This window comes from Schistocerca gregaria, chromosome 3 (assembly GCF_023897955.1).
Source record: "Schistocerca gregaria isolate iqSchGreg1 chromosome 3, iqSchGreg1.2, whole genome shotgun sequence".
NCBI lineage: Eukaryota > Metazoa > Arthropoda > Insecta > Orthoptera > Acrididae > Schistocerca > Schistocerca gregaria.
In genome coordinates, this window is record NC_064922.1 from 934,315,677 (window position 1) to 934,387,765 (window position 72,089).

At 40.7% G+C, this 72,089-nt stretch overlaps 1 protein-coding gene across 1 annotated transcript; it reads right to left on the reverse strand.

Moving 5' to 3' along the window:
* Window positions 1–20,641: 20,641 nt before the first annotated feature.
* On the reverse strand, window positions 20,642–56,171 carry LOC126355822 (cyclin-dependent-like kinase 5). The gene is made up of 8 exons (XM_050006267.1): window positions 56,064–56,171; window positions 55,829–55,917; window positions 55,530–55,723; window positions 55,256–55,343; window positions 46,565–46,736; window positions 31,957–32,168; window positions 27,287–27,453; window positions 20,642–23,181 (listed from the first exon to the last, which is right to left on the reverse strand). The coding sequence occupies exons 1-7, from the start codon at window positions 56,098–56,100 to the stop codon at window positions 27,346–27,348; spliced, it is 900 nt and encodes a 299-aa protein (XP_049862224.1). The 5' UTR covers window positions 56,101–56,171; the 3' UTR covers window positions 20,642–23,181; window positions 27,287–27,345.
* Between the last annotated feature and the right edge of the window lie 15,918 nt (window positions 56,172–72,089).

Sequence of the window (72,089 nt, forward strand, 5' to 3'; positions counted from 1 at the left end):
AAGTGATGTTATTTTCAGTTCACTTAGTACTTATTTGCAATTGTTAGAGAAATACTAAGTAAAATACATTCCTGTGAGTTCAATGTGTAAGTGTGATGTCAGTGACCTGTGTTGGTGGTGAAGGAGGACAACTGATTCCCTGCGAGAGGACCGCATGGAAGATTTCCACACTTTCATAGTCTCCTTAATGACACACAGTTTGTTGTGTGTACTATTATGCAATTCCTTCTCCCAAAGCCAGAAAACCCAGCGACGTAAGAGAGAATGCAAGTCAGTTTTGGAGATTCCCATCTCCAGAAGCAGTTTCCGCTTAGCCTGTTTGGCCAGCCTGTCGTGAAGTTCATTGCCTGGTATTCGAACGTGTCCTGGGGTCCACACAAACACCACTGAATGATGGGACCATTCCAGGGCATAGATGGACTCCTGAATGGACACTACCAAAGAATGGTGAGGGTAGCACTGGTTGATAGCTTGTAGGCTGCTCAAGGAGTCAGCACACAGGAGAAATGACTCGTCAGAGCATGAGCAGATGTACTCGAGAGAACGAGATATGGCTGCGAGCTCTGCAGTGGAAACACTGCAGCCATCTGGCAAGGAGTGCTGTTCAATATGTCCTCCATGAACATACACAAAGCCTATGTGACCATCAGACAACAAGCCGTCGGTGTAAACCACTTCGTGGCCTCGGTACATGTCGAGAATTGAGAGGAACTGATAGCAGAGAGCCCCAGGGTTAACAGAGTCCTAAGGTCTAGAAGAATCTGCGGCCTAGGTGTGCACCGTGGAGGTGTACATGAATGGACCTCGAGGACAGGTGGTAATGGAAAGGACTCCAGTTCAGACAGAAGGGACCGGTCGCAAACTGCAATCGTAAGCCCTGACCTGGACCACCGATGTGGGAGATGAACCATCGTGGTTCGGAAAAAAGAGAATGTAATTTGGATGTGCAGGAGAACTTGGAATGTGTGCAACGTAACCGGCGAGCAGTTGTGCATGCCTAACCTTCAATGGTGGGACTCCAGTGTCCACCAGGACACTGGCCATCGAACTCATTCTAAAAGCTCCCATCACTTGGCGAAGGCCACAGTGGTGTACTGTGTTGAGTAAATGCAATGCTGAGGGCGTTGCCAAACCATAAACCACACTCCCATAGTCAAGGCAGGATTGAACAAGGGCTCAGTAGAACTGCAGCAGCATAGAGTGATCTACACCCCAGTTGGCGTTGCTGAGCCAGCAGAGGGCTGGAACTGGCTTATAGCAACACAGTCAATGTTGCTAAATACTGGACACAACTAGTGTAAATGTGTTTATTATGTAAAAACTGATTTCTTACTCCTGTGCGTACTATGTAAAAATTGATTTCTTCCCCCTGTGTTTATTATGTAAGTATTGATTTTTTATTCTTTTTCCCTGTGTGTTCATTTTATTACGTTTATATGTCTCTGAATTACTCAAGTATACAAATATGTATATTTTTAAATCAGCACAGTCTGTGTCCTGGTACTTCTGAAACAAATAAATAAATAGCAGAGGGCATTGAGTTGCTGCTAGAACTTCTGCTTAAGCTGATGAAGGTGAGGTAGCCAAGTCAACCGGGCATTGAAAACCAGTCCTAAGAATCGATAAATCTCCACTACAGTGAGTGGATCGTCATTAAGGTAAAATTCTGGTTCTGGATGAATGGTGCGATACCGACAGAAATACACGACTTTGTGGCTGAAAACAGGAAACCGTGGGCTAGTGGAGCCAATGACTGCGCCCTGTGAATGGCTCCCTGCGGGCGCCACTCAGCAACACCACTATTGGAGGAGCAGTACAAAATGTAGAAGTCATCCACATACACAGAATGTGTAACCGACAGCCCTACGGCTGTTGCTAGACTGTTAATAGCCAATAGAGAGACACTTAATACAGAGCCCTGTGGAATGCCATTCTCCTGAATATGGGGGAACTATGGGAGGCACCCCCATAGCGGATAAAAGTCGAGAGCAGGCGACAGAGACCCCACTCATAGAATGCGGCAAGAATATGTCGTTGTCAGGTCGTGTTGTATGCTTCACATAAGTCAAACAAGATGGCGACCAGATGTTGGCATCAGGGAAAGGCTGTTTGGATGGCAGACTGGAGGGACACAAGATTATCAGTGGTAGAGCGACCCTGGTGGAAGGCGCCCTGACATGGAGCCAGTAGGCCAGGGGACTCAGGACCCAACCCAACTGCTGACACACCATACATTCCAGCAGCTTACAAAGAAAGTTAGTGAGGCTGATGGGCCAGTAGCCATCAACATCAAGCAGGGTTTGACCGGGTTTGAGCACTGGAATGATGGTGCTCTCCCACCATTGCGATGGAAAGATGCCATCGCACCAGATCCAGTTGAAGATGACAAGGAGATGTCACTTGTAGTCAGACAAGAGTCATTTAATCATCTGACCATGGATCCAATCCAGCCCAGGACCTGTGTCGGGGCAGTGTGCAAGGGCGCTAAGGAGCTCCCACTCTGTAAATGGGGTATTATAGGGTTCACTTTGGTGTGTAGTGAATGAGTCGACTTTCCTTTCCATCTTCCGTTTGAGGGTGCAAAAGGCTGGGGGGTAGTTCTCCAACACAGAGGCTCGAGCATAATGCTCAGCAAAGTGCCATACAATCAAGTTTCCGTTGGTAGATAACACGCCATTGATGTTAATGCCTGGGACTCCTGTTGGGTCCGGTATTCAAAAAGATGTCTGATCTTCGTCCAAACTTGGGAACGTGACCTATAGCACCCAATGGTCATTTTATAAGCTGGCAAACGTGGGCACGGAGCCACTTAAAGGCTATTAGGTGCTATAGGGACGGGTGCCACTTATGATGCCGTAGAGCTCACCGACACTCTTTAATTGCCTCAGCGACTTCCGGTGACCACCAAGGGACTTTCTTTCACCGTGGGCACCCTAAAGAATGCTCTCTCGCACTTTCCGCTGCAGAAACAATCGTTGTAGTGACCTGTTCAACGACATCATCCATGGCACCATGCGGGGGAGATACAGTGGCGACAGCAGAGGTGAGGGCTTCCCAGTGTGCCTTGTTTAAAGCCCACCTGGGTAGGCATCCGTGGGCATGATACCGGGGGAGTGACAGGAAGATGAGGAAGTGGTCACTAGCACACAGGTCGTCATCGCTCTCCAGTGAATAGATGGGAGAAGGCCAGGACTGCAAACTGACAGATCAATGGCCAAATATGTGCAATGTGCCACACTGAAATGTGTGGGGGCACCTGTATTTAAGAAGCAGAGGTCGAGTTGTGAAAGTAAATTTTTAACCTCCCTACCTCGGCCAGTAAGCATGGTGCACCCCACAAGGGGTTACACGCATTAAACTCTTCCAAAATTAGAAAAGGTTTAGGGAGTTGATCAATCAGTGCACTCAACATTTTCAAGGGTACTGCACCATCTGGAGGAAGATATGCAATGCAGACAGTTATTCCCTGCATCCTCCTTATCCTGATGGCCACAGCTTCAAGACAGGTTTGAAGGCCCACAGGTTCACTGCATACTGAGTCCAGGACATACACACAAACTCCACCTGATAATTATAGCTGCTACGGTTCCTATAATATCACTTATGGCAGCAAAGGGCAGGGGTCCGCATTGCCGGGAACAAGGTTTCCTGGAGGGCAATGCAAAAAGCAGGTGTAAAGCTTAATAGTTGCCATAGCTCAGCCAGGTGGTGGAAAAAACTGCGGCAATTCCACTGGAGGATTACGAGATTGTGAGACTGGGCAGTTTACGCCTCAGGATCATCTGCTGCCACCAGAAGAGTACCTGTGCGATTGACATCCACTGTGTCTGAGGGTCCAGTAAGATCTAGGTCCTCAGCGAACGCCAGAATCTCCACCTCATACTGAGACACAGAGCTTGTAGGCAGTGGTGGTGTGGGTGCCACCGCAGTGCCTTGGTTCTTGGAGGTCTTTTTCTTTTTGGGTTTCTCTCACTGCTCCTTAGGTTTGTCTGGCTGGGAGAGCTTCACTGATTCAGTCTCAGGGACTGAGGAGGACCGTGAAGCCCTACGACCAGCTACCTGTGGTTGCTTTAGCCACTGACGGGTGTCAGCTTTGCCACTGGTAGGAACCTGGGAAGGGAGTGACCCAAGGGATCCCTTCCTGGTGAGAGTATCTGAAGAAGACTTACACTTCTCCAGCTGAGAAGTGGGGACTGACATCCCCAATGGTTGGGGGTGTGTTGCTCCTGAAGTAGGCTGTGCAGGAGCAACAGGGAGGGAAGTGCCTCCCACCATCAAGGGGGCAGGTAGAGACTGACAGCTCTGAGAGCCAACTGTAAGTGGTGGTATGAAACAACTGTTGTCATAGTGGCAGTGTAGGTTGACGCCATATGCAGAGCATGTAGCCTCTCATATTTTCTCTTAGCCTCTGTGTAGGTCAGTCGGCCCAGGGTCTTGTATTCCATTATTTTTCTTTCTTTCCGGAGAATCCTGCAGTCTGGCGAGCAAGGTGAATGGTGCTCTCCGCAGTTGACACAGATACGAGACGGGGCACAGGGAGTATTATAATGTATGGGACATCCACAATCACGACAGGTGACGTTGAAAGTACAGTGGGAAGACATATGGCTGAACTTCCAGCACTTAAAGCACCACATTGGGGTAGGGATATAGGGCTTTATGTCACAGTGGTAGACCATCACCTTGACCTTCTCGGTTAATGTGTCACCCTTGAAGGCCAAGATGAAGGCATCGGTGACAACCTGATTATCCATCGGACCCAGTGTTCGTGCCAGACGAAATGGACACCTCGGCACTTCAAATTAGCGTGCGGCTCATCGTCAGACTGCAAAATAAGGGTCCTTGTGAAATATGATACCCTGGACCATATTTAAGAGCTTATGGGGCATTATGGAAACAGAAACATCCCCCAGCTTGTCACAGGCAAGTAGTGCCCATGACTGGGCAGAGGATGCTGTTTTGATCAAGACTGACCCTGACCACATTTTGGACAAGCACTCCATCTCCCCAAACTTGTCCTCTAAACGCTCCACAAGCTGGAATTCTGTACAAATGCATTACCTGTGTTAGTGTTATCAATAATTCATATCTGCGTTCCAGGTGGTATTAAAGCACTTTGTGCCAAATAAGCTCTCCCTGATCATGTATGTGCATTATGTCACCAGTGACTCATAAGTCACACCGTGGAGAGTAAGTACAACTCTGTGAAACATCTTGTAGTCTCTTCTTGTGACTTAGTGGGGAAGACTGGGGACCTGTCTTCACTCCTGCTTCTACACCACACATCCCCCTGTTACAACGTTGGAACACAATTTACCCCTTAATACCCTGCACTTAAATTTGGTACACACATTTAATATTTGTTTCTAATCCACTTCACTGGAAGATAAAAATCAGTTTTATAACGTTAGAGCAATATTTTTAATAATCTGTGAAGTTTCCATCCCTGAACATGAAAACTATTAGTCATAGAGAAAAAATGAATAGGACTATTTGTAGGACGTTTAATGTAGTTTAATATTGTACTGAGAAACATTTTCACTAGAAGCCACAGTTTTCAAGTTATTTGTTAAAAACACAAAACGTGACTTTTAAACCCAAGGCTCACGCCCCAACAGCCCGGAGGTTTGGTATGCAGTTCATGACGTCCCATCCTAGCACTGTGCAAAAATGTGAGACTACGTGACATTCCCCCATTTTTGTTCATTGACTAAACTAGAAGTGGAGACTGTACAAACAAGTCACAGGAGTGACAACATGCATAGGGCACTCTTCAAATTCCAGGTGAAGTATGAATATTCAGTGAGTCATCTCAAAAATATTAACAAAATAAAATACAGAAGAAACGAAAGGCAACTGAAGACAAAGGTCAATTTGACTACAAGGTAGGTAAAGCTAGCAGGAAAGTATTTCTGACTGTTCTGTTCATAATGGGAGGAGTAAAAAAATGATATCTTCACAGCCTTTGTAGATACAGGGAAAAGATTTGACAATGTAAAGTGGAACAAGATGTACAACATTCTGAGCCAAATGAGAATACTTTACAGTAATCTACAGTATACACATACAACAAGTAATGAAAATGTACGATCAAGACATAAAGGTTCATGTTTAAATGGTGTGAATGAGTTTTGTTTGAGATTTATGTAAAAGAAAAAAATAAACAAGGAAGAAAAAGGGGACCAGGTAAGTCTGTGATATTGACAGGCAATGTATGCATGTTGGATCAAAGAAAACTAAGGACGTTTGAATGGAATAGACAGGCAACAGAATTCAGTGACATAAGAGAAAGCGAGTGATTATTTCCTACTGTTCATTCTCTTCCTATTGTCCTTGGATATTATTTTTCTTGGTTGAGTGTTTCATTCAGTGAGGGTGTGAGCCACATGTACCAACATTTTGAACACCCCATTCCCCTGTGCTGTGTGGTGGCACCTGCCTGCACCTGTGCGTCATCTTCTGGAAGATCCTGCAGCCCCACGTGCTATGGCTCTTTTTTCCTCTAGGATGTCCAGAAAGGGCAGCACTCTATCCATTTCAACTTCCATGGTAAAACTGATATTCTGTTGTATGGAACTGAGATATATGAGGAAGTCATTTGCTTCTTTTGCAGGCGGCCATATGATGAAGGTGTTGTCTACATATCCAAAGAAACAGTTAGGTTTCCACTGGGTTGATTCCAGGGTTCCTACTCAAAATGCTCCATATACATGTTAGTGAAGAAGAAAATATATCAACATCACAACATGCCTGAAGAGGTTGGCCATCTCTATGTCAAATTTCTGGCCAGTAAGTTCTAAGGATTTACATGTAAGTATTCCAATAAAAAAGAGAGAACTTCAAAGTGGACAAGGATGTCAGTATCCTAAAGCTTAAAGTTGTTATGATATCCAACAAAATCCATGATGCTTTGAATGTGATGTGAACACCTTCTAATGTTAGGGGTTAGTAAATTCATTGGGTACTTAACGAGTGAGTACATAGGGTCACTTATGTTACAAACAATAGGACACAAATCCAAGCTATCTTTGTGAACAGTCCCTAAACCAGTGCTATATGTCTAGCTTTGTAACAACTTTGACTGGGAAATCAGATTCTCTGAGAAGCACCAGTCTTCCTTTCCAGCCTCTTGGTACGAGCAGTCTCAGTCTTCCAGTACACACTTTCTTCTAGTTGGCCCCACATTTTCAGTGTGTTCTTGGTGAGATAGGGCAACAGCTGCAATGTCAGCTGGTGAGATCACAATATCTGGCTCTTCTCTTAGTTCATGAATGGCTGCCCTCTCCTTGCTAGAGACGTTTGGTGTCAAAGGTCATGTTTGCACAAGGGCATGATGGGTTCACAACACACTTCTTCAGCTGCTTCAGGAGGAAGTCATACAGCTGTTCAAATAAAATGATGATATTCATGACAGGTGTGGATTTAGGAGTGGGCACAAAATTGAGTCCTTACTTAAGACATGAAACTGCATCCTCATCCAACTATGTCCTCATTTAGCTGTACACCGTAAGATTGATGATAGTCTTGCAGGGAGCATCAGACTGTTATCACTTGTGCCATCTCCTGGCATATTTCTCCCTATGAATATACCTGAAAACATTGACGAAAAACAATTACAGTTTTTCATGTGAAGTGCATCAAGTGAAGATGGATAAAGACAATAATGTGTGATTTATTATCTGTGTAGACAAATAATTGAAGAAGGCAATATATACTCTGTTAATTTTAATTTGTCTGATAAAAGAGAAGACATCTTACCTTTCCGAGTAGTACCACTGACCTAGCGCAACACACACTTCTTATGTTCCATGTTAATAGGTATGTAATAAGTGTAATAACAGTTAAGTTATCTAAATCGTTTTTAGAATACCAAATGTTATTTATTACCATTGAAACTGCCTTATTTATAGAAGAACTGTATCCTTTCCTACAGTTATTATAAGTTTTATTAGTTACAATCTAACCCTATTGTTGCCCACCATTACAGTCAGTACAACTATTTTGTCTCCTATAGCCCCGATATTATCGAGATGACTCATTGAGTTTATGCATTTATGGAGGTCTTAAAGTATCTCAGTCATCATTTTTATTTTCTGAAGGAAATTTTGCTGTACTGGGCCACTAATGTTGAGTACATTATTCTTCACGTAGGCACCATTACAGACAAAGCTACAGTTAAACATGCTTCTCGCAATTAAAATTAACAAAACCAGTAAAATTAATGAACCATTAACAAATAAATAAACATACATAAGCACCCTAAACTTTCAACCCACGAGACCAAAAGATGTCATGTTCATATATCGTTTTGCTTTGGTGTGCAATAATATATCTGCATGATAATCTAAGTTCAATAAAAGTAAATAATTATAATAGAAAGAAAGTTCCACATGGGAAAAATATATTAAAAACAAAGATTCCAAGACTTACCAAGCGGGAAAGCACCGGCAGACAGGCACAATGAACAAAACACACAAACACACACACACAGAATTACTAGCTTTCGCAACCGATGGTTGCTTCTTCAGGAAAGAGGGTAGGAGAGGGAAAGACGGAAGGATCTGGGTTTTAAGGGAGAGGGTAAGGATTCATTCCAATCCCGGGAGCGGAAAGACTTCCCTTAGGGGGAAAAAGGACAGGTGTACACTCGCGCACACATAACACACACATATCCATCCGCACAGACACAGACACAAGCAGACATATTTAAAGGCAAAGAGTAAGGGCAGAGATGTCAGTCGAGGCGGAAGTACAGAGGCAAAGAAGTTGTTGAAAGACAGGTGAGGTATGAGCGGCGGCAACTTGAAATTAGCGAAGGTTGAGGCCTGGCGGATATCGAGAAGAGAGGATATACTGAAGGACGAGTTCCCATCTCCGGAGTTCGGACAGGTTGGTGTTGGTGGGAAGTATTCAGATAACTCGGACGGTGTAACACTGTGCCAAGATGTGCTGGCCGTGCACCAAGGCATGTTTAGCCACAGAGTGATCCTCATTACCAACAAACACTGTCTGCCTGTGTCCATTCATGCGAATGGACAGTTTGTTGCTGGTCATTCCCACGTAGAAAGCTTCACAGTGTAGGCAGGTCAGTTGGTAAATCACGTGGGTGCTTTCACACGTGGCTCTGCCTTTGACCGTGTACACCTTCCGGGTTACAGGACTGGAGTAGGTGGTGGTGGGAGGGTGCATAGGACAAGTTTTACACAGGGGGCGGTTACAAGGGTAGGAGCCAGAGGGTAGGGAAGGTGGTTTGGGGATTTCATAGTGATGAGCAAAGAGGTTACAAAGGTTAGGTGGATGGCGCAAAGACACTCTTGGTGGAGCGGGGAGGATTTCATGAAGGATGGATCTCATCTCAGGGCAGGATTTGAGGAAGTTGTATCCCTGCTGGAGAGCCACATTCAGAGTCTGATCCAGTCCCGGAAAGTATCCTGTCACAAGTGGGGCACTTTTGTGGGAGGTTCCGGGCTTGAGGGGATGAGGAAGTGGGTCTGGTTGTTTGCTTCTGTACCAGGTCAGGACGGTAGTTGCCGGATGCGAAAGCTGTTTTCAGGTTGTTCGTGTAATGCTTCAGGGATTCCGGACTGGAACAAATTCATTTGCCACGAAGACTTAGGCTGTAGGGAATGGACCGTTTGATGTGGAATGGATGGCAGCTGTCATAATGGAGGTACTGTTGCTTGTTGTTGGGTTTGATGTGGACAGACGTGTGAAGTTGGCCATTGGACAGATGGAGGTCAACGTCAAGGATAGTGGCATGGGATTTGGAGTAGGACTAGGTGAATCTGATGGAACCAAAGGAGTTGAGGTTGGAGAGGAAATTCTGGAGTTCTTCTTCACTGTGAGTCCAGTTCATGAAGATGTCATCAATAAATCTGTACCAAATTTTGGGTTGGCAGACCTGGGTAACCATGAAGGCTTCCTCTAAGCGACCCATGAATAGGTTGGCATATGAGGGGGCCATCCTGGTACCCATGGCTGTTACCTTTAATTGTTGGTATGTCTGGCCTTCAAAAGTGAAGAAGTTGTGGGTCAGGATGAAGCTGGCTAAGGTGATGAGGAAAGAGGTTTTAGGTAGGGTGGCAGGTGATCGGCGTGAAAGGAAGTGCTCCATTGCAGCGAGGCCCTGGACATACAGAATATTTGTGTATAAGGAAGTGGCATCAATGGTTACAAGGATGGTTTCCAGGGGTAACAGATTGGGTAAGGATTCCAGGCATTCGAGAAAGTGGTTGGTGTTTTTGACGAAGGATGGGAGACTGCATGTAATGGGTTGAAGGTGTTGATCTAAGTAGGCAGAGATACGTTCTGTGGGGGCTTGGTAACCAGCTACAATGGGGCGGCCGGGATGATTGGGTTTGTGAATTTTAGGAAGAAGGTAGAAGGTAGGGGTGCGGGGTATCGGTGGGGTCAGAAGGTTGATGGAGTCAGGTGAAAGGTTTTGTAGGGGGCCTAAGGTTCTGAGGATTCCTTGAAGCTATGCCTGGACATCAGGAATGGGATTACCTTGGCAAACTTTGTATGTGGTGGAGTCTGAAAGCTGACACAGTCCCTCAGCCACATACTCCCGACGATCAAGTACCACGGTCGTGGAACCCTTGTCCGCTGGAAGAATAATGATGGATCGGCCAGCCTTCGGATCACGGATAGCTTGGGCTTCAGCAGTGGTGATGTTGGGAGTAGGATTAAGGTTTTTAAAGAAGGATTGAGAGGCAAGGCCGGAAGTCAGAAATTCCTGGAAGGTTTGGAGAGGGTGATTTTGAGGAAGAGGTGGGGGGTCCCGCTGTGACGGAGGACGGAACTGTTACAGGCAGGGTTCAATTTGGATAGTGTCTTGGGGAGTTGGATCATTATGAGTAGAATTAGGATCATTTTTCTTCATGGCAAAGTGATATTTCCAGCAGAGAGTACGAGTGTAGGACAGTAAATCTTTGACGAGGGCTGTATGGTTGAATCTGGGAGTGGGGCTGAAGGTGAGGCCTTTGGATAGGACAGAGGTTTCGGATCGGGAGAGAGGTTTGGAGGAAAGGTTAACTACTGAATTAGGATGTTGTGGTTCCAGATTGTGTTGATTGGAATTTTGAGGTTTTGGAGGGAGGTTTTGGAGTGGAAGTGGGAGATTGAGTAGATGGGAGAGACTGTGTTTGTGTGCAATGAGAGGAGGTTGAGGTTTGCTGGAAAGGTGAGTGAGTTGCCTTTCCAGATGTGGGAAACCAGGAGATTGGATAGTTTTTTGAGGTGGAGGGTGGCATGCTGTTCTAATTTGTGGTTGGCCTGTAGGAGGATGCTCTGAACAGCTGGTGTGGATGTGGGAGAGGAAAGATTGAGGACTTTTATTAAGGACAAGGAAGTTTGGTACAGATTTATTGATGATATCTTCATAATCTGGACTCACAGTGAAGAAGAACTCCAGAATTTCCTCTCCAACCTCAACTCCTTTGGTTCCATCAGATTCACCTGGTCCTACTCCAAATCCCATGCCACTTTCCTTGACATTGACCTCCATCTATCCAATGGCCAGCTTCACACGTCCGTCCACATCAAACCCACCAATAACAACAGTACCTCCATTATGACAGCTGACACCCATTCCACATCAAACAGTCCATTCCCTACAGCCTAGGTCTTCGTGGGAAAAAGAATCTGCTCCAGTCCGGAATCCCTGAAGCATTACACCAACAACCTGAAAACAGCTTTCGCATCCGGCAACTACCCTCCTGACCTGGTACAGAAGCAAATAACCAGAGCCACTTCCTCATCCCCGCAAACTCAGAACCTCCCACAGAAGAACCACAAAAGTGCCCCACTTGTCACAGGATACTTTCCGGGACTGGATCAGACTCTGAATGTGGCTCTCCAGCAGGGATACAACTTCCTCAAATCCTGCCCTGAGATGAGATCCATCCTTCATGAAATCCTTCTCACTCCACCAAGAGTGTCTTTCTGCTATCCACCTAACCTTCGTAACCTCTTAGCTCATCCCTATGAAATCCCCAAACCACCTTCCCTACCCTCTGGTTCCTACCCTTGTAACCGCCCCCTGTGTAAAACCTGTCCTATGCACCATCCCACCACAACCTACTCCAGTCCTGTAACCCGGAAGGTGTACATGATCAAAGGCAGAGCCAGGTGTGAAAGCACCCACGTGATTTACCAACTGACCTGCCTACACTGTCAAGCTTTCTATTTGGGAATGACCAGCAACAAACTGTCCATTCGCATGAATGGACACAGGCAGACAGTGTTTGTTGGTAATGAGGATCACCCTGTGGCTAAACATGCCTTGGTGCACGGCCAGCACATCTTGGCACAGTGTTACACCGTCCGAGTTATCTGGATACTTCCCACCAACACCAACCTGTCAGAACTCCGGAGATGGGAACTTGCCCTTCAGTATATCCTCTCTTCTCGTTATCCGCCAGGTCTCAACCTCCGCTAATTTCAAGTTGCCGCAGCTCATACCTCACCTGTCTTTCAACAACATCTTTGCCTCTGTACTTCCGCCTTGACTGACATCTCTGCCCAAACTCTTTGCCTTTACAAATGTCTGCTTGTGTCTGTGTATGTGTATGTGTGAATGGATACATGTGTGTGTGCGCGAGTGTATACCTGTCCTTCCCCCCCCCCCCCCCCCCCCCCCCTAAGGTAAGTCTTTCCGCTCCCGGGATTGGAATGACTCCTTACCCTCTCCTTAAAACCCACATCCTTTCGTCTTTCTCTCTCCTTCCCTCTTTCCTGAAGAAGCAACTGCTGGTTGCGAAAGCTTGAATTTTGTGTGTATGTTTGTGTTTGTTGTGTGTCTATCGACCCGCCAGTGCTTTTGTTTGGTAAGTCACATCATCTTTGTTTTTAGATATATTTTTCCCACATGGAATGTTTCGCTCTATTATATTCATATCATATATATTATTATAAAGACAAAATTTTTTTCAACATTGTTGTCAAAATTCTCGAAATGATCTAGACCAATTTCACTCAAATTTTCACAAGATACTTCAATAAGCATTTGGACAGACATAGGCTATATATTTTTAAAATATAAACATATGTTATATACAAAAGGGAAATGTTTCCAAAAATCTAAAACATTTCTTGAGCAACTGACTTAACAATTTTAATTGTTACTCTAACAAACATTTCAATGGACATAGGCTATATTTTTTTTTGAGCAATAATATACACGTTTTCCATTGAAACTGACTGAGAGAAAGAAAATGCTGTGTATGCTGTGAAACTGCGCAGTTTTGTTTTCTTTTTCGCTGGTAGTTTTAACTACGATCACAGGGCATTTAAACATTAGACAAATTGTTTCTCACGTATATATTCTTTTTGTATACATATGTTGTTGTTGTCTTCAGTCCTGAGACTGGTTTGATGCAGCTCTCCATGCTACTCTATCCTGTGCAAGCTTCTTCACCCTCCAGTAACTACTGCAACCTACATCCTTCTGAATCTGCTTAGTGTATTCATCTCTTGGTCTCCCTCTACGATTTTTACCCTCCAATGCTATATTTGTGATCCCTTAGAACAATGTCCTAACAACCAGTTCCTTCTTCTTGTCAAGTTGTGCCACAAACTCCTCTTCTCCCCAATTCTATTCAATACCTCCTCATTAGTTACGTCAGCATTCTTCTGTAGCACCACATTTCAAAAGCTTCTATTCTCTTCTTGTCCAAACTATTTATCGTCCACGATCCACGAACATCGAGGACAGGCTACAACCCTGTCTTACTCCCTTCCCAACCACTGCTTCCCTTTCACGCCCCTCGACTCTTATAACTACCATCTGGTTTCTGTACAAATTCTAAATAGCCTTTTGCTCCCTGTATTTTACCCCTGCCACCTTCAGAATTTCAAAAAGAGTATTCCAGTCAACATTGTCAAAAGGTTTCTCTAAGTCTACAAATGCTAGAAACATAGGTTTGCCTTTCTTCTTCTTTCGTTTCACCCTCTTTGGGGTACGCTGGATCAATCATTTCTCTGTGCGTTGTTCTTTTCTTAGGGCCCAGTATTTCTTCATTCTTTCTGATCTTCTTCTCCTCTCTTCTTCCGAGATGGAGGGTTTGGACTGTTGTGTGGATTTGTCTTGAAACCTTATGTTTTCATCTTTAGTAATTAATTTAGCAGTTCGATCAATGAGTGAATTTTCTGAAATCTTTAATTCCACTAGGTCTTCTCAGTTTCTTTACACTAGTTGGGCTTCGTTTTTTGGTTACGGAAGAAGTCAAAGATTTGTTTAGTTAATCTGTTGGAATTCATTCTGAGAAGATGACCATAAAAATTAATTCTCCTTTTTCGCATAGAATCTGAAAGTTTTTCAATTTTCTTGTAGAGAGTTTCATTTTTTATGTATAATCTTATTGTCTTGAAATTTTGGCCCAATGATTTTTCTTAAAATTTTTCTTTCCTTTAGCTCAAGTTTCTCCATTTGGCCTTTGAAATTCATGTTAAGTGTTTCTGCTGCAGACAGTGCTTCTGGCTTAATCATTGTCTTGTAATGTGTAATTTTGGACCCCCACGAAAGGGATTTTTTGTTGTATGTATTTTTTGTTATTTGGAATGCCAATTCAAGTTTATTTTTTCTGGATTCCATTGCTTTGCTTTCCCCAACATTCCAACTAATTCATTCTGAGATATTTGAATTCTTTGACTATTTCAATCTTCTGTTCTTGAACTTTGAGGTATTTACATGAGTGCTTGATGTTTGTCAATATCTTAGTTTTTTCAAAGGAGATGTGAAGACCAACTTTAGCTGCTTGTTTCTATAGTTCAAGGATTTGCTCCCGTTCTTCTTCTATTGTTTCAGCAAACAGGGCCATATCATCTGCAAAAGCAATGCAATTTACTTTAAGGTTCTTCTTTTTGCAACCCAGTCTTATACCACTCTTAATATTTGTGTTCCATTCTCTGACTACTTTCTCAAGCGCACAATTGAACAGCAACGGTGAGAGCCCATCACCCTGTCGCACTCCCGTTTTTATTTCAAAGGGTTCCGATAGTTCGCCCATAAATTTAACTTTCAAAAATGTATTTGTAGGGTCGCTTTTATAATATTCGTTGTTTTCTTATCCAAACCCATTTCCTCCAGGACTGATAATAGAAGTTCTCTATCAATCGAATCATATGCTTTTTTGAAATCAGTGAAGGAGATTACGTATGTCTTTGCCCTCGATTTTTGGTATGTCATAATGTTTTTGAGGTTTAGTATTTGTTCCGAACATGATATACCCTTTCTAAAACCTCCCTGGTATTCCCTGATTTGCGAATCCAATTGCGGCTCTGCCCGGTTCAAAAGGACTTTAGAAAGAATCTTGTAAGTTATATCCAGCAGTGATATTCCTCTGTAATTGTTGGGGTCTGTCTTCAAACCTTTCTTATGGATAGGGTGGATGAGAGCAGTTCTCATTCTGCGGGGATCTCTTCTTTCCAGATTTGATCAAAAACACACTTTAGGGATGTAACTGCATTTTTGTCAGCCTTTCCTTAATCTATTTCCTAAGATAAGTCGTAGGGTCAGTATTGCCTCACGAGTTCCAACATTTCTGTGGATGTTCCACGAGGTCGGCTTCTACTAGTCTTTCCATTCGTCTGTAAAGAATTCGCGTTAGTATTTTGCAGCTGTGGCTTATTAAACTGATAGTTCGGCAATTTTCACATCTGTCAACACCTGCTTTCTTTGGGATTGGAATTATTATATTTTTCTTGAAGTCTGAGGGTATTTTGCCTGTCTCATACATCTTGCTTACCAGATGGTAGAGTTTTGTCAGGACTGACTCTCCCAAGGCTGTCAGTGGTTCCAATGGCATGTTGTCTACTCCAGGGGCCTTGTTTTGACTCAGGTCTTTCAGTGCTCTGACAAACTCTACACGCAGTATCGTATCTCCCATTTCATCTTCATCTACATCCTCTTCCAATTCCATAATATTGTCCTCAAGTACATCGCCCTTGTATAGACCCTCTATATACTCCTTCCACCTTTCTGCTTTCCCTTCTTTGCTTAGAACTGGGTTTCCACCCGAGGTCTTGATATTCATACATTTGGCTCTCTTTTCTCCAAAGGTCTCTCTAATTTTCCTTTAGGCAGTATCCGTCTTACCCCTAGTGAGATAAGCCTCTACATCCTTACATTTGTCCTCTAGCCATCCCTGCTTAGCCATTTTGCATTTCCTGTCGATCTCATTTTTGAGACGTTCGTATTCCTTTTTGCCTTCTTCATTTACTGTATTTTTATATTTTCTCCTTTCATCAATTAAATTCAAAATTTCTTCTGTTACCCAAGGATTTCTACTAGCCCTTGTCTTTTTACCTACTTGATCCTCTGCCGCCTTCACTACTTCATCCCTCAAAGCTACCCATTCTTCTTCTACTGCATTTCTTTCCCCCATTCCTGTCAATTGTTCCCTTATGCACTCCCTGAAACTCAGTACAACCTCTAGTTCATTCAGTTTATCCAGGTCCCATCTCCTTAAATTCCCACCTTTTTTGCAGTTTCTTCAGTTTTAATCTACAGTTCATAACCAATAGATTGTGGTCAGAGTCCACATCTGCCCCTGGAAATGTATTACAATTTGAAACCTGGTTCCCAAATCTCTGTCTTACCATTATATAATCTATCTGATACCTTTTAGTATCTTCAGGATTCTTCCATGTATACAACCTTCTTTTATGATTCTTGAGCCAAGTGTTAGCTATGATTAATTATGCTCTGTGCAAAATTCTACCAGACGGCTTCCGCTTTCATTTCTTAGCCCCAATCCATATTCGCCTACTGTGTCCTTCTCTCCCTTTTCCTACTGTCAAATTCCAGTCACCCATGACTATTGAATTTTCGTCTCCCTTCACTACCTGAATAATTTCTTTTATTTAATCATATATTTCATCAATTTCTTCATCATCTGCAGAGCCAGTTGGCATATAAACTTGTACTACTGTAGTAGGCATGGGCTTCGTGTCTATCTTGGCCACAATAATGCATTCACTATGCTTTTTGTAGTAGCTTACCCGCACTCCTATTTTTTTTATTCATTATTAAACCTACTAATGCATTACCCCTATTTGATTTTGTATTTATAACCCTGTATTTACCTGACCAAAAGTCTTGTTCCTCCTGCCACCAAACTTCACTAATTCCCACTACATCTAACTTTAATCTATCCATTTCCCTTTTTATATTTTCTAACCTACCTGCCCGATTAAGGGATCTGACATTCCACACTCAGATCCGTAGAACGCAAGTTTTCTTTCTCCTGATATATGTATACTTTTTTCTTTTTTTTGTCATCAGTCTACTGACTGGTTTGATGCGCCCGCCACGAATTCCTTTCTTGTGCTAACCTCTTCATCTCAGAGTAGCACTTGCAACCTACGTCCTCAATTATTTGCTTCACATATTCCAATTTCTGTCTTCCTCTACAGTTTTTGCCCTCTACAGCTCCCTCTAGTACCATGGAAGTCATTCCCTCATGTCTTAGCAGATGTCCTATCATCCTGTCCCTTCTCCTTACAGTGTTTTCAACATATTCCTTTCCTCTCCGATTCTGCGTAGAACCTCCTCATTCCTTACCTTATCAGTCCACCTAATTTTCAACATTCGTCTATAGCACCACTTCTCAAATGCTTAGATTCTCTTCTGTTCCTGTTTTCCCACAGTCCATGTTTCACTACCATACAATGCTGTACTCCAGACGTACATCCTCAGAAATTTCTTCCTCAAATTAAGGCCGGTATTTGATATTAGGAGACTTCTCTTGGCCAGATGTGCCTTTTTTGACATAGCGAGTCTGCTTTTGATGTCCTCCTTAATCCATCCGTCATTGGTTATTTTACTGCCTAGGTAGCAGAATTCCGTAACTTCATTGACTTCGTGACCATCAATCCTGATGTTAAGTTTCTCGCTGTTTTCATTTCTACTACTTCTCATTACCTTCGTCTTTCTCCGATTTACTCTCAAACCATACTGTGTACTCATTAAACTGTTCATTCCGTTCAGCAGATCATTTAATTCTTCTCCACTTTCACTCAGGATAGCAATGTCATCAGCAAATCGTATCATTGATATCCTTTCACCTTGTATTTTAATTCCACTCCTGAACCTTTCTTTTATTTCCATCATTGCTTCCTCAATGTACAGATTGAAGAGTAGGGGTGAAAGGCTACAGCCTTGTCTTACTCCCTTCTTAATACGAGCACTTCGTTCTTGATCGTCCACTCTTATTATTCCCTCTTGGTTGTTGTACATATTGTATATGACCCGTCTCTCCCTATAGCTTACCCCTACTTTTTTCAGAATCTTGAACAGCTTGCACCATTTTATATTGTCAAACGCTTTTTCCAGGTTGACAAATCCTATGAACGTGTCTTGATTTTTCTTTAGCCTTGCTTCCATTATTAGCCGTAACGTCAGAATTGCCTCTCCCGTGCCTTTACTTTTCCTAAAGCCAAACTGGTCGTCACCTAGTGCATTCTCAATTTTCTTTTCCATTCTTCTGTATATTATTCTTGTAAGCAGCTTCAATGCATGAACTGTTAAGCTGATTGTGCGATAATTTTCGCACTTGTCAGCTCTTGCCGTCTTCGGAATTGTGTGGATGATGCTTTTCCGAAAGTGAGATGGTATGTCGCCAGACTCATATATTCTACACACCAACGTGAACAGTCATTTTGTTGCCACTTCCCCTAATGATTTTAGAAATTCTGATGGAATGTTACCTATCCCTTCTGCCTTATTTGATTGCAAGTCCTCCACAGCTCTTTTAAATTCCGATTCTAACACTGGATCCCCTATCTCTTCTAAATCGACTCCTGTTTCTTCTTCTATCACATCAGACAAATCTTCACCCTCATAGAGGCTTTCAATGTATTCTTTCCACCTATCTGCTCTCTCCTCTGCATTTAACAGTGGAATTCCCGTTGCACTCTTAATGTTACCAACATTGCTTTTAATGTCGCCAAAGGTTGTTTTGACTTTCCTGTATGCTGAGTCTGTCCTTCCAACAATCATATCTTTTTCGATGTCTTCACATTTTTCCTGCAGCCATTTCGTCTAATTATATGTGTACATATAATTTAAAAAAATTATTGTCCACACAAAAAATTGTTATTTTCTTTTCTTCCTCAGGGGTGGTTTCAAAAGAACACAGGAAATATCGACATTTGGTTAATCGCCTTATGGTTAGAACCTACTACACAATCTCAATATCTGCAACTCTAGCATCCTCACCCCTACGTCTGCAGATTAAAATTATGCTAAATACTGTCACTGAAACTCCTATCCTAACAGAACCAGCAGTTGGAGAGGTCTCTCTCATACCTTGCATACCAATGATCTCAAAACATTTACTGATTCATTTTGAATGACTTTAATTCTAAATGAAGGTTTTCTCTGCAATAACAAGATCAAAAGCTTAACGTGAGAGAGAGGGGGAAAGAGGTAACAGTCAGAAGGGAGAGTTAGGGAGACGGAAATGAACAGAGAGAGGAGAGGAGGTTGTAACACTGCTTGCCAGGCACTATTACAAAATTCCGACAACCATGGGAGTAGCAAAGTGCTACTTACAGTATCTTTTCAAACACTGATTATTTTTGTTGTCTTCAGTTATTTTAAAATGTCTCTGTTCCTTATATATTTGTCCTCCTCCTCTGCAAATAAAAATAAGTTTTTCCATTTACACTGAGTAGTCACCTTACTCCCCTCTAACTCAGACTATCACAAAAGGGTGAAAAGCTGCTCCCCTGTCAAACACACTCTTCCAACTGGATGAGGATCAGGAAGAATGTACTGTAGCACAGACATTCCTACTATGTGCCTTGAACAACTTAGGAAAATGGAAATAAACACCAAACGAAATGGTAAATAAAATGTATCACTGAAACATGTTCTGATTAAAAATTTGTTACCAACTACTTGATAGGGCATTCTATAGGTAGAATTATTCTCAACCACACTTCAAGAGAAAGAAGCTAAATACTTGGAGTTACAAACTGTTATCTGTTCCTCAGTTCTCTATTTTTATTTGCCATTTCAATGTCAGTGATCTCGTCTGTAAGATACAATATTTCTGGTTACTCACCATTTTTTTTCTTTACTTACTCAGCATTAATTTCTTGAAGCAGCAGAAATTTAACACATTCAATAGAAACTGAAATCTTTATTTCAGTTACTGTTGCTAAATTCTGTTAAACAAAATAATTCATTCATACAGAACACCTAAAAATACAAAAACGGATGGAAAATTAGCAATTTAATGTCACGTAAATGACAATGTCATTACACACAAGCTCATTCTGAGAATAGGCAGAGATGAGAAAGAACATTAGCTGTGTTCTTTTTAAAAAGAGTCATTCTGGCTTTCACCATAAGCAATTCAGGACAAGAACAAGAAACCTAACTCTGCATGCCTGGACAGGGATTTGAACACTGCATTAACCAGCATGTCATTTTGCTCAGGGCAAATAATACGGTATACAACTTGTCACAGGGACAAACTACTTCAATTATAAGGACAAAGCCTAAATACCTCATTAAACAGCCACAGATAAAGAGGTTTAAATATCTTCCAGTTTTTTTTTTATTGTAATAAGCAATGAAACAGAATAGTGATGAAATTTTATCGTTGGTTACAATGTGTAATAAAACAAAATATAGAGCAAAGAAGGTAGATTCAATATTGTTGCTTTGTTGATCTTCTACAAACTGTAATGTCACAAAAAACAGGCATAGCATTCAATATTCAAAATATTAAGAGCAGCACTCTGATAATAAGCAATAAAACAGCAAAAATTTGGACCGCTGTCACTTTACTCCCATCTAACATTGTTTCTTAAATATAATGGTAGAGTGCTCTATTTACTAGTCGTATGTCAACATACTGTACACACATGATGTTGTTTGTTGGTATCACTTGCTCGTTAAAACAATTCGGTCCCTTTCTTCAGAAACCATGTTGACCTTAAAATTTTCAGACTAATACAGATATTTTACATTGATGGACAGATTTTACAGCAGAGCAAATAAGAATGTCTAGCATAATGACTATTACAGAAGTCTTACAGACAAAGTACAAATATAAATTATTTACCTATTGTATAAAGTTTTACTGCATCCATAAAATTGGATATAGACTAAAATATACTTTACAAAAATGCCAGTTGCATTTTCTGCCATATTTAGAATAAATATAACTTAAGTTCACCAGACAAAGGTTAGTCATCATGTGTCTCAAACTTAACAATTCTGTCAAGGAACTGCTCATAGCATGGTATTACGGGGAGTGTAGGGTAAACCAGTGGCAAATGTGGTGAGTGTTTACAGTGTGTATGAAGCAGTCCACTGAATTATTTCTGTCATTAGTCAGATGTAACAAAGAGGTGCAAGACACAATGTGATGGAGAGAGCCTTTAGGTGTACCAAAAGTCATGCTGTGAAAGATGTGGTGGATTACACTGACTGTGTCTCAGCAGATAGCACTGTCTGGATTCACCAAGTCAGAATTGTGAGCAAATGCTGATCAACACAGACTGAGACTGAAAGCACGACTCTCAGCTCATGGCTAATGACAACTTCATTCCTGCAGGTCTCAAAATGAATACTGCAAGGAATTCAGTCACTTGTAAATTTATAACACAGATGCATGCAAGAAACACACACTTGTGCTCACAAAACTGCCTGCATACAGTAGGTTGAAAGATTTTGATGCAGTAGAGCACAGGAAACATGTTCTTCAGTCAAACTGACCCCCTTTCAACCTTTGTAAATCATATGTAGCCTCATGTTCATTGGGTAGCACAGAAAGTCTTTGGGGACAATGGCCAGCAAAAGAATTGTGCAGGCTAGAGATGGATCTCTGTTCTGTTTTAATTTTAAGGAATCAGATCCTTCACTTCAGTTGACAGGTACTGTAAAGAGGAACAGCGACAACATGCATGACAACCATGTTTTGTCATTCGCCTGTCTGAAATTGCAGCTTAAGCAGCACCGTCTTCAAAGGTTGAACTGTAAAATTAATGTCCAGAGCCAATTATGCATCTGGGAATGATTGAAAAGTCTCCTAATAGAGACCGCATTAAAGATATCTATGGGTATTTGGAACAGTGCTTAAAATATTAGGGATGAAAGCTTTTTAATCTGATTGCCATGTGGTGTTTAATGGGATAGTGATTGGACAATGGTGTTTCCTACATCCACAGCCTTGTCCAATCAACATCACAGCAAACTGCACTTGTTACAAAGGATCAGGAACATGGCATATCCTAACATGATGAAAAAGACTAATATGTTTGACCAGTGAAGTTATCTTATCTGCTAGATTTTGATATCAAGACTAGAGTTGTTTCAAAATGACAATTCAGGTGCAATACTCTCTAAAACAGTAAAAAGCAGTGAAAATAGGTAGTATTGTGTTAAATTTTCTCTGTTTAAATTTCAGTAATAGTAGAATTTAAATACTGAATTAACTGAGCTCTTTAATGAAGCAAGAATTATTTCAAAAATAGGGAATACATTTGTCAGGGAAAGAAAGAGGACTAATGACATACTTAAAACATCACAGCTCCTATGTGAAATACTCTTTCTAAACCAACAAATAGTAACAGAAACACTTCTGTAATGAAACACACACAAAAGGATCTGATTAAAATCAAGGTATGACAAAAAGCAAAGACTGAAAACTTTTTTAGACTACACTACAGCACAGTCCATTCAGACATTTCAAATACTGTTTTGGGGGCTCACATTGTAAAAATATTTTCAAGCAATGTCTTTCCAGAATATGGGCACATTTAACATTTTACACAACACAATTAGATTTCAGTCAATTTCTTAATGACTCATCCATCCAAAAACTAATATTTTTTATTATATTCTTCTCACAATAATAAGGGGCTCATTTACATAAAAAGACACTAATGTAATACACTCAAAAAGAAAATATTCATCTTTGGTATTTATATAATATGTGTAGTTCACTTTGTGATTATCCAATTTCACATCAAAAACTTTCCACTTAAGAAACTATGGACAAAGCACAGTACACATATTGCTTAGGAATGTTCAGTACCAAACATCAGGATCTCAAGCATATGCATCACAAGCATCATTGTGAATAAAATATACCATCCATTCAGCAGCATCTCTCATAGGTATAACTTCTGTTGATGGCAGAGATGTTCTGCAAAGCACAACAACTGCAAGAAATAAAAACAATGAAAGTGGAAGTTTAATTATTTCAGTTACATCACACAAACAGGACAGTATAATGTCAGAGAAAACCAAACCTGTAGACACTATCGTGGCATTTCTTTATCTGCTAATAACTGTCTTCAGAAGTGGTACTGAATAATTTAGTCTGCATAACAGACAGGGATCTCATATCTAACATTGTCGCAAAGTAGTTAATTATATCTACATTCTGTACATGAATACTAATTTGGTTATAAACAGGGTGGATCACGTAAAACTTGCACAACAAATATTACAGAAATGAAGAGTGCTACTGGTGTGCAGTTTTCACAGAATGCTTTGGTAGTCAGGGACTCATATCGAAGCCCATCAACACATTGTAATAATACTCAGAAAGTGTATTTTATGAGCAAACTTACACTTTTTTAAGTTGAACAATGCCTATTGATATTAACAAAGTAAAAGTAGAGTAAATTAAAATGTCAGTTGCGTTTGTTGCAGGACTCTAGTGTGAGTTATTTACGAGATATTGTGTTGTGCCACGTCTCCACGGGCGATATGATTTACCAATGCACAAAAAGCTGACATGCTCATGGCATATGGAGAGTGTAGGAAGAATGCAGTTCATTCTTGTATGATGTATGAGGCAAGATACCCCAACAGGCATCAATCATCTTGTCAATTATTTATCAACCTCTTCAACCAGTCATGTGAAAGTGGTAGTGTAGCACCTAGACAAATGCAACAAAAGGAAACAAGTGACCACAGAAGAGGAGGAAATAAATGTCCTTTCTGCTGTGCACATTAGCTCATGCACAATCACACAAAGAAGTGGCATGAATCAGGCAAGTATCTTTCAAATTCTCCAGTGTCATAGGTTCCATCCCTGTCACACCTCTCTCCATCAACAACAGCATGGAAACAATTATGACAATTGTGTTAACTTGTGTACATGAGCTTTAAGACATGATGCTTATGTATCATGTATCTTGTTTAGTGATGAAGCCACATTTACCAATCATGGCCAGATAAACAGCCGATACACGCACTACTGGTCTGCTGACTATCCCTGTTGGCTTTGTCGCATGGAATGTCAGCATCCATGGAGTGTAAATGTGTGTTGTGGAACAGTGAACTATCAGCTCATAGGCTCATTTTTCATAGATGCAACACTGAACATGAACAAGCATCACAGCCTCCTAACAGGCCATCTTCCATGGACGCCAGAAAATGTTCCTCTTCAGACTAGGAGCAGCCTCTGGTACCAAAATTATAGCTGTCCATCCCACAGTGGACAAATATTCACGAATTGTTCCCAAATCATTTGAATCGATGCAGGGGACCTATATCTCGGCCGGCTCGTTCCCAGGATTTGATGCATGCAGACTTTTTTCTGTGGAGAAAGCCACAAGGCACTGTCTACAAGAACATACTGACTGCACTCGATGATATGAACAATGTATTACTGCAGCCTGCTCGAACATCTCTGCTGAAATGCTAGCACATGTGCAGTTGATGTTCCATACCAGACAGAAGTGTGTATTGCTGCTACTGGTGATCATTTTCAACACAACATGTGATGGTCAGTCGTCTTGTAACTGGTCAGAACCCACATGACCCGTGAATGCAGTTGTGTTGTTCTTTAGTGTGTGCTCCCACAGCTATTGTACAAGTGTCAGTGTGGGATCTTTTCAGAATACAATATCTCGGAAATGACTTGCACCAGAATCCTACAACAAACACCACTGACATTCTAATTTACCCTACTTTTAACAGTGAAAAATCCAGGATGGACTGTAACAATATTCCAAAAAGAATAGTTGCTACTCACCATATAGCAGGGATACTGAGTGGCAGATAGGGACAATGAAAAGGCTGTCGGAAAGCGAGCTTTCAGCCAACAAGGCCTTTGTCGAACATACACAAAACACACATACACGTAAACACAACTCACACACACTTGACCACATTCTCTGGCAGTTGCAGCCACAGTTTGTGTGTGTGTGTGTGTGTGTGTGTGTGTGTGTGTGTGTGTGAGAGAGAGAGAGAGAGAGAGAGAGAGAGAGAGAGAGAGAGAGAGAGAGAGAGAGAGAGCACGCGCATGTTGGATAAAGGCCTTTTTGGCTGACCGCTCACTTTCTGACAGTCTTTTTGTTGTGACTATCTGTGACTCAGCACCTCTGCTGTACTGTGAAAAGAATATCCTTTTCATAATATTGTTACATTCCATCCTGAGTCTGGATTTTCTATTGTTTGATTACTACCACAAGGTTTGTTTTGAATAAATGGTACAACCTTTTAGGCACCTTAATAGATTAAACACAGAATGCACCAAAATTATTCCATAAAATTTTATTCTTGTTACCACTACATCATAGAAGTCACACATAAAAATACTGCAAAGGTTAAGTGACAGCATTTCACACAGCATTTAAGAGCCCTGACAACAGCAATATTATATTAGTTTCTATGCTGGACTGGACTGGGATGACTTTAAGAACTGACTTCTGCACACCCCTTAAATAAATTTAGTGCACTGTTTCGCCCCTCAGCAGCATTTAAGCTTATGTAGATGATATGGCAGCAGTGGCATAGGAATTTATTCACATTGTTGCAGACATCACAGAAACTCATCTTTACTATCAAATTAATTATAGCATCAGCAAGGCTTCGATTTATAATATGCACAATACTTTCAAATATTTTCCTATCAACTTGTGATGTAAATCATACTCTGTTCTCACTTATAACATTTTAACAATGCTGATTTGAGCGGGTACTCGAATCCAGAACCTCACTTTTCCACTCTCGTATTGTCTCCACTCACTGCCTTTCATACCATTTGAGAATATATCTGTCAGAAGTAATAAATGCACAGCTCTATTTGCAAATTGTGAATAAGCTACCAATGAGAGTAGCAGTCCATAATGCAGGGCATTAATATGCCATTGAGGTCTTACTTGCACAAATCAGCCCACAACACATTAACACACTGACTGCCACATGCACATTGATGGATGTTTCGCTGCCAGGCCAGGCCATGGCATCAGGTGCGAGGCTCTCCTGATGGTGATGATGGGCACTTGACACTCCACATGTTAAGGTATGGTTGATAGCACAGGGAAAAATGTTTCTAAGGACAAGTCAACTTTTGCTGGCTTAAAATGATTATCATGATGAAATTTCCCAGAAGGTTAAAACAAAATGATGAAATTTCCAAAGAGATTAAAACTGTATGTTAATTCCTTGTCCTTCACTGGCTATGGTCGTACCAGATATATCAGACAACTCAGACAAAAGTCTGAATATGCTAATGTTCTTTTCTACTTTCTAAATTCCACAGAGGTTTTCATTAATCCATTGCTGAAGTAGTACTCAATGAAAAGAGAAATGGAGAGGAATAATTAACCATGGCACATATCTTCCTCTTCACAGTGAAACATACACTGTTATGAAACTTGCTGACAGATTAAAACTGTATAATTAACCCGGACTCCAAAGTTGGGCACTTGCCTTTCACACACAGCATTCTTTTCACAACAGCTATCCAGAAAAGAGGGCAGTTGTACTGGACAGAATGATGGAGTGAACTAGCTCTCGCACTATGCTCAGATACTTCAGTAACAGTCTGTAAAATCCAAAGGGTCTAGTCAGTCTGAGACATAGTTTGATAATCAAGCTGTTAACAAGCTGTAAAAATAATTCCTCACCTTCATTCTTACGGAGCATGTTTGGCAAGAGACTCAAACACTCTGACAGTACACAGACTGTGCAACATTTCCTGTGGCCATGCAATTCCCAATAAAAAGACAAATTACATTTTCCAATCTTCTATCTCTAACAAAACACTTTCTTGCCAGCTTTTGTACATCTACACCACGCACACAAATGCGTAAAATGGCAATACATAAAATCACACAACATAATAATACATCTCCTCTCCCCCCCCCCCCCCCCCTCTAACACCACCTTCACTATGTGTCCTCTTTAGAAGCTCCTTATATTACACACTGCACTACATTTCAGAGATAACTCAGTCTAAATCTTGTTCAGTGTCATGAATGAACAGAAAATTGGTTAAGAAAATGGTTTCCTGAAATTAATACTTACCATATTAGTGAGTACACAGTGGGGTTTGAAGAAACATCACTCACAGGACATGGCACCAGTCACTGGCAGCGGTCATTTTTAATGGCAGGACTGAGATCACTGAAGTAAAGATGCGCCATTGCATCATCAGCTGCCATCCGCAGTGCTGGATTGCACACCAAAAGACGCTGTAAGGCAGAAAAATGGGATACTCAGATGCTGAGGAGAAAGAATGAATAAGTTGTGGAGTTATGTTGACATTACAACAAAGTGTAGTAGGAAAATGCATGGACATTGGATTTACCATCAGATTAACTGAGCAAACCCCACAATATTGTATTGAAACAGTTATTCAACTTACACATTGTAAACTGTTGGCAAATCTGTGAGAAGACACAGGAGGAGAAAAAAAAGTTGTGTGCTACACTTAGTCTAAATCTATCAGAAGACACAAGAGGGGAAAAAAGTTGATTGCTATGCTAATTCAAGCTAAATGTGATGTCTTAACAACATCAATCCTACCTCCTACTAAGCAATTTTTCTTTAAATTTGGTTTAGTGGCCATAAATGCCATGGTACAAAGCTGTTAAGTTTGGTAAACAGATGATTGATGTCATATTTTTGTTATTATTAAAGTAGAACTGGCATTTATTGAGGGTGATCTTGCTCCCCTCTTGGATAGTAAGCTCAACTAATTGCTCTGTGTTTTGGAGATATGATTTTATCCATTCATAGTCCGGGCCCCTAATACCTACACGTTCAAGTTTCTGAAGCAAGATGTTGTGATTGATGACATCAAATGCTTTAGAGAGGTGTACAAATATGGCTGAGATATGTTCTTTATTGTCTATTGCATTTAAGGCTTCATTTAGGAATGCAAATATAGCTGTCTCAGTAGATTTAGATTTTCGGAATCCATGTTGAGTATTTGAGAAATAATAATTTTTTATATGAAACTGATTAGTCTTTTATAATAGATTTTTTCAACTATTTTGGAAAACCAGATAAGAGTGAGATTGGTCTGTAGTTTGATACTTCTTTTTTTATCCCTTTCTTGAACAGGGGTTTCACTCTCGCTATCTTCAATTTTTCTGGGAACACCCCTTCTGACAGAGAGCAGTTACAGATGTTGACAAGTGGCCTGGCTATGAGGGGAGCACATTTCTTCAAGATATAGTTAGGGATACTGTCAGTACCAACAGAGAATTTGGGCTTCAGTTCTTTGATTATATTAAGTATTTCCTTTTCATTGGTGGGGTATAGAAAAATAGATTTGTTATTTATAGTACATCTGGATTGATCTATAGGAGTACAGTGTAAATTTTGATTTATAAGATTTTCAGCTATCTGTGTAATGTAGGAATTAAATTTATTTGCAGTTTTGTGGGTTCAGTTATCACAGTTGAGTTCTCCATTAGGCAATTAATGTTATGGAAGTCTATCTGTTCTGCTGCAGTATCTTTCCTGGCAATATTCCACATGGCTTTCATCTTATTGGTGGAATTTTTTATGTATGTGTCATTTGCCATTATTTTTGCTTTTTTGCTTGTTTGACTACATTTTTGAATATCTTTTTTAGGTTTTGTAATAAGAGTCAAATTCTGGTGATGTGAGTTGTTTGGACAATCTCTACAGTAATCTTTTTTTGTTTGAACATACTAGGATCCCAGGAGTAATCCATTTACTTATTTTTTTCCCTTATGTACATTTTCCTCTGGGTTGAAGGGAAGCACAGTTGAAAATAGTAGAAAAAACTGTTAATAAAGTTGTTATATTTTCCATCTGTGTGTTCGCAGTTATAAATCTCTTCCCAGCTTTCTTTCCTCAAGTAATGGAGAAAATGATTTATATTTTCATTACTGTAGTTTCTACTGGTGATTGTTATGCACTGTTTAAGCTGTAGCTCAGTTTCTATACTCAGAGTTTTTGAGCTGTGTCAGCCCCAAAGCCTGTGTTTAGGGTTTCTATTGTATAGTTCACCTGAAGCTATTAATAGGGATGATTGTGATACAGACATTATCTTAGACTTGGACAATGCTTTTGACACTGTTGGCTATAAAATAGTATTGAGCAACCTAGAAGTGCTAGGTATAAGAGTAACACTGAATGAATGGTTTCAGTCTTACTTAAAAAACAGGGTGCAAAAGGCAGAGATTTTTCACAAGTCTGCTGATGATAAATTTTTAACAAAGCAATTGTCAGGCAAGAAATATATAAACACCGGTGGTCCTCAGGATATTGTATTGGGTCTAATCTTGTTCTTAATATATATCAATACTTTCCAGACAGCGTAAGACAGGAACAAAAAGTTCTCTTTGCCTATTACAGCAACATCATAGCCACAGATAAAACATCAGAACTTCTAAAAGGGCAAGCAAATGAAACCCTCAAGGATGTTCACAACTGGTCAGTATGCAATAAATTAAAGTTGAACATTAAGAAAACTAACAGCATGCACTTTAAGCATAGATGATAAATCCATAGATTGTCTAGAAAACACAAAGTTTTTAGGGCTGAACATTGATTGTCATCTAACATGGAGTGAACATACAAAGATACTGGCAAAAAGAATATCACCAGCATGCTATAGATCATAGGCTGTTAGCCTCAGTACGTAACAGTCAATGTTTTGTGGTGTCATACTAAGCATATGTACACTAAATTCTTAGGTATGGGATTCTTTTCTGCGGATTGAAGGCACAAAACATGTACAGAGTTTTTAGACTGTAGAAAAGGACCGTAAGGATAACTGGACATAGTAACTAGGCTCATTTTAAAGAGCTGTTTAAAAATAAAAAAAGGAATCTTTACTATACCATGTGACCAATATATGGCGCATACAATGGAAAATATTAATAAATACTCCACTAATAATTCTGTACATAATCATCAAACAAGAGTTAGTTTGGAGTTACATTTAGCCGGAAAAAAACAAATGAAAGCACTCAAAACAGTATTTTATATTACAGGATAAAACTGTGTAATAAAGTGCCAAAAGAAAAGAAAACTATAACTGAAACACATTTGTTTAAAAAAGCCAGCTAAAATGTACTTAAGAAATAATGCATATCACACAATTAAAGATTACTTCAAGGAACAAGAGTAGTGTATAGTAATAATGGTTTATTGATTTCACACAGATCATGCGTCAAGATGTATAATGCACAATAGTACAGTACATTGAGTTAGTTTTTCAGGTGGACAGTAGCAAAGGGGCACATCTGCATCTTCTCAGTCAAGGATTCATCTGTAGGTGTCTTAGTGTGAGCGAAAGTGAAGAGTACAACTATGTTTTACATAGCAAGTGACCAGAAACGTCCAGGAGTTATCACCACACGTATTCAGTGCATGGACAGTGAAGAAGAAATTAAGTTTTATATCACAAGTTACTTGAAACAATCTGTGGGAAATGAAGATACATTATTCACTAGAGAACTACTGAGTGAGACAGTGCAGCTGTTAGAAAACTGACATTGTAATCAGGAGGATGGAGCTGCTCTATCCAGTCATCCTGATTTTGGTTGTCCGTGGTTTTTCTGGAAAGCTAAGGCAAATACCAGAATGGTTCCTTAATCAAGACCACAGCCAACCACCTGTTCTATCCCCATAGAACACCTATCCTATTCTCTAAAAGTGTTTTATTTATGCTGTGTTATATTTTGGCCCATTTACTGGAATTTTATTAACTTGACATATCCTGTATCACTGCAAAATGATCCCTGGATGAATAAATAAATGTCTGGGATATAAATGGTCTGCAACTTTTTTCGTTGTATAAATGTCTGGGATATAAATGGTCTGCAACTTTTTTCGTTGTAGTTCCCCAGGATCAACTGTTAATGCCTTGTGTTTTCCCATACAACATGTGTGTCAGGAATGGCAAGGAGGCAGGGGGGAGGGGGGAGGGGGGGGGGGGAATTCCCAAAAGTACATTCATGCATTATATGATTTCATGTTACTATGTTTAGGGGCTCCAAATGTGGTATGTGAGGGTTTTATACTATACTGAATTCTCAAAGGTGGACATAATGTACAGATCTGCACTTCTTATGATCTGTATATTGGCACATTCCAAATCTATGGAATAAAGTTCATTTGAGTTGTATGTACATATCTTCATATTCCAATTTTCAAAAACATTTTTTCAACTTCCAATCCTCCTCATATTTTTTCACTGCTCATGTGAGCATTATGGACTAACCTTATGCTCTTCTCAAAAATTTCTTTTCTGCATTTCACATTTCCCTTAATATTATTTCATAAGCAACCAGCTTTTTCAATCAACCAAAAGTATGGGAAGAGCCACTGTACATGATGAAACACATTACACAGTAATAATATAGGCAAGGGAAAAAGGCACTAGTTACTAGAACTGAATTCTCTCTCTCTCTCTCTCTCTCTCTCTCTCTTTCTCTCTCCCTCCCTCCCGCACCCCTCCCCCCTCATTTGGCATTAAGGGAATTTTCTGAAGAAAGAAGAAAGGTTCCAGAAATTGTGAGGTCATAATTTTGTAAACTGAAAGGGTATAACATTACTTTCGAAAAAGATGAACTATTCTATGATTAGTTTAAATAAAATCTGGATTTTTCCATTGTTTTAAAAACTACTACACTATTTCCCGACTAGAGCAAAATTAATACTACATTATGTGAGTGATCACATGTTGAAGTGAAATCTGATAAACTGCTTACCTGTAAAAGGTCCCGACCTTTGGCATTTAACTTCGGCACTACTTGACTAAATGCCATGCTTGGATGATAAATTGGAAATGGTTTATAATCTGGTAGTTGTGTCAGACCACTCCATGTCTCTTCAGTTGGAGTACCTAACAACTTAAAGATTCGTTTCAACTGATCTTCGACATCTGAACCAGGAAAGAGTGGTCTCCCTGCATTCGCCAACTCTGGAAAACACATTGGTGTATCAACAAATAACATAAAAAAATCTGCTGAGCTGCAAAATGTGCACTGAATAAAATTAGTTCAGATAAAGTCAAAGTGTCTGTAGCAATGCACAGAAAAAAATATTTGATCACTCAGTTCCACCTTAGACCGTTACAAAGATGATTCCAGGAGCTAACACATTCAAAAATCCAACAAACATATTACTAAATGACATTGAAATGCTTGTTTATAAATGAGATTAACAGTAGGCCACTGAAATTCATGTGGACTTTTACAGAAATTATTTCCTATCATGCTAAGCAAACTACATAACATCCAGATATTTATGGGTTTCTCATGGTTTTCTTAAATTTAGTATCCTTCAAAAAAGACAAGAGTGATTTCTCTCATCATCCTTGCTTGATCCAAACTTCTGCTCTACCTCTAATAACCTCTTTGTTGACGGGGCATCACAGCCCAGACCCTTCATCCTTATCAAAGCAACAAATACAGCATTTCACAATATGATATGCTTGTGCACAAATCTTGTTACCTGAGATATTCCCAATATCACCATTCTCAAAACAAGAACAGTTTTTATTGATCATGTACACAATTGTCAAGATTACTTGTGTTCTACTAACGTAATTTGGTTAGAAACCACAATAAATAATAATAATAATAATAATAATAATAATTTGATGTTAAATTTAAGTGATGGTCATTTCTATAACAGACAAAATACACTAGCAGACAGCAAATATTTGGTCATGTTGATGGTTGCACATGACAATAAGCCTTGGGCCTGAAATTTCATGAAAGAGAGGAGGAAGAAGATTTCTTGAAAGAGAAGAAGAAGATGAAAAAGATGATGCAGTCAAATCTATTCCAGCTCAGTCTCCTATTTCAGATTTTCTAAGTTTTCTTCAGATGATATGTGAGTAGCAAAATTACATTCATGCTGCCACAGCATTAGCTGCTTCCCCATTATTGGTTCACACCTCAAAATTCTCCACATCTACTGAATCTGCTATTGACAGAACTTGAAAACCAATTACAAAACGAGGGAGGAATGAACAAAGATTAGGGTTTAGCATTCTATGGATAATAAAGTGATTAGAGGCAGAGCACAAACTCAAAACTGAACAAGAGCTGAGAAAGAAACTGAGTGTCTTTTTCAAAGGAAACATCCAAGTATTCACTGTAAATGATTCACCGGAGACTAAGTCTAGATGGTCAGACAAGATTTTGGAACACTACATCTTCTGTAAGCAAATCCAGTATGGCAAATGTTGAATCATCTTGTTCGGTAGAGGTAAAGTGGGTAGATTTACATTATCTTTGCTCTAACCATGAAGGTCAAATGTTAACAATAAAAAACATGCTGTCCAGTTACTTTTAGGCAATAAAGCTAACAGAAAAAATTACTGCACCACAGAATAATCTACAATGACTCAATCATAATGTTTAGAAAGAAATTATAGAAAGAATCCTGGGAAAAAAATTTATACAGCAGACAGTGTAGATCAAAAGTTTAAGTATTTCTTAAATAGATTCCTACATCATTTCTTGCAGTCTTGTTTTCCACAGAAAGAAATTTGTGTAAAACTGAACAAAAGCAAGCCAGGTAAATGTAGCAGGCAAATGTACTCTGTTCAAAACATAAAACATTCTAAGAATAGAGAAGACATTAACAAACAAAAATTGTGCTCCAAATGAAACTGAGACCCACACAGGAGCTACGGCAGAAACTATGATACTTTCAAATCCTTGGCCACTAAATTCAATAATTTCTTCCTCACAGTGACAGAAAATGTCACTGTGCTTCGACTAATAAATAACTGCTTACAAATGCATTAGATGTATATGTGCAGACACTGCATGTACTATCAGCTGACAGTAATTTCGAAAACACAATTCCTTAGGAGATAACAGGATTCATCAGGTCAGTAAAAAGTAGCAATTCTGTTGTCTATGATCGTTTTCTTGCAGAGTATTAAAATCTTGAGCCCACTTAGAGGGACTATTTTTATGCTATCTTTGTAATCATTACATATACTATAAATGCAAAAGTTCTGTATATGTTTGTTACTCCTTTATGCTGAAATGGCAGGACAGATCTGGAAGAAATTTGGAATGGATTTAGCTTATACCACAAATGAACACATATGCTACTTTTAAATGTGTTTAGTACAAGATATTTATTGATTTGAAGCATTCAACGTGAAATTTAGAACAATAATTACTCTTAGAAAGGCTATTTACTTTTTGTCTTTTGAACTGTACCGTATTTGGGGAAATACCTTTATTGTTTAATAGGTCATACGTAATACAATTCAATGTAATGAATACAATGCTTAAACAATCATCAAAGTGTTTGATCCATACTTTCATATAATCCTGTTGCTTTTAGCCACTGAGCATCAGGCTATCTTACAGCTTCTAGACACTTGAAGACTCATGACCATGGTGGCATTTAAATGCTGTATGACAGATGATGTGCCTTTACGTCTAGAATGTGGTAGACTTCTAGTTAGGCAGGATCTGATTAGGATATGCAAGCCTATCCACTGGTAATAGGCACACACATGAGGGCATATGACGTTGTTGCACAAACAAATATAAAATTTGTGCTGCACCAAACTAGAAATTGCTTATTTTCTTTATGTTTGTTCCTCATTTATGATGAAATGTCTGAATGGATTTGGATACATATAGTCTATTTGGATACATATAGTCTATACCCTGAATTAACACATATGTCATCTTTTATTCCAGAAAGAGTTACTGTACCCGTGGGATGGTCAACATGATTACTGCTCCCATGGGATGGGTAACATAACTAAAAGTCTTCCATGAATGGTAACCACCAAATGAATGCATTAAGTTTAGTGTACAGATAACAGCACCCAAAGAATGCATCGGTGGGAAACATCAATAAAAAATTACTGATCACATATTTGGTGGGGTTACAACCTGCCTGTCAATGGATACAGTTATGAAAACAGACACTACTACAGACCCTGTAAGAGTTCCTACATTCATTAGAGCTGTCGGGGACGCCATCGCACTAGTTGGAGCTTAAGGTGGGAGTGCATGTCACACTGATGCATAACCTGGATCCACCAAGACTGTGCAATGGCACCAAGTTACTATCATGGAGCTGAGAAGGTATATCATGCAGGCCACCATCATCATTGGCAGAGCCATAGGAAAGACAAAACTGATAGCATGAATTCCTATCACGCCAACAAACTTGTCTTTTCAGTTCAAATGCTTACAGTTCCCTTTGAAAGTAGCCTTCTTGATCATTATAAATATGAGTCAAGGACAAACATTAAAAGTGGCAGGTATTCACCTAGGCACATCACATTTTTCACATTGACAACTCTGCGCTGACTGCTCACATGTATCAAGAGACAGAAATCTATACGTATTCGCAGAGAACAAGAAATCTTGGAATGTTGTTCACACGGACATTTTATAGTATTTCTCTGGCTCTCCATAAACAATAATACAATTATGATGTTTTCCGCGCTAGCACCTCGGAAACAATCTTGAAATTATTTACTCTCTTTCCTGGTACATTTTGTAATTCACTACTCGAGCACGTAAAAATTTTTACCTTAAGTAAATGTGTGAGCTATGAGGAATGCATACTCCGCCAGCTCATCTCATTGTCTCAAAATTTGCCACTCCCCCTCCCCCCTACCCCTTATGACGCCACACTTTGCTGGACCGTAAGTGGATAACTGTTGCAATGTGCATACATGTGGATTGTGAGTTTCAGCATTAACATTTCTTTATAAAAAATTGTTTAACTGCAGATAACACCATTGGGTGCAATTAGTTCGTCAACAATTTAGGGCATATTTCCTGACACACTTAAATATGCTGCAGTAGCACCCATCTGTAAAACTGGAGATAAGCAAACCACTTCTAATTACAGACTCAGTTCACCTCTTTAGATATTTTCAAACATTTTTTGTAAAGTGGCAGAAAACTGACATATATTTCTGAGTAGAACTTTTTAAGTACTATAAGTTCAGGATTTGTCAAGGATTCTTCACAGAGACCATGATACAAGACCCAAAAAATGAATACCTAGCAGACCAGAACAAGAAAAGTTATCCTATTGGTATATTCTGTGATCTTGCCAATGTCTTCTATTGTGTGGACCAGTTACAAAACAATATTTTAAAATGTTGTGAAAGATGAAAAACAAATGCCAAACAAGCAAATTTTAAGATGTAAACTTCAATTAAAGACACCATTGTAAATCATGAAATAGAAATTTTGGAACTTCCTGAAATTCAGCTCAAAAAGGACGCCATTGTTATTCCTGCATGAATATCAGAGTGTTCCAATGAATTTTTCACAAATATAGTGACATCAGATGTCATATAGCAGACTACCAGAAAAAATAAACTCCTTTAAGTTTGAGCATCTCAAAATTCTGAAATGTTTCAATAATGGACACAGATGTTATTATTTTATGGTTAAAAAACAAAATTCTATCAGCTGGGACAGGATATCCTAAAAGATAATTAAAGTGTGCAAAATAATAAGTCCACACCAGTTGTATTAATAAATCAGTCTTTTGAACAAGGTTGTATCCCAGCTGCGTTGAAACTCTCTACCTCTTTTCTTCAGATTTTATCAAGAGAGTCTGAGAAAGTAGCTACTACTGAGTTACAAAATTTTATGGAAAACATATTTTTTAAAAAAATGCATATGGCTTCCATTAAGCAGAAAATACTGTAGACACCAAATAAAGTATTTCCAAGATTAGCAATTCACTGGACAAAGGTAATAAACTGGCAAGAAATTTCAGAGACATTCAATAGGCCTTCAACTCACTAAACCACACATTGAAAGCACACAAACTAGATGAGCATTAGACTGGGAGAGTGCAGAACAGTCGTCCATGTCATATCCAAGTGAAAGTAAAGAGCAATTGTCTGCTCAACTACAGAAAATTAGACTTCAAAATAGAGGACAGTGACAAGATGTCCCTTAGGGCTATTCCCTTCCGCTCTTTGTTGATGACTTCCCCACCGATGTTAATCATTTCTGTTAGCAGATGATACAGCTGTTTTAACAGAAAATCATTAAGTGGAAGATGTTCCTGATTACGTCATTAATACACTCAATGGCTCAGATCCAAGGATCCAACTGAATGTTTTGACTCTGGGCATCTCAAAAATGCATATGGCATAAATCAAAACCTGACACTTAACCTGTTAGGAAACTAAAATAACCCTTAAAAATAAGGGAATTAGGTCAGGTCAGGAAATTGGAAACAATTGTGAGAAGTTTTAACTTTGATTTCAAGTAATTAGTAGCTTGCCAACCCTCCCAGGAGACACTGCCTTATAGTAAGCACCTTCGGCGGTAGCAAAACTACTAGCATTCACCCAAGTCAGATTGGTCTAGACTGTGGAGTGCGAAGCCAGCTTCCCTAGTGGAGTAAACCTAATACAAATTCTGGTCCTTCAGGTTGGGGATTGAGTGTGGGGCTAATAGCCCCATACTGTTAAAAAAACATCAACGGATATAAATAAAGAACAGTTCTACAAAGACTTGGCAAAAGTATGCTGTGCAGTACCTAAACATGACCTGACACTAGCAGTAGGAGATTTTAATGCAAAAATAGGGAGGAATGAACATCCATATGGAGTTTCTGTAGAACAATCACTACACGAAGAATACAACAAGAATGGATACTTACTATGTCAATTCACAGCAAGAAATAACATGATTATTAAAAGTACCTGCTTCCCACACAAAATGGTCCATCTGGGTACTTGGAAGTCTGTAGTCAATGGAGCAGCCAATCAGATTGGCCATATTTTAGTGACTGACATGTCAGTTATGGATGTACAGAGCTGCAGGGGAGCAAACTGTGACTCAGACCACTCCATGATAAAATCAGTCTTGAGAGAGAAACTGTCACTAACAAATGCCAACAGAATAGGAAAAATGATGAAATGGATTACTGACAAACTGAAAATCCCTGATGAAGTTAAAAAAAGAAAAAAGAAACACTAAGCAGAAAGTTGAGTAATGAAGAGACCACAGTAGAAGTAGACGAAAGGTGGAGCAGGATTGAAAAACCCATTAAAGATGCTGCAGAAGAAATAATAGGAATAAGAAGGAACAGAAGAACCCAGGAATAGTTTGAGAAAGATTGCAAGTGATCAATAAAGGAAAAGAACAGGGCAAGGACAAAAGTGCTACAGAGAAAACCAGTAACACTGTGGAACAATACAGGGTGGACAAAAATTGTGTCATGAAATTTTAACCCTGGATAGCTGGTACCAATAGGAACCAAAATTACTCATGTTGTATAGGTTGACAATGCACAATTTTTAAACTATGGAAACTTGACACCACATGCTCTGATTGGCTGTAGAATTGCCCTGTTGCCAGATGCTCTGGACAACGCATCGCCGCAAATGCTTTGTCTGTTGGAGATTGTGATGTATGTGTGAACCAACAACCATAACCCTGCCTGTCAACTTACAACAGGACAATCCCACGGCCAATTGGAGCATTGAGAGCCAAGTCAGATTAAAGGAAGACACCAAAGCAATTCAAAAGCGGGCTGTTAGATTTGTTATCAGTAGGTTCGATAAACATGTAAGTATTATGGAGATGCTTTGGGTGCTCTGGGAACTCATTTGGGAATCTCTGGAAGGAAGGTGTGTTCTTTTTGAGGAACACTACTGAGAAAATTTAGAGAACTGATATTTGAAATTGTCTGCAGAAGGGCCCTATTGCCGCCAACATGCATTTCACATAAGGAGCACAAATGTAAAATAGAGAAATTACGGCTCATATAGAGGCATACAGACAGTCGCTTTTCCCCTCACTCTATGAATGGAACACAAAGATAAATGATTACCAATGGTGCAATGTACGCTTAGCAGTGCACTGTACAGTGTCTTGTAAAGTATGTAAGTATTTAGATGTGGATCAATGGCGGCAAGCAAGTGTCATCTGCAGCAACACAGGCCAAAGCAGCTATCAATTTCCTGTCTGACCCAGCAGAGACCCTAGTTGGGTCACTATCAAACCCAGAGATCACAACTGTAGACAAAGCACGATTTATTCAGCTGACATACTTAATACAAATTATTTAGTTCATTGAAACTACAAATGGACCTCCAGCACTCTTTTTGGACTTTTGAAGGTGCTCAGGTTTCCACGAAGAAATACAAGAACTGTGTTTCATAATGGCCTAATACCAATCCTCACGAGTCTCACAAGTTGCAACACGGTCACGAATAAAACAGTGACCCAAATATAGAATAAATTTCCTTTACAGCTGCTGACACGATGACTCTTGCATACGCTGTTATTTATATATATCTGGCGATGCTGGTGCTAATTTTGTGTTTAACATGTGACAATGCCACTATAGCTGCAGTACATTAGGACATGCTTTTAGAACAGATCTGAAGATAGTAATTATAGACTGAAACCAGTAGTCTGGTACGGGGCGTTAAACACTAACCACCACCACCACCACCAGTAGTCTGGTGACAAAAAAAAAAAAATTGTGGCCAGAGATATAGAGTAAAGGAAATCTAATCCTATGAGGATGACCATACTTAAGTGGAATTTTCAATGAATTCTGTTCAACATATTGCAGTACCTCACATGGATACTCCATTTCTGTATGAGCAATTAAATGACAGGCCACTGCAGCTTCAATATGTGGAGTAAGAGCTTGAAGACATCCAAGGCCTAATTTATCCAGTGGTATCCTCCAACCCAAAGAAGAAATTAGAATAAAATTATGCAAATCTTGTATCAGGGATCAGATTTAATTTCTTCTTTTTATTCCTTAATTCCAGACTCTCAGAAAAATACAATTTACACCCTTTAATTCAGATGTATATGAATGATTTTAGAACACCATCAGCTGCTTCTGGTTCCCTAAGTATTTTAACCTGCTGTTTCCCCATTGCCTTTAGCTGACAAACAGTCCTCCGATCCTAGTAGAATTGACCCTGTCAAAGTTTTGGGCCCAAATCTAGATAAGAATTTAAACTTAGATGTGCATATTGGATATTCATCAGGTAAATCATGTATCTTTGCATTTCCTATTTGAATACTATCCAGTGCCACTGACATGTACACACAGGAATTTGCATACCACAGTTATTTTGGATCTGTTATAAGGTATAGTATTGCTTTTTGGGGAAGCTTTGGTAATATAACAAATATACTGAAGCTCAATAAAAAAGTCATCACAAAATGTACATTGCTCACCTAAGTGAATCATGTCATCCATTTTTAAAAGCCTGCAACCTCTAAGATGATATAATCATATTTTTTATACAGTGAACCCAAATTATTCGTGGAAAAGCATTCAGATCATTTGTATAGTACAAAAAATAAGTTAGTTTCACAATTCCTGTCCACTGATTAAAATTATTTTCTAAGAATCCCCAACATATGGGAGTGAAACTCTTGAACAGACAAAGATAAGAATATTATTTATGTGATCAAAATATCCACGGGTGTCCTGCCGGTCTATAGTGTCCAACGGGCACAATATTTCAGCGATCAAACATGTCGCCATCACCAGGTGAACTGACAGACTGAGCTCCTGTGAACGTGCCGGCACGGAGATCCGTACGCTATGGCTGCTCAGGGGGAACTGGGTTCGGTCGCAGCGGCGGCCGATTTAAATACCCTCCGCCCGTGGCGCGCTCCCTCCGCCGTCCGCGCCCCGCGGCATCTGAGATGACGTCGGTGTGATGGCTCTGTCCGCCGTGGTTGTCACAACTATACGTTTGCTCGATTCACTCTTGATTAACCCAATCGCTGGTTCCCAAGCCTTGCTAAGATTATAGCCACAGTCACGGTTTATGAGGTCGTCATTGGTGCGAATTTCGATGGCTTCTCTAACAACGCTGTCCCAGTATCTCGACGTCTGTACCAGAATTCTCGTGCGGTCATACTCCAAATACCTGACGGGAATATTAAGTCCTTGTGTGGGTAAATGCCCTCATCACATCCGTAATTCCGTGGATTTTGTTAAAAGCCTTGATAGCTTCAGGTTGGATGAGTCAGATATCATGGTGAGTTTTGACGTCGTTTCCTTGTTTACGAGGGTACCCCTGCGAGAGTCGCTAGAATTGGTCAGAAGTTTGACGAGAATACCACTGAACTTTTTAGGCATGTCTTGACTTCCACGTATTTTCTTTTAATGGAGAATACTACGAACAAACAGAGGGAGTTGTCATGGGTAGCCCACTGTCACCGGTGGTAGCAAATTTGTACATGGAGAACTTCGAGGAGGAAGCCCTGTCGTCATCCGAATGGAAACCTACTTGCTTTTTCCGTTATGTGGACGACACGTTCATCATCTGGCCACATGGTATGGATACACTCCTTGACTTCCTTACACATCTAAACTCCATACACCCCAACATCAAATTCACTATGGAGACTGAAACGGAGGGTAAGTTACCTTTCCTTGACGTCTTGATCAAGAGAAGGGCTGACGGCACCCTAGGTCATGGGGTGTATCGGAAGACAACGCACATTGATCTGTATTTGCACGCAGACAGCTGCCACCACCCTTCACAGAGGAATGGGTTACTTAAAACTCTAGTACATAGGGCGCGCACCATCTCTGACGCAGAGAATCTACCTCAGGAATTGGAATATCTGAGAACCGTATTTCAAAAAAATGGGTACTCAGAGAGGCAGATTCAACGTGCTCTCCCCCAACCACTGCAGCACAACCTGTTGAGATGGATGAAGTCACGAGGGAGGAGGTAGGCACTGCATTTATTCCATACACAGGCGCACTCTCGGGGAAAATCGCCCGCATTCTGAAGAAACACCGGGTCGGAACTGTGTTTTGTCCTCCGAATAAAACTCGTGCACTAGTGTGGGGAGTGCCAAAGACGACCTCGGTTTGAGGAAGGCCGGCGTGTACCAGGTTCCGTGTCAATGTGGCAAGTCGTATATTGGTCAGACGATGCGTACCGTCGAGGATTGATGCCGTGAACACCAGAGGCACACTCGACTGATGTATCCGAGCAAGTCGGCGGTCGCTGAACATTGTTTGTCGGAAAATCACGCTATGGAGTATGACCACACGAGAATTCTGGTACAGACGTCGAGATACTGGGACAGCTTTGTTAGAGAGGCCATTGAAATTCACACCAACGACGACCTCATAAACCGTGACTGTGGCTATGATCTTAGCAAGGCTTGGGAACCAGCGATTGGGTTAATGAAGAGTAAATCGAGCAAACGTATAGTTGTGACGACCACGGCGGACAGAGCCATCACACCGACGTCATCCCAGATGCCGTCGCAATCTGTTCCACCGCGCGATCGTGGCGCGGGGCGCGGACGGCGGAGGAAGCGCGCCGCAGGCAGAGGGTATTTAAATCGGCCGCCGCCGCGACCGAACCCAGTTTCCCCTGAGCAGCCATAGCGTACGGATCTCCGTGCCGGCACGTTCACAGGAGCTCAGTCTGTCAGTTCACCTCATGATGGCGACATGTTTGATCACCGAAATATTGTGCCCGTTGGACACTATAGACTGGCAGTACACCCGTGGATATTTTGATTATCAAATACGCCGGGAGAAACTCAAGAATCACATTATTAATGTGAACCTCTACTGAAAAAGAAGCTATGTGATACTCTGGTACAGAAATGTTCTTACTCAGTGAATCACTTTATGAAGGATGGATCGATAATTTAAGCAGAATGTCACTGATACTTACGTCATTTAAGAATGATTATGCCTTTCAGTGTTCAGTCCGGAGCATAGTCCTCTTTATAAAATTCCTCCACGATCCCCTATTCCGTGCTAACATTGGTGCCTCTTCTGATGTTAAGCCTATTACTTCAAAATTATTCTTAACCAAATCCAGGTACCTTCTCCTTGGCCTACCCCGACTCCTCCTACCCTCTACTGCTGAACCCATGAGTCTCTTGGGTAACCTTGCTTCTCCCATGCGTGTGACATGACCCCACCATCTAAGCCTGTTCGCCCTGACTGCTACACCTATGGAGTTCATTCCCAGTTTTTCTTTGATTTCCTTATTGTGGACACCCTCCTGCCATTGTTCCCATCTACTAGTACCTACAATCACCCTAGCTTCTTTCATATACGTAACCTCAACCTTAATTATAAGGTACCCTGAATCCACCCAGCTTTCGCTCCCATACAACAAAGTTGGTCGAAAGATTGAACAGTGCACAGATAACTTAGTCTTGGTACTGACTTCCTTCTTGCAGAAGAGAGTAGATCATAGCTGAGCAATCACTGCATTACCTTTGCTACACCTCGCTTCCAGTTCTTTCACTATGTTGCCATCCTGTGAGAATATGCATCCTAAGTACTCGAAACTGTCCACCTGTTCTAACTTTGTTCCTCCTATTTGGCACTCAATCCGTTTATATCTCTTTCCCACTGACATTACTTTCGTTTTGGAGATGCTAATCTTCATACCATAGTCCTTACATTTCTGATCTATCTCTGAAATATTACTTTGAAAACTTTCAATCGAATCTGCCATCACAACTAAGTCATCGGCATATGCAAGACTGCTTATTTTGTGTTCACACATCTTAATCTCACCCAGCCAGTCTATTGTTTTCAACATATGATCCATAAATAATATGAACAACAGTGGCGACAGGTTGCAGCCTTGTCTTATCCCTGAAACTACTCTGAACCACGAACTCAATTTACCGTCAACTCTAACTGTTGCCTGACTATCCATGTACAGACCTTTAATTGCTGCTTGCAAAAGTTTGCCTCCTATTCCATAATCTCGTAGAACAGACAATAACTTGCTCCTAGGAACCCGGTCATATGCCTTTTCTAGATCTATAAAGCATAGATACAATTCCCTGTTCCACTCATAACACTTCTCCATTATTTGCCGTAAGCTAAAGATCTGGTCCTGACAACCTCTAAGAGGCCTAAACCCACACTGGTTTTCCTCCAATTGGTCCTCAACTAATACTCGCACTTTCCTTTCAACAACACCTGAGAAGATTTTACCCACAACGCTGATTAAAGAGAGACCTCTGTAGTTGTTACAATCTTTTCTGTTTCCATGTTTAAAGATTGGTGTGATTACTGCTTTTGTCCAGTCTGATGGAATGTGTCCCGATTCCCAGGCCATTTCAATTATCCTGTGTAGCCATTTAAGACCTGACATTCCACTGTGTTTGATGAGTTCCGACTTAATTTCATCCACCCCAGCTGCTTTATTGCACTGCAATCTATTGATCATTTTCTCCACTTCCTCAAATGTGATCCTGTTTCCATCCTCATTCCTATCCCATTCTACCTCGAAATCTGAAACATTACTGATCGTATTTTCACCTACATTGAGCAACTCTTCAAAATATTCCCTCCATCTGCCCAAGGCATCCACAGGATTCACCAGCAGTTTTCCTGACCTGTCCAAAATACTTGTCATTTCCTTCTTACCTCCCTTTCGAAGACTGCTAATTACACTCCAGAATGGTTTTCCAGCAGCTTGACCCAAAGTCTCCAACCTGTTTCCAAAGTCTTCCCAAGATTTCTTCTTGGATGCTGCAATTATCTGTTTGTCTTTGTTTCTTTCTTCAACATAACTTTCTCTGTCTACCTGAGTTCTAGTATGTAGCCATTTTTGATACGCCTTCTTTTTCCTTTTACAGGCTGCCTTGACTGTGTCATTCCACCAAGCTGTTTGCTTCATCCTACCTTTACACACTACTGTTCCAAGACATTCTTTAGCCACTTCTAGTACTGTGTCCCTGTACCTTGTCCATTCCTTTTCCAATGACTGTAACTGACTACATTCAACTAACTGGTACCTTTCTGAGATCGCTGTCATGTACTTGTGCCTGATTTCCTTAACCTGTAGTTTCTCCACTCTTATCCTCCTACATATGGACCTGACCTCCTGCGCTTTCGGCCTCACAATACCAATTTTGCTACAGATTAAATAATGATCAGTGTCATCAAAGAATCCCCTGAATACACGTGTGTCCCTCACAGCCTTCCTGAATTCCTGATCTGTTGTTATATAGTCAATGACAGATCTGGTTCCCCTGCCTTCCCAAGTATACTGGTGAATGTTCTTATGTTTAAAAAAGGAGTTTGTGATTACTAAGCCCATACTGGCACAGAAATCCAAGAGTTGTTTCCCGTTCCTGTTGGCCTCCATATCCTCTCCAAATTTACCCATAATCTTTTCATACCCTTCCGTTTGATTTCCAGTCCTGGCATTAAAATCACCCATGAGCATAACACTGTCCTTGTCCTTTATTCTAACAACTACATCACTGAGTGTCTCATAAAAACTATCCATCTTATCTTGATCTGTCCCTTCACAATGCAAATATACTGACATAATCCTAATTTTCTTGCTTGACACTGTCAAATCTATCCATACCTTATTGCAACTACGCTGGGTTCCATTTCTTTCCTGATGTAAAGCTCTACACCCCACTGTGCTATTCCTGCTTTGACTCCTGACAGATAGAACTTGTATTCTCCCACTTCCTCTTCGTTCTCACCCCTTACCCAAATGTCACTAACTGCTAAAACATCCAGCCACATCTTACTTGCAGCCTCTGCTAGCTCTACCTTCTTCCCAGAGTAGCCCCCATTGATATTAATAGCTCCCCATCTCATTACCATTTGTTTGCCGAGTTGTATCTTAGGAGTCCATGGTTTGTCAGTTTGAGGTGGTACTCCGTCACCTCCAAAGGTCCGAGGCATTTTGCTCTTACGTCTTATTATGGAAATACAATGGTTCATTCTCAGGATAAAATCTTAATTTTAGAATGCTGTTCTGCCTCACTTCATACAAATCAATTATATTATCAATTTTTGGTGTGTTTTCTGTGCCTTAATAAGATGATTAATAAGCATCTGTTATGAGATGCATAAACAGTTATTCACAATTCATACGATTATACGTGGTACATGAAAATCTTAAGGCATTAATTACATTCCTCTTGGATGGATGTAGCCTTACCTTCATTATGGAAAGCAGTGTGTCACAGTTACAGACTCTTGCACAGGAATAAGACTGGCCTCAGAATAAGAGACCATAACATAAGGAGTCCCCCAAGGATCAATACTGAGTCTGGTCTTATTTTTAAAAAATGATCTTCCAATGACTTTAAAGAGCAGATCAAAAATTTCATGATTGCTGATGACACAGGCATACTAACCATGGTTTAAACTCAGTTTCACCAGACAGTGCTAAGGTTATCCAAGCAGGCTATGTTTATCACGCTGACTTTGCCTTCTTTTATTAGTTAAGAGTGGGATCATGTACCTTGTGCAAAGATATTTAACAAGTTCCCCGCTCACACAAAGCATTAAATGGGAATTTCAAGTTATTCTGAGTAAAGTGCTTACCAGCAAAGATGCAGCCTGCAGACCACATGTCAATAGACGTAGTGTACAGTTTGGCACCAAACAGAACATCAGGAGGTCTATACCACAATGTCACAACTTCTGCTGAGTAGCATTTGACAGGGATACCAAAAGCTCGAGCAAGACCAAAATCTGCCAATTTTAATTCACCATTCTGGGGAAGGAATACAAGACAGTAAAACATTCTTGTACAGTTATTTCAAAACATTTGAATTACATCACACAACAATTAATAATATTTTACTAATGGCACAAATTATGGAACAAATTATTCCAAAGCCATAAGAATCTATCACCAATCAATTAATGTACAAAATAAAGTAATTGTACATTTCTTGATTGTCACATTACATAACATTCTAGCCTTGTGTGGCAGGATACAGACCACATTTACGTAATGCATGCCCTAAATTAATTGAACATCAGTGAGCAGCCAAAAAATCAGTAAGGCAAATGAAATTGAATGTTCCCTTCAGCATTTTGTCTCCTACATCCTGACTGACTGCAAAAATAAATCCAACATGATTTACATCCAGTGAAAGACAATAATCAGAAAGCCAGCCGGAACACAAGTGTAATGAATGCTGATGTAGTACAGGGTTTGAAATTTCTTAAAACTTTGGAGCTCTTTCTTTGTCTTTCATTACATAGGCTACAGGTTGTTCCAAGAATCTTTACCTATTTAAATATGCACGTCACTTAATCTAACAGAACGCGAAGAATGACTATGTAGTAATGCTTCTCAAGTAAAATTCCATAACTGATGCTACATGAATTATACAACATAATGAAATGTGTCACAATTTTGGTTACTTAACATTAAAGTGACAACAAGCCAAAAGCAGATTAGTTACCAGTCTTCTTGATTAGTTGTTAGATACTCCCAGTTTTCAATAATGACCCAGCATTTCTCCATATTACATTTCAGAGTATCCTTTTATCTTTTATGTTGTCAACTGCGCATACGGTGCCCAGCCATATATACAGCAGGCATGATTTACTTGGGAAGATGTTACTTTATCAAAACTGATATTCAATTATTGTCACCTCAATTCTTGTAGCATTGGCTTCTTCAAGGGCACTAGTTTGGATATGCCAGTCTTGTCATTTTATTCTCAGGTTTCTGCTCAGACAGCACTGATGTTATTTCTCCAAGCTAACTGCACACATCCTGTCACCCAAGTTTTACAGGTATAAGTTAAGGTTCATATTAACACAGACTGTTACACATTCAGAGTAGGTGCAATGCTGATGTTATGATTCCTGAAAACCCTTTGCTGTAAGTGAGCGAGGGTTGTGAGAGTATATACACGGCAATGGATTTCCGTATCAGTTTGTACTTTTCCACAAGTGAATGGAGATATAGGTAAAATGTTTTATGTCCTGCAGAAAATTGCCACTGATGTTACGAAATAATAAACTGATTAGACAGTATACAAATGTTGATACAGTATGTGTGTGTCTGTCTGCTGTTGAAATAAAATTCAGTGGTTTTATAAGCTTTGTTATGAGGAGTGGAAGGGCTTGCTTATCATATACCAAGCACGTGAAAATGTTACCGTCTTAGGTTACAGGAGCTGTATAATGATTGTTGAAAATATGGTTTTCCTTGCCCTTAATCTTTTAAGGTTTAAATAACCCTCCATCAGTCCTGTGCTCCATTTCTTACTCCAAGTGGTTATTCTGCTTTGAGAAGCTTAATGACTGCAGGCAATTATACATCTGTGTGTAACTCCTATAACTGTTCCAAATTGTTCTCCTTGTTCTCTACTAGAGTTAATAGAGAGAATAATGCCTTCCATGTTGGCATGCAGCAATTAAAAGTCTCTCAACACATTTTTTATATGGAGTGCATCTCCCTTAACTGAGTTAATGGCCTTGACCAGATCTATAAAAGGCCATGTGCAATGGCCAGTTTTATTCACTGGACTTCTCTTGCAACTGAGAGCAGAAAAATTTCAAAATACTGACTACAATCACCCCTATTTTCCTTTTTGAAGACGATGATAATTACTACATCTTTGAAGTTCTGATGCTCACACCTTAGTAGTGAGCAAATCTGTATGCACACATAAGGTAGTTGCACTTTTTTAAGAGATATCTGTTGTTGTTGTGGTCTTCGGTCCACAGACTGGTTTGATGCAGCTCTCCATGCTACTCTATCCTGTGCAAGCTGCTTCATCTCCCAGTACCTACTGCAACCTACACGTTTCTGAATCACCTTAGTGTATTCATCTCTTGGTCTCCCTCTACAATTTTTACCACCCTCCGCACTGCCCTGGTGATCCCTTGATGCCTCAGAACATGTCCTACCAACCGATCCCTTCTTCTAGTCAAGGCGTGCCACATATTTCTCGTCTCCCTAATTTTGTTCAGTACCTCCTCATTAGTTATGTGATCTACCCATCTAATCTTCAGCATTCTTCTGTAGCACCACATTTCGTAAGCTTATGTTCTCCTCTTGTCAAAACTACTTATCATCCATATTTCACTTCCATACATGGCTACACTCCATACAAATACTTTCAGAAACAACTTTGTGACACTTGAATCTATACTCGATGTTAACAAATTTCTCTTCTTCAGAAATGATTTCCTTGCCATTGCTAGTCTACATTTTATATCCTCTCTACTTCAACCATCATCAGTTATTTTGCTCCCCAAATAGCAAAACGCTTTTATTTCTTTAAGTGTATCATTTCCTAATCTAATTCCCCCAGCATCACCCGATTTAATTGAACTACGTTTCATTATCCTCATTTTACTTTTGCTGATCTTCATCTTATATCCTCCTTTCAAGACACTGTCCATTCCATTCAACTGCTCTTCCAGGTCCCTTGCTGTCTCTGACAAAATTACAATGTCATGGACAAACCTCAAAGTTTTTATTGCTTCTCCGTAGATTTTAATTCCTACTCCAAATTTTTGTTGTGTTTCCTTTACTGCTTGCTTAATACCAATTGAATAACATCAGGCTACAACCCTGTCTCACTACCTTCCCAACCACTGCTTCCCTTTCATGTCCCTCGACTCTTGTAACTGCCATCTGGTTTCTGTACAAATTGTATATAGCATTTCGCTCTCTGTATTTTACCCCTACCACCTTCAGAATTTGAAATAGAGTATTCCAGTCAACACTGTCAAAAGCTTTCTTTAAGTCTGCAAATGCTAAAATGTAGGTTTGCCTTTCCTTAATCTTTCTTCTAAGATAAGTCGTAGGGTCAGTAATGCCTCATGTGTTCCAACATTTCTATGAAATCCAAACTGATCTTCCCCAAGGTTGGCTTCTACCAGTTTTTCCATTTGTCTATAAACAATTTGTGTTAGTATTTTGCACCCGTGACTTATTAAACTGATAGTTTGGTAATTTTCAAACATGTCAACCCCTGCTTTCCTTGGGACTAGAATTATTATATTCTTCTTGAAGTCTGAGGGAATTTCGCCTGTCTCATACATCTTGCTGACCAGATGGTAGAGTTTTGTCAGGACTGGCTCTCCCAAGGCTGTCAGTAGTTCTATTGGAATGTTGTTTACTCCCGGGGCCTAGTTTCTTTCAGTGGTCTGTCAAATTTCTCACGTAGCATCATATCTCCCATTTCATCTCCAGCTAAATCCTCTCCAATTTCCATAATATTGTCCTCAAGTACATCGCCCCGGTATAGACCCTCTATATACTCATTCCACCTTTCTGCTTTCCCTTCTTTGCTTAGAACTGGGTTTCCATCTGAGCTCTTGATATTCATGCAAGTGGTTCTCTTTTCTCCAAAGGTCTCTTTAATTTTCCTGTAGGCAGTATCTATCTTACCCCTCTTGAGATAAGCCTCTACATCCTTACATTTGTCCTCTAGCCATCCATGCTTAGCCATTTTGCACTTCCTGTCGATCTCATTTTTGAGACGTTTGTATTCCTTTTTGCCTACTTCACTTATTGCATTTTTGTATTTTCTCCTTCCATCAAGGAAATTCACTATCTCTTCTGTTATCCAAGGATTTCAACTAGCCACCGTCTTTTTACCTACTTGATACTCTGCTGCCTTCACTATTTCATTCCTCAAAGCTACCCATTCTTCTTCTACTGTATTTCTTTCCCCCATTCCTGTCAATTGTTCCCTTATGCTCTCCCTGAAACTCTGTACAACATCTGGTTCTTTTATTTTATCCAGGTCCCATCTCCTTAAATTCCCACCTTTTTGCAGGTTCTTCAGTTTTAAACTACAGTTCATAACCAATAGATTGTGGTCAGAGTCTACATCTGCCTCTGGAAATGTCTTACAATTTCAAATCTGGTTCCTAAATCTCTGTCTTACCATTATATCATCTATCTGAAACCTTTTAGAATTGCCAGGGTCCTTCCATGTATACAACCTTCTTTCATATTTCTTGAACCAAGTGCTAGCTATGATTAAGTTATGGGCTGTGCAAAATTCTAGCAGACGGCTTCCTCTTTCATTCGTTACCCCCATTCTATGTTCAGCTACTACTTTTCCTTCGCTCCCTTTCCCTGCTACTGGATTCCAGTCCCCCATGACTATTAAGTTTTCATCTCCCTGTAACTATCTGAATAATTTCTTTTATCGCATCATACATTTCTTCAATCTCTTCATCATCTTCATAGCTATTTGACATATAAATTTGTACTCCCATGGTAGGCGTGGCCTTTGTGTCTATCTTGGCTACAATAATGTGTACACTAAGCTGTTTGTAGTAGCTTATCCATGCTCAATTTTTTTTATTCATTATTAAAGCTACTCTTGCATTATCCCTATTTAATTTAGTATTTATAACCTTGTATTCACCTTGCCAGAAGTCTTGTTCCTCCTGCCACTGAACTTCACTAATTCCCACTATATCTAACCTATCCATTTCCCTTTTTAAATTTTTTAACCTACCTGCCCGATTAAGGGATCTCACATTCCACACGCCGATCCGTAGAATGCCAGTTTTCTTTCTCCTGATAACGGCGTCCTCCTGAGTAGTTCCTGCCCAGAGATCCGAAAGGGGGAATATTTTACCCAAGAGGACACCATCATCATTTAACCATACTGTAACGCTGCATGCCCTCGGGAAAAATTATGGCTGTGGTTTCCCCTTGCCTTCAGCCGTTTGCAGTACCAGCTCAGCAAGGTCATTCTGGTTAGTGTTACAAGGCCAGATCAGTCATTCATCCAGACTGTTGCCCCTGCAACTGCTGAAAAGGCTGCTGCCCCTCTTCAGGAACCACACATTTGCCTAGCTTCTCAAAAGATATCCCTCCATTACTGTTGCACCTACAGTACTGCTATCTGTATTACTGAGACACACAAGCCTCCCCACCAATAGTGAGATCAATGGTTCACTGGGGGAGGCGGGTGAAGATATCTGTAAGAATTCCATTCTTGAAAATGTTTCTTCCACTCACCTTTTACAGAGCAGCTGTCTTTCAGAAAAGTACCACCATCCCTAGATCTTATGGGGTTGAGGCTTTGAGTACATGGACTGTACTCTGTCTTGGCAGCACTGAAAGAAGTTTGTATGGTTTAGTTTCAACCGAATGTTCCTTTTCTCAGGATTTAAGCATCCATCAGTGGTTCGACCGATTCAAAAATGGCAGCGGAGAGTGACCAGCGTTCTGGCAGGTTCCAAACAGCTCAGAGTGCAACTGTTGTAGAGAGGGTGCAAAATTTGGTGATGGCAGATCGTTGTTTGACAGTGCGGGAGATTGCCCAAGAAGGTGGAGTGAGTAAAGATTCTGCACATGCAATTTTTCGTGATGATTTGAACATGCACCAAGTGGCTGTGAAATTTGTGCCCAAGTTGTCACCGGATCAACAAGACCTCCGTTTTGACACTGCACAGGACCTTCTGGAAACCACCAATACTGAGCCTCTGTGCCTGAACACGATGATAACTGGAGATGAATCATGGGTGTATGGTTAGAGCCCAGAAACAAAAAGACAGTCGTCACAATGGAAGCATCCCGAGCCTCAAAGGCTGAAGAAAATGCGGCAGGTGCAAAGCAAAATCAAGGTGATGCTGACTATCCTCTTTGATGTCCGTGGGATTGTGCATAATGAAAACACATTGCAAGGACAAACAGTGACAAAGGTGTACTATCAAGATGATCTCCGGCAACTCCTTTGGCACAAAAGACCAGACACGTGGACGGCCACTAAAACTGTGAAAGCAGTGTTGTACCACTGCAACAAATCTAACCTAAAAAAACAGACTTACAAACATTCACAGCCACTGTAAGTACATGGCATCACACGTTATACTACATATCCCAGCACAGAAATATGAAGGATGATTTCTACATATAACTGAGCAATAGAGTTTATATTTACAAAACTAAATAGAAAGTTTTCCTTGTAGCACACTCCTTTTATTCTGTACATAAGTATCTAACAATAGTATTGCACATATTATTTGTAGTATATACTGTGTTAAATTATTTCTGTGTTTCTTTTTTATTCTTACTATCTTCTTTTTTTAATTTTAAAAATTTCTTCCAGTCCTCCAAATTATATAGGGTCTCATCTTACAATCAAATAGCTTTGCTCACACAGTTATGTGTAACCTGATGATTAATTGAACTGAACATAAGTTAAGCTCAACAATTAGAAGCATTCAAAACTACCTTTCTGAACAAAAGTTTGATGTAACATGATTGTGATTATGGTTACATGGAACAATCATAGTGTTAAAATTAATTTAAGGCAAAAGTTTTCAATGTTGATTCACCAATTTCCTGATCTGCCATAATAAAACAGACTTTGGAACAAACTTTATTAGTGAAACATTCCTAGTAATGTAGGATTGTGCCACGTGGGTGCCAATTGCTGCTGTACTTCAGATTTGTTTCTATGTGATGCCTTCAAAGGAGAAGCAATTGTGAGTGAGGATACAATTAGTCATGGCAACCAGGAAGGAGGTTACACACCTGGAGTCAGTCAGGTATTATAGTGACGGGCAGAGTGCCGTGTTGTACAGGAACAGGAACTCTTTTCTGTAGGGGGGTAAGCGTTGCCTCCTCTGCAGCCAGAGATAGTGGTGTGGGGGAGGGAGGGGGGAGGGGTGGGGTTTCTACTTCAGAAGAAGGTGCTTTGGCCAAAAGCTTAAATATATAGTAATCTTTTTGTTGAGCCTGTCTGTGACTCAATGACTCCTCTATATGGTTAGAAGCAATCTATCATTTTAATAATACTGTCATTATTCCATCTTGGATTTTCCATTATTTAGCTTATAGAATCAGTATACAAAATTGCTATCCTGAGTGAAAGTGAAGAAGAATTACATGACCTGCTAAATGAGATGAACAGTCTAACGAGTACAGATATGGATTGAGAGTAAATCAAAGAAAGACCAAAGTAATGAGAAGCAGCCGAAATGAGAACAGCGAGAATCTTAACATCTGGATCTATGGTCACGAAGTATATTAAGTTAAGGAATTCTGCTACCTAGGCAGCAAAATAACCAATGACAGACAGAGCAAGGAGAATGTCAAAGGCAGACTAGCACTGGCACAAAGGGCATTCCTGACCAAAAGAAGTCTACTAATATCAAATGCGGGCCTTAATTTGAGGAAGAAATTCCTGAGAATGTATGTTTGGAGCAACTGATTGTATGGTAGCTCAACGTGGACTGTCGGAAAACTGGAACAGAAGAGAATCTAAGCATTTGATATGTGGTGCTACAGACAAATGTCGAAAATTAGGTGGACTGATAAGGTAAGTAATGAGGTGGTTCTGTGCAGAAACGGAGAGGAAAGGAATACGTGGAAAAGGCTGACAAGGAGAAGGGACAGGATGACAGAACATCTGTTAAGACATCATGGAGTAACTTCCATGGTACTAGAGGGAGCTGTAGAGGGTAAAAACTGAACAGGAAGTCAGAGATTTGAATACATCCAGCAAATAATTGAGGATGTATCTTGCAAGTGCTACTCTGATCTGAGATGAAGAATTTGGCACAGGAGAGGAATTCATGACAGGCTGTATCAAACCATCATGTTAAAAATGAGTGGTAAGGAGAGTACAAAATAATTACAAGCATTTTAACCCAGTTGCTGCAAGAATTAATCAGGCATGTTAAGAACATCTATGAAAAACATCTTCAAGTGTAACCAAAGTTACTATTTATTATCTGGCTAACTCATTCCACATATGGCTTATATAAGGAGAGTGAATTAATATCTTATATTCATCTCAAGTTTTACTTAAAGAAAGCCTTCTGTAACCATTATCATCTACAATATTAAGTAAATACACTACCATGATGAAGTTGAGTCATTCACACAAAGCATGTGCTATTTCACAAGAGTTAGGTTTCTTGGGGGAAGAAATCAAACAGTGAGGTCATCAGTCTCATCATATTAGGGATGGATGGGGAAGGAAGTCAGCCATGCCCTTTCAAAGGAGTCATCCCAGCATTTGAATGCACCATGAGGAAATTGAAACAAGAGTCACAAAAATTTACTATAATGAAACTATTCCATAATATGAGGTTAGTGGAGCAGCAAGCAAAATATGACAGGGCACATCAAACTCATATAACATTGCAACATACATTATTTGCATTTTTTCACACAAGTATAAACTGTTTGATGTTGGAATTGAATTAAAACCTCATTTTCATGACGTGAATGCTTCACATTGATAAGTATTCAACAGTGCTTGCGACAAAAGCCATACAAACCTTGTTAATAAGTAAATTTTGTGGCTTGAGATCTCTGTGGAGAACGTTATGGCTGTGACAAAAGGCGAGGCCTCGCAGCAGTTGATACCTACATAAGAAAATTAAAATGTTGCTACATTTAGTCAAAAGCCAAATTCACTGGTACAATATAAACCATGATTTACTGGTATTATATAGCCTCACAAAATGTAGAGGTTATTTATCATCAGTTAGGTAAAGCCATAAGGCGCAAATCTCATAAATCTTTGTAAGTGAAGCAATTGCGTGTACTTACATGAAAGATTTCACTACATCTGGATCTATTTCCCCATTTAAGCTATCAAAATATTTCTTTAAATCTTGATCACAATGTTCAAAAACCAACGTTAGTTTTTTATCGCTGTGGAGCACATCATACAACCGTACAATATTCTTGTGTTTTAGTTCTTTTAAGAGGCATATCTCACGTAACGCCGATGACGGTACACCCTAATCAATGACAACAATATTAATATTCATAACTGCATAGCACTATACTGGCTTGATACAGTTCCGACGTTCTCTCAGCAGAAAACAATTCAAGAAAATACTTGCCTCATCATCATCGTCTAAACGCACTCTCTTTAAAGCGACAATTTCATGCGTTTCGCGATTTTTTGCTTTAAATACAGTTCCGTAAGTACCTGTAACAAAAGATTAAATCTCAAGAGTGTAAACAAAAACACTGTATGACGATGTCAATGCCGATAATCACGTTTTTCGACAAGGAAGATTTCCAGTTTAACAGAATCTCCCGAACACTATCTACTGGAAAAAATTATGCTCTTGCCTTCGCCAATTTTCTCTAATTTCTCATATTTTTGCATATTCAACACTGACAGCTATCAACACCTCACAGTGCTACCAACCTTTCCGTACATAAACAAAACTAACCTTGAATTTAACAACGCCATCTGCTCAGATATTACCAACCACTGAAACAAAATCAAGAGCTGAACTGCCAGTCAATCAAAATGTGTTTCGTTTCGATAAGTATAAAATTGTGCAGATAATATTTTTCCTGATCGCAGATCACATTACAGTTAGAAGGAACTACAGTAAAGTGTACAAGCAGATTTAAGAATTGATGGAATGTAATTTCTTCTGAAGCCAAGATCATAAATATAGCTTATTTTACGACGATCCTTTTCAACAGCAGCTTGGTATCATCACTTCATGTACGAGCTTAACGGAGTATAAACGACATTACTATTAGATTTCAAACCTTCGGAAACTTAAAGTGCAAAGATATCTACCACATTCCGGGAACGTGTTCTACTCGTAATACAGCGTAAGCACATTCATTTATCAATGACAAAATATGAAAATAAAACATAGACATAATGCCAAATGTGCTCTCTGAAGTGAAATGGCACAGCCGTAAAATGTAACGAGGTAAACATAAAGGTACGAGCTGAACAGATACGCAGCTCGGGATAGAGCGTGCACTTGGAGAAATTGTCAAGAAGTGGCCCTCGTATATCAACACATCGTTTAATTTACACACAACAAATTAACGCATAACATATTCTGCGAATCGTGAATTCACAAAAGGAATTTTTGTGTCACAAATTTACAGGCATCAGCATGGAATACTATCGACAGGAGCTGCAGTATCTGTTGTACGGTACTTTGAAACAAAACAATGTTATTAACGAGTTTCTGACATCTTAGCATAATGAGGTTACAATGAAATTCAGGCCATTAGCTGCTAACAGGCGTTGATAAATTATATCAACAGGGACAGTTGAAAATGTGTGCCCCGACCGGGACTCGAACCTGGGATCTCCTGTTTACATGGCAGATGCTCTATCCGATTTTTCCTTTTCTTTGGGGGGGGGGGGATGTTGATCTCATTTTGTTCTATATTATTCATTGAATTTGCTCGAAGCGGACGTTCAATGACATCCATTCAGGTTGTTCATTGGTCCGTTCACTCAGTTTTTTACTACAGAGAGCAGCTACCCCTCTGGCCGAACACGCCGAACTGCCGTACAGGATGACTAAGCCATCGAGGACACAGAAGATAGTGCGACTGCAGAGACTTATCTCCAGCATGCTCCCTGTGAGACCCACATTTCCAACTTGCTTTTTTTTATCTTTATTGTAATTTCATTCCCCTGCCCCACATGGGCAGGGGAGGACTGGCAGTGGCACAGTCCATTGCTCTTCAGCCATACGGCTTTATAAAATACAGAAAGGGGGATTCTTACACAAAAAGGGGGACATAAAAAAACACTGGAAATGGAGATGAGGAGAGTTAAAATACGCACTAATATGGGGACATGCACTGGGGGACAGTTAAAAGTCGACATAAAGTTAGAAGAACACAACTGGTAATTTGAAGTGCACTTAAAAAAACACTCAAGGCAAAAACAAAAGGCGACTACAGTATAAGAAGCACATGAACAATCATGCACTATATACAGGTGGTGCACACAACTAAAACCACATTACTAGATGACACTGAATAACGGCACAAAGCATAACACTGAAGCAGAACACTTGATATTGAATAAAAACCTAGGAGGATCTGCCGGGAAGGAGGGGAGCAGGGGAGAAGAGAAAAGGAGGCCAGAAGGAGGGGAGAGAAAGAGGATGAGGGGGGGCGCTGAAGGAGGGCTGAGGAGGGAAGGGACGGGAAAGGAAAACAGACGAGGAGGGGAGAGGGAAAAGGGGGCCCTGGCGAGGGGTAGGGGGGACAAGGCCAGGTTACAGTTGGAAGGAAGGGTAGATGTTATGGTGAAGTTCAACATCTGGGAGGGGTAGGTGCAGGGAATTGCCCTGATGAAGGAGATGGAAGCTGTGGAGGTGGAAAGAGGGAGGGATACAACGATAGAGGCACAGCAACAGGGGGGTGGGGGGGGGTGGAAAGGAATGAGGAAACCAGAGGGTGGGGGAGATCAAGCCTGCGGACAGTGTAAAGTCTGCAGAGATGTTGGAGGAAAAGGAGGAGGTGGGGGAAGGGGATGAGGTCATACAGGAGTTGTGTGGGGGAAGGAAGGCAGATACGGAAAGCAAGGCGGAGCATGTGGCGTTTGAGGATTAGAGGGTCTTGTAAAAGCTGGGGGGACGGGTGGAGGGGGGCCCGAGATCCAGGCAACACTGGCATAACAGAGGAATCCAACTTGCTATCCACGCACTACATTTGTAGTGCCCCTTTCCACTGTACTCATTACTCGCGGCAGTCAATCTACCGGTTCCTGTAACAGTTTGAGCATTGTGTGTGCATCCGCACTGAAGAAGATCATTGGCCAATAAGCCTTATCTACATGAAGATGGTATCTGTTCCTTCAGACATGTCCGAAATAACAGATACCATCTTCATATATCTTTGCATAATGTCCTAACTACATTGATTTATTGGTATACCAGCGCCACCTGAAGATAGTTGCGGTAAGTGTATGCTCTACTGTGGTCTGCTAGTCAGTTTAGTTGCTACCTTGACATTGTCGGTTTATGACGTAACATTTTACATCTATGCTGTTTCACTTGGATCTATGTGAATTTTAAATTTTCATTTTTTTAATTATTGATGAATCAATGTGCTTATGCTGCGTTATGAGTGGAATGTGTTCCCACTATGTGATTGATATCTAAGTGCTTTAAATTTCTCAAGGGAACTGCTGCCCATTTATGTAACCGACCTAACACTGTCAGCTCGTGTTCTACAATAAACGAATCGAGCTGGATGGCCCCATTCAACGAACATCCACACCCATTGCTCTCTTGCGTGAGACTAATCAAACCACAATTTAAAATTCACCAATTATTGCATCTGTTTTAGAGACCAAATGGACAACAACGGTGGTGGTGGAACTGCAATCATCGTACAGAAGCACACTGAACACACGAAGATCGAGCTCCCTACAGCTGAGAGAGTACAGGCCACGATCGTCAGGGTAAGTTCAACAGAACTCACAGGGCACTGATTCGCTCTACAACAAGCCTGTAAACATCAGCACACGCGATATCAGCACTTTGCTCAACGTAGCACCGCGAGTAATCGCCGCTGGAGATTTTCACAACAAAACACTCCGATTGGAATTCCCAAAGCCGAACTTCCAACGGCAAAAAACTATACGAACATGCATTAGCCCGAAACTACATCACACTGGCAGCAGTTGAACTGACGTATATTTCTTGCCAAAGGAATCAGAGTCCAGGCATGTTAGACATGCCCTCATCGAGGGAATAACTCGCAACCCTGAGGCTCTAAACGATCTGCCCTGCAACTACACACATGTTATACTTCACATGAAAGAAGTAATGCAGAACAATGAACCACGCAGAATGCTGAACTATAGGGGCGCGAATTGGGCTCTGCACGAATCACGCAACCAGAATAAATCGATGAAGCGGTTGAAGCTCTCATCACTGCAGTCCAGAGAGTAATAGTTGACGCAATTCCACTTAATTCACCACAACACCAGTCAGCGGTTCTGTGCCAGGAGATTGTGGACTTTGTCTCACTGAGAAGCCATCTCAAGAGATACTGGCGGAATACCAGGAGCCCGCTGTATAAACTGCACATTAACAAGCTCCATGGCGTCATACGGAACAAAATACAAACATTTAAAACCACACAATGGGCCCAAAAACTCGATGGGCTGGATACCACGCATCCTGGAGCGTGGCATCTATCCTGACACTTCACCAAGGAAAAACGCTACACAGCAATTTTACAGGGTTTGGACGGCCCAGCATACCCGACTGAGGAGAAAGCGGAGCTTATGGCCAGCATACCAGAAGCAACTTTCACATTTCACAAAGAATCTGGTACCTTCTGACACAGCGTTTGCACTTGAGACTGACCAAGCGGTTACACGTCTTGTAGCCCACGCAGCGTGCACTAAAACCAGACACACGAGTACATATGAAATCACCTGGACAACTGTGCATTCCTCGTCTAGGAAAGCCTCTGGTCACAATGGCATTCAGAACTGTGTCCTCCAGAAGTTCAAAGCTAAAGTTATCGAAAACTTTTCACACGTCACAAATGCAATTCTACAACACCAACACTTCCCTGTCTATTGGAAGGCAGCCACAGTCCTGAAATTCGGAAAGCCAGGGAAAGACCACCCCTCCCGCAAAATTACCTCTCCTTCAGCCTGTTGAGCACGTGCAGAAAGGTTACCGAGAAGGTAATACTAAAACGCTTCACTCGGTATTTTATAGACAATAACACCCTGTGACCAGAGCAGTTCAGCTTCAAGAATCACCCCTCCACAACACAAGGGTAGTAGAGTACATAACACATGGCCATAACATGAACATAGCAATTGGGGGGGTGGGGGGGGGGAGGGTGTTTCTGGAAATCAAAAAATAGGCTCATGTGTCTCGCAACTCATACCTCACAAACAGATGTTTCAACATGGAAGCTTTATCGAAGCAGCGGTATCCTAATGTAGTATCCTTAGCCCCATCTTGTTTAACCTCTACATCAATGATATCCCAACAACACACAACACGATGATAGCCATCTACATGGATGATTTCACCATCCTTGTACAAGGCTCGAACATTAACAACAGACAACAGACACCACTCAGAACTATTGAGCCTTGGCTGAAGCGATGGCATATTCAAATAAACGTTGACACGCATGAGTCACTTCTGTTTACTCGCAGACAAAAACTGCTGCACAAACACCAAGACTGTAGAGAGATCACACCACATACTTGCCCAAAAGCTGCTTCTTGAAAGTCAGGTATCTTGGCATCTGATTGGACTAGATCTTACTTGGGAGGGGGAAGGGGGGACCACAAAAAACACACGACCAACTGAGCTCAAATAAGTATACCCAATGCTCAACAGGAATACTAAACTAAGTAGGAGGGTGTCTAGGTCCATACACACAACACTGATTAGACCATTGACGGCATATGCTACTCATGTCTAGGAATACACAGCAGTTAAATACCTGAACTGCCTTCAGAAAATACAGAACAAAGTTCTACGCATCATAAGCAGTACTCCAAGGTGTACTCATAGAGCGGATCTTCAAAACAAATATGGCCTGGAATGTCTACCAGAGCTATTACAAAACCACACCACATGGATAAATAGAAAATCTTGTCACTCGATCAATCCTCGCATACAACATATGGGGAACTACAATCACAACCATATATGGAAAAATAAGCCCGAAAGACACTGTTCCTCAGGGACTAACAATCTATGGTATTTTTCCAATAAGGCAAACAATAATACGAGACCCAGCATATCGGCTACTGACTAGCACTGCTAGCTGAGCCTCAGCCAAAAGAACTGGCAATCGCAGGGAAGTCGAACACAATACGCAAATCAACTCCCAACACTATCTACATCTGTCACATCTTTCAAGGACCAGCAAATTGACTGACATTTGACGACACTGCCATGTTCCAGGAACAGCTGAAACAGCTGGCCTAGGAGACATTGTTGGTGCCCAGCAGCAATGGCGCCTCCCTCCTCGAGAGGTCTGATACACTATATGACAAACAAAGCTATGACACATTGTACTGACACATGATGCCCAACCACTGACACAACCTGTCTCTTGCATGATCTGTCGCAGATAGGCAGATAGCAAGAGACTGCTATCGCTCTTACTCCCTGACCAGACTGTCACGGAGGCTTTTTTTCCCTTGACACTTCCCCTGGCACTTTTTTCCCATCACAGACCACATCCAGTGAACTCCTCGATCAAACACCAACAAATGCAAAGGTGACAGTGGAACATTCGTGGTGGTCATCATGCCAGGAATACCAGTACAAGTGTGAATGGACTCCACACCCATTCTAAAAAAGAAGAAAGTTTCTAATTTGCACCCGCATCCCCTACCAACTAAAACTCCCCAGCCTACTCTTTCATCTTGGACACCTCCAAATACCCTTCATTACCCATAAACTCAGCACTACCCACCTCCTAGCTTCCTCCATGCTCACTGACCATTCTACTCTGTCGTGCCTCTACCACCACATTCCCTCAACATCACACATCTACATCCTATCTTGATGAAGCTTTAATTACCTTCCCTTATCAGACTACAAAATCCACAATGATATAAACCCTCCTACCAGATCTAGGAGATCCCTCTGCACTCCTCTTGTCAGGACTCCTTCACACTGCAGTCCTTTCCAACCACTTTCTAAGTCTTGGTTTGGAACTGCATTCCTCTCCACTATTCCCTCATACATCCTCCAAACATCCAACCTCCAAACTTCCATCCACACAAACGCCATCCTACGCAATACCTTTAAGAGCCACATTCCAATGATACCCTTATCCCAGGCAGTTTACATCCACTCATCTCTTCACTCATGTGTGTATTTATTTTAATCAGTCAGCATATCAGCTTTTCTATTTAATCTTATGCAAGTATCTGTTTTTTTCTATATATTTGTGTGTGAGACTCATTCTCCAGTCATCCATTTTATTTTTTAATTTATCACCACACCAACTTATCATATTTTGACTTATGCAACTGACGATCTGTCCTTTTATTGCATAAAACTTTCATTTTTCCAACTGCCATCTCCAGCTTTTGTACAAGGTGAAAGTGCTATTGGTGTGCAGCTTACACATACTAGGTTAGGAGTCAGGGGTTCGTATTGTTAGCCACTCAACATATTGTAATGATACTTAGAAAGTGTATTTTTTACGCAAACATACGCGTTTTTAAATGGAACAATGCCTATCGACATTAACAAACTAAAAGTAGGATAAATTAGAATGTTAGTGGTGTTTAATGTGGGATTATAGGGATTCTAGTGCTACTTGTTTACAATACATCGTTTTCTGAAAAGCTTCCACACTGAAACTTCTTTGTGTCATTCAATCTGCATGCCACGCTTTCACATAATTGATATGCCTAGCTGGGCAATGAATCCACCTTCTTCAGTGCAGATGCACAAATATGTCTGACTTCTTATGGAATCTCAGAGTAGCAAATATGGAGGAAATGGACAGGGACTGCAGATAGGTGGCACCTGATGGGCATTTGGATCAATCATGAGGTATGCCGAGGCAGTCCATGCATTTTCGATAATGTTGTGTCCCGGGTGGCGCAGTGGTTAATGCACCTTCCTACTAAGCAGGAGATCTCGGGTTCGAATCCCGATCTGGTACACATTTTCACTGGTCGCCTCTGATTCCGCATAATGTCCCAATGCAGCAGACAGCAGTGGTCCCCTGCCTTTTCTTTCATTTCTCCCCCTCTCCACCTTCAGTTTAAGTATAATCAACCTAGGTGCAATGTTATGTTTGCTTATAGTGGGCTTGTATGTTCCTTAAGGACAATGAGAGTTGCTAATCAGTTAGTGTGTGACAGTCGAAGCGTTAAATCGTGAGTGGATAATGTGATTTACCAATGCACAAAAAGCCGTCATGTTCACGGTGTATGGAGAGTGCAGGAAGAATGCAGTTTGTTCTTGTGTAAGTATGCAGCAAGATATTGCGATTGACGTCAGCCATCTCGGCAGTAATTTATCATCTTCTTCAACCATTTATATGAAAGTGCTAGTGTAACACCTAGTCAATGTTACAGAAGGAAACAAGTGACGACAGAAGACAGAGAAACTGATGTTCTTGCTGCCGTTGCAGTTGATCCGCACATTAGATCCCACACAATCACACAAGGAAATGGCATAAGACAGGCAAGTGTCCTGTGCTTTCTCCATCAACATAGGTTCCAACCCTGTCACATCTCTTTCCATCAAGAGCTGCATGGAAACGATTATGAGAATCAAGTTAACTTCTGTACATGGGCATCAATACAGGACACTCCAGATGTGTCTAGTATGTATCATGTATCTTCTTTAGTGCTTCGTTTGGCGCTGGCCTTACACACTGTAAACGGATGGTAGAGCTACGAGATGTTCGCTTTTCCACCGAGTTGTCAAAACAGCAGACAGCATTTCTAGCAGAAAGCATAATGCTATCAGCAACTCGTGTGTGCCTGTAGACTCAAGGCCATTTTTTATGCAGGGTGACGGTAACATTGTCGCTACGATGATGTTTTTAATAGTGCGGCCATTACGTGAAACGTATGGTGTGGGCTGTAGAATTACTCTGCTGTCAGCAGCAAATGTCGGTTCTCAGTAGTGTTCCTTGAAAAGAAAATTGTTTTCCCTCTACAGATTCCCATTTGGCCTACCTCGTGACTGTAATCCGACCGCTGAAAAAAAAAAAAATCGCCATGCAAACTGACTCTCACGATCAATTTAATTTCTTAACCAATCAAACTGATATCAAATACGTGCCTTGTTGGTGGAGGAGATGCCTAGGACAGCATGGAATGATTCTTGACAGGTGTTTCTTTTTTCTTTTTTTTTTCGTTTCGGCGATACCTCTCAAGGACATTTCAATCTCCACATACACAGGGCGAGACAGGCTCTCACAATTTGTTTCGTAAATGCTAGTATAATACAGCATCACATTTATAAAACAGGACCTGCCACAGTGTGTAAAACAGCTACGTCCTCTTGAATTATTTGTTTGTTGTTGTCGAAAGTAAACTGAATGTGCTTTTTCTGACATGTAAGCCAATAGCGTTAAAGATTGTATTCCCTAATGTTATTTCATGTGACTGAAATGTTTGCAATACACACATCCGTTACAGTTTATTTACAGACACTGCACGCGAGAGGCCTCTCAGGTCATGTAATTTGTCCATTAAGCTGAAAGAAATTGCTTAATATGCAGGTAACCGGGCCAAATATCTCACGAAATAAGCGTCAAATGAAAAAAAAAAAAAAACTACAAAGAACGAAACTTGTCTAGCTTGAAGGGGCAAACCAGATGGCGTTATGGTTGGGCCGCTAGATGACGCTGCCATAGGTCAAACGGATATCAACTGCGTTTTTTTTAAATAGAAACCCCCATTTTTATTATATTATCGTGTAATACGCAAAGAAATATGAATGTTTTAGTTGGACCACTTTTTTCGCTTTGTGATACATGGCGCTGTAATAGTCACAAACACATGGCTCACAATTTTGGACGAACAGGTGGTAACAGGTAGGTTCTTTAAAATACAGAACGTAAGTACGTTTGAACATTTTATTTCGGTTGTTCCAATGTGATACATGTACCTTTGTGAACTTATCATTTCTGAGAACGCATACTGTTACAGCGCGATTGCCTGTTAATATCACACTAATGCAATAAATGCTCAAAATGATGTCCGTCAACCTCAATGCATTTGGCAATACGTGTAACGACATTCCTCTCAACAGCGAGTAGTTCCCCTTCTGTAATGTTCGCACAAGCATTGACAATGCGCTGACGCATGTTGTCAGGCGTTGTCGGTGGATCACGGTAGCAAATATCCTTCAACTTTCCCCATAGAAAGAAATCCGGGGACGTCAGATCCGGTGAACGTGCGGGCCATAGTATGGTGCTTCGACGACCAATCCACCTGTCATGAAATATGCTATTCAATACCGTTTCAACCGCACGCGAGCTATGTGCCGGACATCCATCATGTTGGAAGTACATCGCCATTCTGTCATGCAGTGAAACATCTTATAGTAACATCGGTAGAACATTACGTGGGAAATCAGCATACATTGCACCATTAAGATTGCCAGCGATAAAATGGGGGCCAATTATCCTTCCTCTCATAATGCCGCACCATACATTAACCCGCCAAGATCGCTGATGTTCTACTTGTCGCAGCCATCGTGGATTTTCCGTTGCCCGATAGTGCATATTATGCAGGTTTACTTTACCGCTGTTGGTGAATGACACTTCGTCGCTAAATAGAACGCGTGCAAAAAACTTGTCATCGTACCGTAATTTCTCTTGTGCCCAGTGGCAGAACTGTACACGACGTTCAAAGTCGTCGCCATGCAATTCCAGGTGCATAGAAATATGGTACGGGTGCAACCATTGTTGATGTAGCATTCTCAACACCGACGTTTTTGAGACTCCCGATTCTCGCGCAATTTGTCTACTACAGATGTGCGGATTAGCCGCGACAGCAGTTATAACACCTACTTGGGCATCATCATTTGTTGCAGATCGTGTTTGACGTTTCACATGTGGCTGAACATTTCCTGTTCCCTTAAATAACGTAACTATCCGGCGAACGGTCCGGACACTTGCATGATGTCGTCAAGGATACTGAGCAGCATGCAAAGCACACGCCCGTTGGGCATTTTGATCACAATAGCCGTACATCAACACGATATCGACCTTTCTCGCAATTGGTAAACGGTCCATTTTAACACGGGTAATGTATCACGAAGCAAATATCGTCCGCACTGGCGGAATGTGACGTGATACCACGTACTTATACGTTTGTGACTATTACAACGCCATATATCACAAAGCGAAAAAAGTGGTCCAACTAAAACAGTCATATTTCTTTACGTACTACACGAATATGTAATACAAAAACTCAGTTTATATCCGTTTGACCTCTGGCAGCGCCATCTAGCGGGTCAACCATAGCGCCATCTGGTTTCCCCCTTCAAGCTAGATAAGTTTCGTTCTTTGCAGTTTTTTCGTTTGAAGCTTATTTCGTGAGATATTGGGCTCAGTCACGATCAATGGACCACCCTGTACACTTTTTTCTTTGGAGTTTAAATTCTCGCTTTTTCTTTAATCCGATGATGGTTTCGAGATAAAGAGGACATTCTGCGGGATCGGTAATTTTTGCAGCAAAATAGCCTAAGTTTCTTTTTCCTGATTTTTCGCAGAGTGGACATGTCTTTGCTGATCACTTGTGATGACACTGTACCAAACAAGCGGCTCGTAGTGAAATTGCGTGCTTATCGAATATCGTCTCTGTTATGTGACTGGATTTGCGATTCCCTGTCAGAGAGCTCACAGTTCATAGTAATTGACGGAAAGTCATCGAGTAGAACAGAAGTGATTTCTGGCGTTCCCCAAGGTAATGTTATAGGTCCTTTGCTGTTCCTTATCTATATAAACGATTTGGGAGACAATCTGAGCAGTTGTCTTGGGTTGTTTGCAGATGATGCTGTTGTTTATCGACTAATGAAGTTGTCAGAAGGCCAAAACAAACTGCAAAACGATTTAGAAAAGATATCTGAATGGTGCTAAAAGTGGCAGTTGACCCTAAATACCGAAAAGTGTGAGGTCATCCACATGAGTGCTGAAAGGAACTCGATAAACTTCGGTTACACGATAAATCAGTCTAATCTAAAAACTGTAAATTTAACTAAATACCTAGGTATTGCAATTACAAACAACTTAAATTGGAAGGAACACACAGAAAATGTTGCGGGGAAGGCTAACCAAAGACTGTGTTTTATTGGCAGGACACTTAGAAAATGTAATAGACCTACTAAGAAGACTGCCTACGCTACGCTTGTCTGTCCTCTTTTAGAATACTGCTGCACGGTATGGGATCCTTACCAGATAGAACTGGAGGTGTACATCAAAAAAGTTCAAAGAAGGGCAGCACGATTTGTGTCATCGCGAAATATGGGAGAGAGTGTCACAGAAATGATACAGGATTTTGGCTGGATATCATTAAAAGAAGGGAGTTTTTCGTTGCGACGGAATCTTCTCACAAAATTCCGATCACAAACTTTCTCCTCCGAATGCGAAAATATTTTGTTGACACCGATCTACACAGGGAGGAACAATCACCACGATAAAATAAGGCAAATCAGAGCTCATATGGAAAGATATAGGTGTTCATTCTTTCCGCGCACTATACGAGATTGGAATAATAGAGAATTGTGAAGGTGGTTCTATGAACCCTCTGCCAGGCTTTTAACCCTTTCAGCGGCAAATTAAAAAAATCCTTGTTTTTATTGTATTAATTTTCATACAGTGAGATAGAAAAATCTAAAAATTAAATGAAATATACATAAAGTAAACACATACAGGGTGGTTTCAAATGGAGCCACTGCCCGCTAAATGTCATCACTTTTGATGTTACAGTAAAAAGCACTTCCTTTCTGCAGGTAAGCATAAGGCTACCTGCTTCGGTGGGGTTCTTTCTTTGTGCTGCAGTGCACACAGCGCCTTGAGGTTCCATGTTTTGGCAGATGTTTTGCTTTCGATATACGTTTCTCATGGGGTACAACAGTTTTGAATTTTTTGGAGATGGTTCTGACGGTGTACTGGGATGGCCAGGACTATCTCTGAAGACATTACTGCCTACCAGGCCTGTGGCAACACGTCTCTGAAAATCCTTTAGCACTTGCTTCGCTGTTGGATTACATAATTGAAACATAATAAATGCATTTCCAATAGAAATATCAACTATATATCAAAATAATCTTAGCCACCACCTTCGTGATTTCCTGTCTATTGCATAAAAACTGTTCATCATATCTGCCTTATCGACACATCCCATATTTGCATTATATGATTTCACTATTTTTTGGGCAATGTACCTTTGTAATTTTTCCATCCTTTTCTTTACGGCTGACTTCTTCAACACATACAACGAATCAATTGTAGACAGCAACATGACTACACGTTTGTCTTTCCATTTGATGCAGATCGAACTGACAAAGTCAAACTCTCCTCTTTGCAACTCTTTGTCTGTTTTTAGCGTAGGAAGTCCTTTTCTGTGTATCTAATTGTTTCACAGGTAAAAAGTCAGTCATCTTTTAGCTTCTGTAAAAGTGAGACACTGGTAAAAAAAAAATTGTCAAAGTATATGTGGTATCTCTTTCCTTCCAAGCCTTTTCACATATCTCTCACAATTCTCTCCCCTAAGGATTTTTCCACTATGCCTTCAACTTTTCCAGTATATATCTGAAAATCACAAATATATCCAAGCTTACCAACTCTGACCCAGATTTTCTATCCCCTCTTGATTGGCTTTTGGGGCATATATTGTTTGATTCGTTCTTTGAACTTCACAATACATTCGTCTATAGCTTGCTCCTCGGTAGGTGCACAGAGTTCTTTGGAGTTTATCAGTATCTGATTGATTAGTGGACGGATTTTATATAATTTGTCATAATTTCTGCTCTCTCTTGAAGGCATAACAGCGTTGTCATTGATGTGAATATGAATCAAAATCCAGCTGAACCTTTTTACCGACATTAGTGAGGAAATGTATTCATCTCGAAGTTCCTTATGGGATGACCAGCAATCACAATAATAACAAGGTTTCTTGATTTCCATTAGAATGGTTATAGAAAAAAGTACTTTTAGTTCTGCTTTAGAAAGAGGCCTGAAATTGCCACCTTTCTGTGTTGCATACAGGTTAGACTGAAAAACTATGTGTTCTAACAGAGTGTCACAAAACAGACACAAAAAAATTTCTGGTTGCATACCTGTACTCTCATTTTTAAGTTTTCCTCATACACCAGCTTCCTCTGAAAAATTGGTGGCAAAGTTTATTACACTGACGTCCTTTCTCCATGAAAAATTAGCAAAGGAAGACAGTGGCAAATCGTCATTAGTGCTGAAACTATAATCACTGTCATTGTCAAAATGGTCCTCACTCTCACTTTCCGAAATAATTTGAGATAAAACAGGTGTTTTCATTCGCAAATCCAGATCACTGTCTTCAGCTAGCACATCACTTTCACTGTCTCTATCACTGCTAGTGTCAATCTGTGAGTCAGGACCTGAAGAAATATCTGTGACAAGGCACTCCAGAATTTCCTCGTCCTTTAGTCTGTGAGAATATATAACGTGAAACTGGAAAAAAATAAAAAATTCACCACACCTACTAATGCTGCCGTTACAGGAGCAGTAGTTTCAAATGAAACCACCACAACATTCACGGAAATAAATGCATTACTTTGGTTATTATTGCAGTACATATAGTGTTAATGTAAACAGAACAGTATTCTGCATTTAATACATGCATAAAAATTTCCTAATACAGAAGAATACAGTCACAATTTGATAACAAAGACGTTCGCGCACAGTGTACAAAAATGGCTATCCAACACGCCTCGCTACTTGCTAATATTTACAGATTTTGAAGCGGTTCCAGTGACAGCCGCTAGAGGGCAGCACCACCTAGGCTACTGAATGGTGCCCCAAATGTAACTACTGCCCTTTTGCCACAAAATGAGAAAATTGTAGGTGGTTTCAAACGGAACCACTTCCCCTGAAGGGTTAAATGTGATTTTCAGAGCATCCATGTAGATGTAGATGTAGGGGCGGTGCACCTCATTGGGCGTCAGAATTGTATCCTGCAATCGAACGTAAAAAACTATAACGATTTTGTTGATAAAAGTGAAAGAAAATGGGCTGCACCTGTTTTTGTGGAAAGAGGACATTTATGATTGTGGCAATTGTGATCTCCTTTTTTAATAGATGCTCGACTGTAAGAGATGCGCTGATGTTAAGTAGAATTGTTCTCCATCTCAGAATGGCGGGTGCGGGCGGATGAGTCTATTGAGTGGTCGCCCGACCTAGCCGTGCTCTGACCAGGGACGTGGCGGTGCTGTTAAATTCCCGTTTTTTTTGGCAAATGGCCGTCGCCTGAAGGCAGGTCACATACCGCGAGGGACCGCAGAAGGTAGCGGAAGGGCTGGTGAGACCAGTGGCCACAGAGGGGTGGCAGTGGGCCAGAGAGAAAGCGTTCGGCGGAGCAGCTAGCCGTCTGAAAAGCGATCTGGAGCGTTCACGACCGAGCGAGGTGGCGCAGTGGTTAGCACACTGTAGAAGGGGTTTCTTTCTATGATTGATGATAAGGGATCCTAGGCGGGTCAGCGAAATGTCGGGGGAGTTTTAACAAGATGGTTTTACTTGTTCACTTTGCCTACTGGATCGCGTCGTTGCCTCTGGCGGAAGGCCTGTTATGAGACCCAACCTGTTAATTAAAACTGCCCCTCGCTAATTTTGATTAATATTTAATAACTAAATAGTGTTCAGGGAACTGATCACTACTAAACAAACAAGGACAGCATTGAACACATGTATCGAACAACAATCTTCCTAACATCAAACTGAACAATGACACACATTTATAAGTGATAAAATTAAGCTAGTAATGGCAACGGCCCTTAAATTCCAAAACTAACTCTTAATGTCGGATAACGCATCTGTAATTGTTATTTTCTACTCTCTCCCCTTGTCAGACGGCATAAAATACGTCAGGCAAACCTACTGCAGTTAACAAATTCTCAATAAGAGCGTGGCTGGAAAACTGAGCTCTGGTAATCACAGGCGTAGTATCGGATTAAATGCCGAAGCTGGGCACCACGTCACCAAATGCAGCGCCGTGGACAGGTCTGCAAACTGCCGGTGGCGCCTGCGTCGTCGTGGAGCCTCCATTGCAACAAAATGAATTTATTTTCGCAGACAGGCTTCCTGTTCGTAAACTCCTATTCAAAAGCTAATTCTGCGTTCTTTCCAATCGTCTCGCACTTGTTAAGACGGGACTCACCAGCCCAAAGGCGAAATCCAGTAACGTCTTTAACAAAGTATGGCTCAAGGAAATTGCTCTGCTCCTGTATGCTTCCTGTGAGACAGTATTCCCAACTGTAATTAGTGGAATCAACCTGTCTCTAACAGTGAAACATGACAGTTCCTCTAACTGAATGCTAGTTTCAGTTGCAACTGGCAGACTTATTCAAAGTCCTGCACAACACACAGAAAAGAATTTACTCTCCTACAGCACAGCCGAAAGCACGATATCCGCTCGCTACAGGAGTTACGACGCTTCTCTCGATAACAGCTCCAAAAGCTTCCCTCTGCAAAAATCAGCATCCACACGCTATTTTTCGAGCTGGCCAATCCCGTGGCTCTAGACCAGCACAGTTCGCTCCCACTGTTACTTCCTGGCTTCTTCCAGCCAATTAAAACGTTCTGCGCCCTACTGCGCTTAGAATGTTCTGGAACAAACTGAAACTACGTTCAAAATTGAACCCACCA

Excerpts from the sequence above, each read along its gene's own strand:
- LOC126355822 (XM_050006267.1), bottom strand. The coding sequence starts at position 56,100 with ATGCAAAAATATGAGAAATTAGAGAAAATTGGCGAAG. Across the intron at positions 46,737-55,255 it reads AAAATTTACTTATTAACAAG|AATGGTGAATTAAAATTGGC; the intron begins GTTTGTATGGCT and ends TTCCTTCCCCAG. Across the intron at positions 27,454-31,956 it reads AAGGTCGGGACCTTTTACAG|CGTCTTTTGGTGTGCAATCC; the intron begins GTAAGCAGTTTA and ends TCTGCCTTACAG.